Genomic DNA, 72,089 nt, shown 5'->3' with positions numbered 1-72,089 from the left:
ATGCAGCAGGTATATGGTTTATGTGGATATATCAGCTGGACTGCGCAGAACCTTGTGGCTTCATTGGTGTATATTGTTCTGACCAGTGCTCTGGCGGCAGTATTAGATTACCCACCCCATCCTGGGTGCAAGAGTTCCAGCTGATACAGACGTCCCACGGGAGGATGCAGCTGTCTGGCCCCGGCGGCATAGTCTGATGGACATCCTGAAGGTTACTCAGATGACTGACGGGCCAGCCCATGCTCGCACCGTGGATCCATTGCTGCATCTTCGGACGCAGGCAGCAGATCTGAGAAGCCGGCACACTCGGATCCGCAGCCACGATCCGCACTACGTCAAGCCCTGAGCTCGTCTCTACCAGTATATTTTTGTCAATATTCCGAACGTCGCCTTACAGGCTTTATAATATTTTAGCCCAACCCTAACCTACCCCAAACCCTACCCCTAACCCAAACCTAGCCCTATGTACTGTCGACATTCTGGTACTGACATGGTATATGTCATCATTATGAACTTGTTGACATTTTATCTGTGTTGACATTTTTCTTGCCAACTGTGTGTCCAGGTTGTGACAACATTCAGAACCTGTCAACATCCTGGTGTCAACATTCTGACTGGGTTCCAACCGACACAGAAAACTTATACCCTGGTGTCCAGCCCTAGAACCAGCAGCGACTTGTGACACTGGGAGGGACAGATGCGCTCCGTTAGAGACCTAACAAGGCAATGGCCCTGACTGGGAGGATCAGAGTGGGGTCCAGGGCCCTGAGAGAGGCAGCGTTATATGTGAGTGTATATAATGATCATGTACAGAGATGGTAAAATCTTCCGTTTCCCCTACAGCCTCCTCCCTGACGTGTTACACGTGTGCGGCTCAGAGCAGCAACGCCAACTGCTTAACATCACAGACTAACTGCACCAGTGGCGTGGGATACTGCGAGACCTCCGTCTCCTACGTCGGCATTGGTAAGTGAACTTTATGCTGTAACAAACCAATGTGTTCAGGTGTCGCACCATCCTAATGCCATGTGTTATTTTCATGATCCGTGTACAATAGCGTGTGTGTCACATCCAAGTGCACCCTCTGCCGCCACTCTCCTGACACCTGAAATCCCCCCCACACACCACTTTACTGCAGCCCTGCCAATTACCTATCACCACATTCACCGAATAAAACATTTCAGCTTTTCTCCTAAAATACTGCCCAAATGACCTTCATGCAGGGCTGCCATCAGAATTTGTGGGGCCCGGGAGAGCCAGAATAGGCAGGGCCCCCCACCCACCTCTCACCTCCCGCTCCCACTGCAGCCCCCACATGTTGCCATTCTGGGAGCCAGTCCGGGACAATGCCACAGGACATCGGGTAGTGCCCCCGGGCATGACCGCGGTGAGCTGGGACCACAGAAGCAGCACAGGGAATGAGTCCGGAGCAGGCAGCCATAGTGCCAGCGGTATTTCAAATATGGAGCTGGCTGTGAGACAATCGGAGCTTGTGGTCTCGCAGCCAATCAGGAGCTGCCACTGTGGCTGCTCCGAATTGGCTGCTGGTCCAAGAGCTCTGATTGGATCGCAGCTGTCTCCCACCGTCTCTGTCCCTCTATGGCAACCTGCGGTGCACTCCAAACCACACTGCTGCCATGTAGGACCCCTTGCGGTCCGGGCCCAGGACTGGAGTCCCAGCAGTCCCCCCCTGGATGGTGGCCCTGCCTTCATGAATTGGGAAGCAATAGAACTTCATTATTAGATAATTGGACGTTCAGTCCTGATGATGGCTTTTTACTTCTCAGGTTGGTTAATTCCATGTTCTCTCTGCTGCAGGTTCATTATCTACGTCCACCATCACCAAAACATGCGCAGCGGTCTGTACATCGGTCGGCTTCAACGCTTTGGTGGCCTCAACCTCCGTTTCCTGCTGCAGCGCAGACCTGTGCAACACCAGCGGTGGCTCCAATATAAAATACAACTTTACCGCCATCGCTCTGGCGCTGGGATTCATCTTTCTGAAAAACTACATTGTGTGATAATTAACCGAAGAAACTGAGCGTCTCGTTTACCTCATTAAGACTATTGGGCCTAATTCACAGTTGTGCGCTACTGCTGCTGTAGATGCGATTTATGACTCAGAGGACGTGCGAAAATATTTGAATGCAACAGCCGCCGGGATTTTTCGCAGCTGCCCGCAACAGCGCACACAATCGCAGCATTGACGTAGATCCGCAGAGAAACACTGACTCAAAAAACAGTCCAGACACACTCGCGTTTTATGCGGCCACTTCCCGTTACCGACCACAAAGCGTACGCTCCCTGTCAATCACTCGCAAATGAATTCTCACTGAGAGCGTAATTGCAATTCAATTGCCAAGCGTGCGCATTCAATTACCAAGCGTGCGCACTGAGAAAGCATCGGCATATTGTACAACTGTGAACCAGCCCATCGTGGATTGATTGCTATTTGTTTTCTGTATTGCACTGTGTCAGCCTAATAAACGACACTATTATAACACGTCTTATTGTTCATATGCGTTACGTGATCTCTTATTCAGCCTCAGCTCACATGTGGGCGCAAGAAAAAGTAAATTATTATAGGAAGCGCTGCTAAGCAGTATTACACTATCTCGTAAACAGTTGTAACTATTGCTAAAAAGCATTTACACAGGGACGTAGGTATAAAGGAGTCAGATTATCTGATTGGCAGCATCTATGCCATTACTAACATCCACTTATTAATAATCAGGTTACTATTGTAAACCCCGGTCCAACCCGGGTCACTGAATACGGGTTTCAAGCCGTGGCACAGTGGATTGAAACCCATTCACACCGCAGGCTAGACCCGTGTTATTGGTGGGGCTTCCTTTGCCGGTGTTTGGAGATGACATCATATCCAAGCGCCGGTTAGCCATTGGGTGTTAACGGGACCCAGGACTTGTTCACACTGGCCACTTAACCTTCTCCTTCTCGGAACCAACTCAGGTTGGATTCCCGGGTCACTGGACCCCGTTTTTTTTCCGGGGACCCTTTCACACTGAGCTACGTCCCACGTTAACCCAGCTATAACCGTGGGTTTTGCGGCGGTGTGAAAGGGGTATCAGTTAGTAAAACCTGCAGATGAAACAGTAATATATCCTAGGATTTGTAAGGTCCCCAATGGATGGATATTAGAGTAAGCAGCCCGGAGGTGTAGGTAGGATGTTAGTATTGTTGGTCAGATTTAAGTTTGTCCATGTTAATGAGCTTAGGGCCAATTCCGAGATGTGAGCAAACTGATGGTTTACATACATCTCCGATGTTAGCCGAACTGCGCATGCGCAGGACCCCACGTCAGACGCAGTACCCCCCTAATCCACAGCCTGTCAATCAGGGTCGGGGAGGGGGCAGCGACAGGAAGCCTTTCCCAAAATGGAGACTCTGTATTGTAGGAGTGCCGCGGCCAGTGGTTGCCTCTTCCCACACAGATTTACTGGCCTCTGCAGCGTGAATCCCCCCGGCTATCCTGAGTAACATGAGGGTAACTTAGATTTATTATTTTATTTATTAACAGTTTCTTATATAGCGCAGCATACTCCGTTTACAAATGGAAACAACAATGATTAAACAAAACTGGGTAATAACAGATAGACATAGAGGTAGGAGGGCCCTGCTCACAAGCTTACAATCTATAGGGAGAATAGGCAATACACAAGGATAGGTGTTACCTATTGCATAGTTGTCCACCAGATTGGAAAGGTTCTTGGTGGGCTGTATGATATGGTCATACAGTGATGCTGGCCTGGGGTCAGGAGGAATGGAAAGTGAAGAAAGAGGAAATATGTGAGGATATGTGCGGACTGTACAGTGGGGATATAATTGGATAGGAAGCTTATGAAGGTTATGTGGGTGGTTCTGGAATTTGATCAGCTGCCTGAAGAGGTGAGTTTTCAGGGAACGCTTGAAGGTTTGGAGACTAGAGGTGAGTCTTATTGTGCGTGGGAGGGCATTCCCCAGACTGGGTGCAGCCCGAGGTAAGTCCTGTAATTTTGAGGGGAGGGAGTAATACGTGTGGATGAGACGCAGATGGCCGATGTTCGCACAGATGATCCGATGCTGCATCTACGGAGGCAGCAGCAGATCACGCAAACCTCTTGGATATCCACCCAGACAGCATGGCATCTTCAGGCGGTCCTACCAACACTGAGAGTCCTAGGCATGCTGCACTCACCCACATCATACACTGGTGCTGCATGTTGAGGGCATTACTTAGAAGCCCGTAAAGTCCCATCTATAATACCCTCAGCGTGTCAGTGTATGCCTATACCTTGTGAGTTCTATTGAGGGTGCTGGCAGAGTTTCAGCATCAGAGTGAGATATTTTGCAGAGGTCTATGTGCCCCCAGTAGATGCTCCTCGAGTTGGTTGTAAGAACAATGAATCCAGAACACCCCAATCTCAGGCTTCAGCATCTCAGAGAAGCTTTTATCCCTAAGGTACAGAGATTCTCACCTCTGGGTCCTGAAGAACCTTGTCCTCTAAGACATCTATATAAAGCTACAAAATAAGTGTCATACGGCTGTGGTATATAGACCTCACCCCCCCCCCTTCCCCCCAGTTACAGTCTGATACAAAGCAGGCCTTATAGAGATGTACTTATCTGTCTGTTTTCTTTCACACGGGCATGGAAACCATGAAGGCTGGCCTTGCGGTCACTGGGTAAGTTAGAGTGCTAGCCTCTCAGCTTTGGGAGCCAGTGCAGGCTAGCCATTGCCCGTCTGTACAGGAGGACATGTAAAATAGATGCTGCTATCGAATTCAGTAATTCCTGACCCTCTCCATCCCTATCCTCAAGAGCCATCAATATCTGGCCTGTCAGGCAACAGGAACCCCCCCCCCCTCCCCCACTCAGCAACATAATACAGGGGCCCCATACATTCTTGTTAAAGCATTTTATTGAGGCATTACATTCCCTGTAAGGGTACAAGCTGGCAATGTATAAGGGTGTGAGGTGTATATATAGAGTATGGGTTGCATACGTAGGGTGTGATGTGTGTGTATATAGGGTGTGGGGTGTATATACAGGGTGTGGAGTGCATATGTAGGGTGTGGGGTGTATATGTAGGGTGTATATATAGGGTGTGATGTGTGTGTATATGGGGTATGGGGTGTATACATAGGGTGTGAGGTGTGTATATATAGGGTGTGAGGTGTGTATATATAGGGTGTGGAGTGCATATGTAGGGTGTGGGGTGTTATGTAGGCACGTAGGGTGTATATATAGGGTGTGATGTGTGTGTGTATAGGCTATGGGGTGTATATATAGGGTGTGGGGTGTATACATAGGGTGTGGAGTGCATATGTAGGGTGTGGGGTGTATATGTAGGGTGTATATATAGGGTGTGATGTGTGTGTATATGGGGTATGGGGTGTATACATAGGGTGTGAGGTGTGTATATAGGGTGTGAGGTGTGTATATATAGGGCGTGGAGTGCATATGTAGGGTGTGGGGTGTTTATGTAGGGTGTATATATAGGGTGTGTGGTGTGTGTGTGTGTGTGTGTGTGTGTGTGTGTGTGTGTGTGTGTGTGTGTGTGTGTGTGTGTGTGTGTGTATAGGCTATGGGGTGTATATGTAGGGTGTGGGGTGTATACATAGGGTGTGGAGTGCATATGTAGGGTGTGGGGTGTATATATATGGTATGAGCTGTATATGTAGGGTCTTGGGTGTATATAATTAGGGGTGAGCGGTTCGGATTCCAGAGAACACCGGGATCTGAGCACACCAAAGCTTCAGGTTCAAGTGTTCCCCCCAGACTGGGATCCCAGCGCGAGGCCAGACAACATCATCCCGGTGTCGGATTCTCATAGGACTGGGTCTCTGCGCCATTTCTCCATGGACAGTGTAGAGGCGATCGCACCAGTGAGATGCTGATAGCATCTCACTGGCAGCGCGTCCACCTCACGTGCGCACTGCGCATAGTAATTCAGTCTGCGGTCACTGCCGCTGCAGCAATCCAGTCTGAATTACCCCCTTTAAGCGCTAACTGGAGCCAGGAACAGTTGTAGGCAGCAGGTGACCGAGCAGGGCAGTAATAAATAATACTATATATTTCATTTATGCTGTATCCACTGTGCTGCTGAATAGCCAGGGTGTAATTGTATAGGGGGCACAGTGCAGTACTGTTTGCTGTCACACTGCTCTGTGCTGTGTCCACTGCTATTTAAATAATATATATAATAAAGTTTTATTGTTTGGACTATTTGTTGCGCTCTATCCTAGTGCGCTTTCTTCACGTACATCTACAAGCCTTTTGATTCATGCTGTTAAAATGGAAAACAATCAATTTAGAGAACGCCAACCAGCTGCCACCAGTCATGAGGATGATGGTCCAGCATCTACTAAACTCGGTGCTCAAAGACATAGCGGATCTAAGTCAGCGCATCTAAAACCAAAAACCCAGTATATAGTGGTAAAGAAAAAACACCTATTATAAAGGGAAGGTATGCGGCAGAAAAAATAGGATTTTAATACCTACCAGTAAATCCTTTTCTCTTAGTCCGTAGAGGATGCTGGGGATACTTCAAGAACCATGGGGTATAGACGGGATCCGCAGGAGACATGGGCACTTTAAGACTTTAAAAGGGGTGTGAACTGGCTCCTCCCTCTATGCCCCTCCTCCAGACTCCAGTTATAGGAACTGTGCCCAGGGAGACGGACATTTCGAGGAAAAGGATTTATTTAATTTTTAAACTAAGGTGAGATACATACCAGCTCACACCTCAAACATGCCGTACAACATGGCATTCAACACAACGCATGCAACGGCATGAATAACATCAGCCACAGACTGACTGAACTTAACTCAACACGAGTGTAACCATAACCAAACTGCAGATACAGCCCAGCATCCTTTACGGACTAAGAGAAAAGGATTTACCAGTAGGTATTAAAAATAAGATTTTACTTACCGGCAAATCTATTTCTCGTAATCCGTAGTGGATGCTGGGGACTCTGTAAGGACCATGGGGAATAGACGGGCTCCGCAGGAGACAGGGCACTTTAAGAAAGAATTTAGGTTCTGGTGTGCTCTGGCTCCTCCCTCTATGCTCCTCCTCCAGACCTCAGTTAGAGAAACTGTGCCCAGAAGAGCTGACAGTACAAGGAAATGATTTTGGAACCCAGGGCAAGATTCATACCAGCCACACCAATCACACCGTATAACAAGTGAAAACAACCAGTTAACAGTATGACAACGACAGAGCATCAGGTCAACCTCTGATGCAACCATAACAATAACCCTTATTGAAGCAATAAATATATACAAGTATTGCAGAAGAAGTCCGCACTTGGGACGGGCGCCCAGCATCCACTACGGACTATGAGAAATAGATTTACCGGTAAGTAAAATCTTATTTTCTCTAACGTCCTAGTGGATGCTGGGGACTCCGTAAGGACCATGGGGATTATACCAAAGCTCCCAAACGGGCGGGAGAGTGCGGATGACTCTGCAGCACCGATTGAGCAAACGCGAGGTCCTCCTCAGCCAGGGTATCAAACTTGTAGAACTTTGCAAAAGTGTTTGAACCTGACCAAGTAGCCGCCCGGCAAAGTTGTAATGCCAAGACCCCTCGGGCAGCCGCCCAAGAAGAGCCCACTTTCCTAGTGGAATGGGCTTTAACTGATTTTGGCAGCGGCAATCCAGCCGCAGAATGAGCCTGCTGAATCGTGTTACAGATCCAGCGAGCAATAGTTTGTTTTGAAGCAGGAGCACCAATCTTGTTGGATGCATACAGGATAAACAATGACTCTGTTTTCCTGACCCTAGCCGTTCTGGCTACATACACCTTCAAAGCCCTGACCACATCAAGCAACTCGGAATCCTCCAAGTCACGAGTAGCCACAGGCACCACAATAGGTTGGTTCATATGAAAAGATGAAACCACTTTCGGCAGGAATTGTGGACGGGTCCGCAATTCTGCTCTATCCACATGGAAAACCAGATAGGGGCTTTTATGTGACAAAGCCGCCAACTCTGACACACGCCTAGCCGAAGCCAAGGCTAATAGCATGACCACCTTCCACGTGAGATATTTCAACTCCACCGTTTTAAGTGGTTCAAACCAGTGGGATTTCAGGAAACTTAACACCACGTTAAGATCCCAAGGTGCCACTGGAGGCACAAAAGGGGCTGAATATGCAGCACTCCCTTTACAAACGACTGAACTTCAGGTAGAGAAGCCAACTCCTTTTGAAAGAAAATGGATAGGGCCGAAATCTGGACCTTAATGGAACCCAATTTTAGGCCCAAATTCACTCCGGACTGTAGGAAGTGAAGGAAACGGCCTAGCTGGAATTCCTCCATAGGAGCATTCCTGGCCTCACACCAAGCAACATATTTCCGCCATATACGGTGATAATGTTGAGCTGTCACGTCCTTCCTAGCCTTTATCAGCGTAGGAATGACCTCATCCGGAATGCCTTTCTCTGCTAGGATCCGGCGTTCAACCGCCATGCCGTCAAACGCAGCCGCGGTAAGTCTTGGAAAAGACAGGGCCCCTGTTGCAACAAGTCCTGTCTTAGAGGAAGAGGCCACGGGTCCTCTGTGAGCATTTCTTGCAGATCTGGATACCAAGTCCTTCTTGGCCAATCTGGAACAATGAGGATTGTTCTCACTCCTCTTTTTCTTATTATCCTCAGCACCTTGGGTATGAGAGGAAGAGGAGGAAATACATAGACCGACTGGAACACCCACGGTGTCACCAGGGCGTCCACCGCTATCGCCTGAGGGTCTCTTGACCTGGCGCAATACCTCTGTAGCTTTTTGTTGAGGCGGTATGCCATCATGTCCACCTGTGGCAGTTCCCACCGACCTGTAATCTGAGTGAAGACTTCCTGTGAAGTTCCCACTCTCCCGGGTGGAGGTCGTGTCTGCTGAGGAAGTCTGCTTCCCAGTTGTCCACTCCCGGAATGAACACTGCTGACAGTGCGCTTACTTGATTCTCCGCCTAGCGAAGAATTTTGGTGGCTTCCGCCATCGCCACCCTGCTCCTTGTGCCGCCTTGACGGTTTACATGAGCCACTGCGGTGATGTTGTCTAACTGAATTAGAACCGGTTGGTCGCGAAGCAGGGTCTCCGCTTGACGTAGGGCGTTGTATATGGCCCTTAGTTCCAGGATGTTGATGTGAAGGCAAGTCTCTTGACTTGACCACAGACCTTGGAAATTTCTTCCCTGTGTGACTACTCCCCAACCTCGGAGGCTTGCGTCCGTGGTCACCAGGATCCAGTCCTGAATGCCGAATCTGCGGCCCTCGAGAAGGTGAGCGCTCTGCAGCCACCACAGGAGTGACACCCTGGCCCTGGGGGATAGGGTGATTAGCTGATGCATCTGAAGATGTGATCCGGACCACTTGTCCAGCAAGTCCCATTGAAAAGTCCTCGTATGGAACCTGCCGAAGGGAATGGCCTCGTATGATGCCACCATCTTTCCCAGGACTCGAGTGCAGTGATGCACTGACACCTGTTTTGGTTTTAATAGGTTCCTGATCAATGTCATGAGTTCCTGAGCTTTCTCTATCGGGAGAAAAACCCTTTCTGGTCTGTGTCTAGAATCATGCCCAGGAAAGGCACACGAGTCGTAGGAACCAACTGCGACTTTGGAATATTGAGAATCCAGCCGTGTTGCCGTAACACTTCCAGAGAAAGTGCGACGCTGTTCAGCAACTGCTCTCTGGATCTCGCTTTTATGAGGAGATCGTCCAAGTACGGGATAATGGTGACTCCTTGCTTCCGCAGGAGTACCATCATTTCCGCCATTACCTTGGTAAATATTCTCGGTACCGTGGAGAGACCAAACGGCAACGTCTGAAATTGGTAATGACAATCCTGTACCACAAATCTGAGGTACGCCTGATGAGGTGGATAAATGGGGACACGAAGGAATGCATCCTTTATGTCCAGAGACCCCATAAAATCCCCCCCTTCCAGGCTTGCGATGACCGCTCTCAGCGATTCCATCTTGAACTTGAACCTTTTCAGGTATATGTTCAGGGATTTTAAATTCAATATGGGTCTGACCGAACCGTCCGGTTTCGGGACTACAAACATGGTCGAATAATAACCCCTTTCCTGTTGAAGGAGGGAAACTTTGACCACCACCTGTTGAAGATACAATTTGTGAATTGCAGTTAACACTATTTCCCTCTCGTGGGGGGAAGCTGGTAGGGCCGATTTGAGGTATCGGTGAGGGGGCATCTCTTCGAATTCCAGCTTGTATCCCTGAGACACAATGTCTATCGCCCAGGGATCCACCAGGGAGTGAACCCACTTGTGGCTGAATTTTCGAAGACGTGCCCCCACCGGGCCTAGCTCCGCCTGTGGAGCCCCAGCGTCATGCGGTGGATTTTGTAGAGGCCGGGGAGGACTTCTGTTCCTGGGAACTAGCTGTGTTGTGCAGCTTCTTACCTCTGCCCCTGCCTCTTGCAAGAAAGGACGCACCTCGGACTTTCTTGTTTCTTTGTGATCGAAAGGACTGCATTTGATAATACGGTGCTCTCTTAGGCTGTGAGGGAATAAAGGGCAAAAAATTTGACTTTCCAGCTGTAGCTGTGGAGACCAGGTCCGAGAGACCCTCCCCAAACAATTCCTCACCCTTGTAAGGTAAAACCTCCATATGCCTTTTTGAGTCGGCATCACCTGTCCATTGCCGAGTCCACAGGAGGACCCTTCTGGCAGAAATCGACATAGCATTTATTCTAGAACCCAGTAGACTAATGTCCCTTTGAGCATCTCTCATATATAGGACAGCGTCCTTAATATGCCCCAGGGTCAACAATACAGTATCCTTGTCTAAGGTATCAATTTCCTCAGATAAGGTATCCGTCCATGCTGCTACAGCACTACACACCCAGGCCGACGCGATTGCCGGCCTCAGTAAGGTACCTGAATGTGTATAAATGGACTTCAGGGTAACCTCCTGTTTGCGATCCGCAGCATCTTTGAGGGTAGCCGTATCCTGTGACGGCAGGGCTACCTTCTTGGATAAGCGTGTTAAAGCTTTGTCCACCCTAGGGGAGGATTCCCAGCGTAACCTGTCCGTTGGCGGGAAAGGATACGCCATAAGAATCCTTTTGGAAACCTGCAGTTTCTTATCTGGAGATTCCCAAGCCTTTTCACATAACTCATTTAGCTCGTGTGAGGGGGGAAAGGTTACCTCCTGCTTCTTTTCCCCATACATATGCACCCTCTTGTCAGGAACTGGGGTTTCCTCTGTGATGTGCAACACATCCTTAATTGCTATAATCATATAACGGATGGATTTAGCCAATTTTGGCTGTAACTTTGCATCATCGTAATCGACACTGGAGTCAGAATCCATGTCGGTATCTGTGTCAACAATTTGGGATAGTGGGCGCTTCTGAGACCCTGACGGCCTCTGCGACATAGAATCAGGCACGGGTTGGGACCCTGACTGTCCCGAGGCTTCAGCTTTTTCTAACTTTTTATGCAAGGAATTAACATTATCATTTAAAACCTTCCACATATCCATCCAATCAGGTGTCGGCGCCGTCAGCGGAGACACCACATTCATTTGCTCCCGCTCTGCTTCCACATAGCCTTCCTCCTCAGACATGTCGACACAAGCGTACCGACACACCCAGGGCCGGTTCTTGGGCGCTGGGCGCCCCGGGTGACAATAGGGGCGTGGCTACGTACAGGGGAAGTGGTCATTTACGCCCCCTGTACAGACTGAAATGATGTGACGTCATCGCGCACCGCACAGCAAAGGTTCTCTCCACGAAGGGAAACTATCGCGCACCGCACAGCAAAGGTTCTCTCCACGAAGGGAAACTAGACGCGTAGCGTCTAGTTCCCTTCGTGGAGAGGACCTTTGCTGTGCGGTGCGCGATGACGTCATCGCGCACCGCGCAGTAAAGGACCTCTCCACGAAGGGAAAATAGACGCGTACGCGTCTAGTTTCTCTTCACAGCGGCAGCGGGGGGCAACGGGCAGCGGGGGGCACAGCAGCAGCGGATCTTGCCCTGGTGCGGCGCCCTCCGGATGCAGTGCTGTGCATTACCTCAGTGAAGAACACGGAGTCTTCTGCCGCCTGTGAAGTCTTCTTTGCTTCTCATACTCACCCGACTTCTGTCTTCCGGCTCTGCGAGGGGGACGACGGCGCGGCTCCGGGACCGGACGGCGAGGGTGAGATTCTGCGTACCGATCCCTCTGGAGCTAATGGTGTCCAGTAGCCTAAGAAGCAGGACCTAGCTTCAGAGAGTAGGGCTGCTTCTCTCAGTGCCGTAACTAGGCATTTTAGCGCTGCGTGCAAGAAACGACAGTGGCGCGCCCCCCCCATGTAAGATAGGGGCAGTGCGCGCCCTAGGCGCGCAAAAAAATTATAGGGGCGTGGCTTCACGGGGAAGGGGCGTGGCCACAAAATAATAGCAATTCATACTACGGTGCACAGTAGTCTACGTTATTCAAATTACGCTGCACAGTAGCGCCACTATACCAGGTAGAGCCCCTTTTATACATTACAGCAGACAACGTCCCCCTTTTTACACATTACAGCAGACAGTCCCCCTTTTTACACATTGCGGCAGCCAGTCCCCCTTTTTACACATTGCGGCAGCCAGGCCCCCTTTTTACACATTGCGGCAGCCAGTCCCCCTTTTTACACATTGCGGCAGCCAGGCCCCCTCTTTACACATTGCGGCAGCCAGGCCCCCTTTTTACACATTGCGGCAGCCAGGCCCCCTCTTTACACATTGCGGCAGCCAGGACCCCTTTTTACACATTGCGGCAGCCAGGACCCCTTTTTACACATTGCGGCAGCCAGGCCCCCTTTTTACACATTACGGCAGCCAGGCCCCCTTTTTACACATTACAGCAGACAGTCCCCCTTTTTACACATTGCGGCAGCCAGTCCCCCTTTTTACACATTGTGGCAGCCAGGCCCCCTTTTTACACATTGCGGCAGCCAGTCCCCCTTTTTACACATTGCGGCAGCCAGGCCCCCTCTTTACACATTGCGGCAGCCAGGCCCCCTTTTTACACATTGCGGCAGCCAGGCCCCTTCTTTACACATTGCGGCAGCCAGGACCCCTTTTTACACATTGCGGCAGCCAGGACCCCTTTTTACACATTGCGGCAGCCAGGACCCCTTTGTACACATTGCGGCAGCCAGGACCCCTTTTTACACATTGCGGCAGCCAGGCCCCCTTTTTACACATTACGGCAGACAGCGTCCCCTTTTTACACATTACAGCAGAAAGCGTCCCCTTTTTACACATTACGGCAGACTGCGTCCCCTTTTTACACGTTACGGATTATATATATATATATATATATATATATACATACATACATATATACATATACAGACACACACAGAGAAAAACGTCTGGCACTCAGCTACAATAAATCCACACACACATGAGGGCACAATGAGGTGAATTTCGCAAGTGGCGCTGCCCCGGACCCCCACTTACCACAGAGCAGGAGGACTGTGCTGCTACTTGTGGGGCTTTTCCTCGGACACGTTGGTGGTGACAGGTGCGTTGGGCGCATGGGGGGGTAATGGCGCGATGCACATGCTATTGCTGCCAAACTTTTCTGGCTCCTCGTCCTCTGCTGCGGAGTGCTGTAGCTCCTCTGGTCCTCCTCCCGGTCTGCAGCTTTAGCCAGGGGGAGAGATGGAGATCCGCAAGTCAGGTCCAGCATGTCGCCAGATCACTCCACCGCTGCCCGTGCCCCGTAGTGCTCCTCTTCCTGCGTCCTGGGAGCATCCTGCCTGGCGTGGTTGCGGCCGCGGCACTCATGAACCAGGAAGTGGTGCGCATATGACCTGTCATGCTGCGCCGCCCGCACGCCGTAGCTTCAGCATCGCTGCAAAGGGGGATTAATGTCCCCTTCAGCAGCAGCAGACCTGGCCTCTTCCTGTTACACAGCTGCCTCCCCGCTCCGATGCTGAGGCTCGCCAATAGAGCTGTACGGAGCTCTGATGCTCCGTACAGTGTTAATACAGGGCCGTGACTGCGCTCCCCAGGGCTTTGCGCTGTGTGCGAGGCCCCTCTCGCACACACCTAGTTACGGCCCTGGCTTCTCTCCCCTCAGTCCCACGATGCAGGGAGTCTGTTGCCAGCAGAGCTCCCTGAAAATAAAAAAACTAACAAAATACTTTCTCTCAGCAAACTCAGGAGAGCTCACTGAAAAGCACCCAGCTCGTCTGGGCACAGTATCAAACTGAGGTCTGGAGGAGGGGCATAGAGGGAGGAGCCAGTGCACACCAGAACCTAATTTCTTTCTTAAAGTACCCATGTCTCCTGCGGAGCCCGTCTATCCCCATGGTCCTTACGGAGTCCCCAGCATCCACTAGGACGTTAGAGAAATCCTATTTTCTCATACGTCCTAGAGGATGCTGGGGATGCTTCAAGAACCATGGGGTTTATACCAAAGCTTTAGAACGGGCGGGAGAGTGCGGATGACTCTGCAGCACCGATTGACCAAACAAGAGGTCTTCCTCAGCCAGGGTATCAAACTTGTAAAACTTCGCAAAGGTGTTTGAACCCGACCAAGTAGCAGCTCAGCAAAGCTGTAATGCTGAGACCCCCCGGGCAGCTGCCCAGGAAGAGCCCACCTTTCTGGTAGAATGGGCTTTCACCAATTTCGGTAACGGCAATCCTGCCGTAGAATGAGCCTGCTGAATCGTATTACAGATCCAGCGCGCAATAGTCTGCTTGGAAGCAGGAGCCCCAATCTTATTGGGAGCCCAGAGGACAAACAGAGCCTCTGTTTTCCTAATCTGCGCCGTTCTGGCGACATAGATTTTCAAAGCTCTAACCACATCGAGAGACTTCGATTCCGCCAAGGCTTCAGTGGCCATTGGCACCACAGTAGGCTGGTTTACGTGAAATGATGAAACCACTTTTGGCAGAAATTGCTGACGAGTTCTCAACTCCGCTCTAAAAGCATGGAAGATTAAATAGGGGCTTTTGTGAGACAAAGCCGCCAACTCAGATACCCGCCTTGCGGATGCTAAAGCCAACAACATGACTACTTTCCAAGCAAGGAATTTTAACTCCACCTTACGCAAAGGTTCAAACCAATGAGATTGCAGGAACTACAATACCACATTAAGATCTCACGGTGCCACAGGGGGCACAAATGGAGGTTGGATGTGCAGCACGCCTTTTACGAAGGTCTGAACTTCTGGAAGGGAGCCCAATTCTTTCTGAAAGAAAACAGATAAGGCCGAAATTTGTACTTTAATGGAGCCTAACTTTAGGCCCGCATCCACACCTGCTTGCAAAAAATGGAGCAAACGCCCCAGCTGAAAATCCTCCGTAGGAGCCTTCTTGGATTCACACCAAGACACATATTTCCTCCAAATACGGTGGTAATGCTTTGCCGTTACTTACTTTCTAGCCTGAAGAAGTGTGGGAATGACTTCACTGGGAATACCCTTTCGGGCTAGGATTTGGCGTTCAACCACCATGCTGTCAAACGCAGCCGCGGCAAGTCTTGATGCACACACGGTCCTTGTTGTAACAGGTCCTCCCATAGAGGAAGAGGCCAGGGATCTTCTATGAGCAACTCCTGAAGATCTGGATACCAGGCCCTTTTTGGCCAATCTGGAACAATGAGTATCGCCTGAACCCTTGTTCTTCTTATAATCTTTATCACCTTTGGAATGAGTGGAAGTGGAGGGAACACATAGACCGACGGAAACACCCACGGTGTCACTAGGGCGTCCACCGCTATTACTTGAGGGTCCCTTGACCTGGAACAATATCTCTGAAGTTTCTTGTTGAGGCGGGACACCATCATGTCTATTTGAGGAATTCCCCAACGACTTGTCACTTCTGCAAAGACCTCTTGATGAAGACCCCACTCTCCTGGATGGAGATCGTGTATGCTGAGGAAGTCTGCTTCCCAGTTGTCCACTCCTGGAATGAAGACTGCTGACAGAGCGCTTGCATGTCTCTCCACCCAGCAAAGAACTTTCGTGGCCTCGGCCATCACCGCTCTGCTCTTTGTTCCGCCCTGGCGGTTTATGTACGCCACTGCTGTTATGTTGTCTGACTGAATCAAGACGGGCAGACCGCGAAGATGTTCCGCTTGCAGAATGCCGTTGTAAATGGCCCTTAATTCCAGAATGTTTATGTGCAGACAAGCTTCCTGGCTGACCATTTTCCCTTGGCATGAAACCTGCCATACGGAATGGCCTCGTAGGCCTGCCACCATCTTCCCCAGCAACCGAGTGCACTGAAGGATTGACACTCTTGCCGGTTTCAGAATCTGTTTTACCATGTTCTATATTTTCAGAGCCTTTTCCACTGGAAGAAAAACTCTCTGTAATTCTGTATCCAGAATCATACCCAGGAACGACAGCCGTGTCATCGGAACCAACTGTGATTTTGGCAAGTTTAGGAGCCAACCATGTTGTTGCAGAATCGTCAGTGAGAGCGCAACGTTTAACAGCAATTGCTCCTTGGATCTCGCCTTTATGAGGAGATCGTCCAAGTACGGGATAATTGTGATTCCCTGCTTGCGCAGGAGAACCATCATTTCCGCCATAACCTTGGTGAAAATCCTCGGAGCCGTGGACAGACCAAATGGCAACGTCTGAAATTGGTAATGACAATCCTGAACAGCAAACCTCAGGTATGCCTGATGTGGAGGATATATGGGAACGTGTAAGTAGGCATCTTTTATGTCGACCGACACCATAAAATCCCCCTCCTCCAGACTGGAGATCACTGCTCGGAGAGATTCCATCTTGAATTTGAATTTCTTTAAAAAGAAATTGAGGGATTTTAGGTTCAAAATCGGTCTGACCGAGCCATCCGGCTTCGGGACCACGGACAGACTCGAATAAAAACACTCCCCCTGTTGTGACGGGGGTACTGTGACAATGACTTGATTTTGACACAGCTTTAGTATTGCAGCGCATACTACCTCCCTTTCTAGAAGAGAAGCTGGCAAGGCCGATTTGAAAAATCGGTGAGGGGGCACGTCTTGAAACTCCAACCTGTATCCTTGGGTTACTATTTCTACTATCCAAGGATCCAGGTCCGAGCGCACCCAGACCTGACTGAAGAGTTTGAGACGTGCCCCCACCGGTGCGGACTCCCGCAGAGGAGCCCCAGCGTCATGTGGTAGATTTGGTAGAAGCCGGAGAGGACTTCTGCTCTTGGCAACTTGCCACAGCCTGTAACCTTTTTCCCTTTCCTCTCCCCCTCGCAGCAAGGAAGGAGGACCCACGTCCTTTTTTGTATTTATTGGGCCGAAAGGACTGCATCTGATAATGAGGCGATTTCTTCTGCTGTGCTGGAACATAAGGTAAAAATGAAGACTTACCCGTGGTAGCCGTAGACACCAGGTCAGTGAGGCCGTTACCAAACAAGACCCTACCGTTAAACGGTAAAGACTCCATCGCCTTCTTAGAGTTAGCGTCAGCATTCCATTGATGAATCCACAATGCTCTCCTTGCTGAGACTGCCATGGCATTGGCCCTTGATCCCAAAAGGCCAATATCCCTTACAGCTTCTTTTAAATATGCTGCAGCGTCCCTGATGTGACCCAGAGTCAAAAGCACGCTATCCCTGCCTAGGGTATCTACCTCAGATGACAAGTTATCTGCCCACTTTTCAATAGCGCTACTCACCCATGCCGAAGCAACGGCAGACCTGAGTAGCGACCCTGTAGTGACATACATGGATTTTAGTGTATTTTCCCGTTTACGATCCGCAGGATCCTTTAGGGCTACCGTGTCAGGGGACGGAAGCGCCACCTTTTTGGACAGACGCGATAAAGCTTTGTCTACCGTGGGGATTGACTCCCACCTTTCCCTGTCCCCAGAGGGGAACGGATATGCCACCGGAATTCTCTTGGGAACCTGTATCTTCTTGTCAGGATTTTCCCAAGCTTTTTAAAAAAAAAAACGTTCAGTTCATGAGGGTCATTCCGAGTTGTTCGCTCGTTGCGGATTTTCGCAATGGAGCGATTAATGCGAAAATGCGCATGCGCATGGTACGCAGTGCGCATGCGCTAAGTATTTTAGCTCAAAACTTAGTAGATTTACTGACGGCAGAACGAAGCTTTTCCATCGCTGCGCTGATCGTAGTGTGATTGACAGGAAGTGGGTGTTTCTGGGCGGAAACTGGACGTTTTATGGGAGTGTGCGGAAAAACGCAGGAGTGGCTGGAGAAACGGGGGAGTGGCTGGGCGAACGCTGGGTGTGTTTGTGACGTCAAACCAGTAACGAAAAGGACTGAGCTGGTCGCAATGGCAGAGTAAGTCTGGAGCTACTCAGAAACTGCGGGGTAATCGTTACGAGAAAATTAGCGAATCTTTCGTTCGCAATTCTGCTATGCCAAGATATACTCCCAGTAGGCGGCGGCCTAGCGTGTGCAATGCTGCTAAAAGCAGCTAGTGAGCGAACAACTCAGAATCACCCCCATGAGCGGGAGGAAACGTTACCTCAGGTTTCTTTCCTTTAAACATACCGACCCTAGTATCAGGAACAGCAGGGTCCTCAGTTATATGCAATACTTCTTTTATCGCCACAATCATGTACTGAATGCTCTTAGCCAGTTTAGGATTTAATCTGGCATCACTAAAGTCGACACTGGAATCAGAGTCCGTGTCGGTATCTGTATCTGCTATCTGGGTAAATGCACATTTCTGTGACCCCGAGGGGGTCTGGACCTGTGACAACACATCCTCCATGGATTTTCTCCATGTCTGGTTCTTAGACTCAGATTTATTTAATCTCTTAGTCAACCGAGCCACATTTGCATTCAAAACACTCAACATATTTACCCAATCAACCGTCAGCGGTGCCGACACGGTCACTCCCACAGTCTTTTCTGTCCCCACTCCAGCCTCCCTCCTCCTGGGAAGGGCACTCAGCCTCAGACATGTCGACACACACGTATTGACACCTACAATCACACTGGGGCTATACGGGACAGACTCACAGCAAAGCCTGTTAGAAAGACACAGAGGGAGTTTGCCAGCTCACAACCCAGCGCCTATCCCGGTACTGAAACTTTATATACAATGCCTCAGACCTGTTAGCGCTTTTATAATAAAGATAATAGCACCAAATGTACTGTGCCCCCCCCGTTTTGCACCCTGTTACTTGTACAGCAGTGTGGAGGTCAGGGCCAGCGTCTCTGCAGCTTCTGTGAAGAGAAAATGGCGCCGGTTAGAGCTGTGAGGGCTAAGCCACGCCCCTTCACAGGCGCGCTTCAGTCCCGCTCATTTTAGCATATTCATACTGGCGTGGGTCTATATTAAGTGCCCAGGCACTTTTCATATAACTTTTACCAGTTTATTTCAGGTATACATGCTGCCCAGCCCCCCCCCCCCCCCCTGCGCCCTGCACCCTGTTGGTGCCGCTGTGTGTGTGGGAGCATGGCGCGCAGCGCGGTACCTCAAGACCTGAAGTCTTCTGCCGTCACTGAAGTCTTCGATTCTTCTTTTACTCACCCGGCTTCTTTTTTCTGGCTCGGCAAGGGGGGTGACGGCGCGGCTCCGGGAACGAGCAGCTAGGCGTACCAAGTGATCGGACCCTCTGGAGCTAATGGTGTCCAGTAGCCTAAGAAGCAGAGCCTTTTAACTCACAGAAGTAGGTCTGCTTCTCTCCCCTCACTCCCACGATGCAGGGAGCCTGTTGCCAACAGAGCTCCCTGAACATAAAAAACCTAACATAAGTATTTTTCAGAGAAACTCAGTAGAGCTCCCCTGTGTGTGACCAGTCTCCCTGGGCACAGAATCTAACTGGAGTCTGGAGGAGGGGCATGGAGGGAGGAGCCTGTTCACACCCCTTTTAAAGTCTTAAAGTGCCCATGTCTCCTGCGGATCCAGTCTATACCCCATGGTTCTTGAAGCATCCCCAACATCCTCTAGGACGTATGAGAAACATAAAATTGGCAACATACCATTCACCACACACAGTGGCAAGGAGTGGCTCAGGCCTTGGTCTTTATTTCTGAGTGGTGGTTTTGCATCTGTCAGTGAGGCAAAAAGTGTAAACATTTTTTAAAACCACTAAGGCAGTAGAACACACTGTGCAATCAGAAACAGAAGTACCACAAATACCTGAGGAGAGTCTAAGTGTGTCCTCGAGTGCTATGTGTCAGTCTGACCTTTCTGATACTGTACTCAGAGAGAAGCCACCTTCCACCATTTCTGCTCCCTCTGTATATGTGGGAATGAGCAGCATCATTACATTTGCTGATGACATAGAAATTGAGGATGCCACCATGGTACTGCAAGAGGATGAGATTTGTGTAGCTGACACTGGCACTAATGAGGATGTTGTTTGTGTAAGTCAGGCATCTCTTGGCCATGATAAGAAGAAGGCCATTGTCAAGCCTAGGCATAGGACCAACAAATCCACCTCGGATGTGTGGTATTATTTTTACCCAATTCCTGACACCTTTTGTCAAGCCATCTGTAGCTTTTGTGGAACCACAGTAAGTAAAGGTAGGGATGTTAAGCATTTTGGAACCTTCACCCTATTACGTCATCTGCAGCAGGTTCATGACAAGCATTTTATAACATCCACAACTGGTGCTACAAAAAAAAAAAAAAAAACAGCAAGCAGTCCAGCATCAGCTAGCTCCCTTCTATCTACAAGATCCCAGCACCTGCAATCTCCACAACCAACACCTTCATCCTCAATCTCCTCTTTAATAATCAGAAATAGTCCTGCAACCAATTTGTCAACTCTAGGTGACGCCTCTTCTTTCCAGGATTCCTCTGATCTGTCCTTTGTTCCCCACATTCAATCTGTCTCAAGATCATGTTACATGCATCTAAAAAACATATCCAAAATACGACCATACCTTACACAAGACACTGCTAAAACTCTAATCCACGCTCTCATTATCTCCCGCATTGATTATTGCAATAGTCTCCTAACTGGTCTTCCCAAAACGAGACTCTCACCACCACAATCCATTCTGAATGAAGCGGCGAGGCTAATCTTCCTCGCTAGACGTTCATCGTCTGCAGATCCACTCTGTCAGTCCCTCCATTGGTTACCTGTATTCTACCGCATTCAATGTAAAATACTTTTACTCACTCACAAGGCCATTAACCAAACTACACCAACGTACATCACTTCGCTTATCTCAAAATATCTCCCAACCAGACCTCTTCGCTCTTCACAAGACCTGCGTCTCTCATCCACACTCATTACTCGCTCCCACTCACGATTGCAGGACTTTCATCGGGCTGCACCCACTCTGTGGAATGCCCTCCCACGCACAATAAGACTCTCCTCTAGTCTCCAAACCTTCAAGCGTTCCCTGAAAACTCACCTCTTTAGGCAAGCATATCAAATTCCAGAACCACCCACATAACTTTCTCTAACGTCCTAGAGGATGCTGGGGACTCCGTAAGGACCATGGGATAGACGGGCTCCGCAGGAGATATGGGCACTAAGAAAGAACTTTAGGTATGGGTGTGCACTGGCTCCTCCCTCTATGCCCCTCCTCCAGACCTCAGTTTATTACTGTGCCCAGAGGAGACTGGGTGCATTACAGGGAGCTCTCCTGAGTTTCCTGAAAAGAAAGTATTTTGTTAGGTTTTTTTATTTTCAGGGAGCCTGCTGGCAACAGACTCCCTGCATCGAGGGACTGAGGTGAGAGAAACAAACCTACTTTAATGCTAGGCTCTGTTTCTTAGGCTACTGGACACCATTAGCTCCAGAGGGATCGGTACTCAGGTCTCACCCTCGCCGTCCGTCCCAGAGCCGCGCCGCCGTCCTCCTCGCAGAGCCGGAAGATAGAAGCCGGGTGAGTATGAGAAGAAAGAAGACTTCAGAGGCGGCAGCAGACTTCAGATCTTCATAGAGGTAACGCACAGCGGTAACGCTGTGCGCCATTGCTCCCACACAGCTCACACACGGCAGTCACTGTAAGGGTGCAGGGCGCAGGAGGGGCGCCCTGGGCAGCAATATGAACCTCAATCTCTGGCAAAAGTATATATATACAGGCTGGGCACTGTATATAAAAGAGCCCCCGCCAGTTTTTTCAATATTTTAGCGGAACCGAAGCCCGTCGCTGAGGGGGCGGAGCTTGTTCCTCAGCACTCACCAGCGCCATTTTCTCCACAGCACAGCGCTGAGAGGAAGCTCCCCGGACTCTCCCCTGCTTACACGGTGAAAGAGGGTTTTAAAGAAAGGGGGGGGGCACATAATTTGGTGCAAAATACATGATTACAGCGCTATCTGGGTAAACATATTGTGTTTTTTCCTGGGTCATTAGCGCTGGGTGTGTGCTGGCATACTCTCTCTCTGTCTCTCCAAAGGGCCTTGTGGGGGAACTGTCTCCAGATAAGAGAATTCCCTGAGTGTGTGGTGTGTCGGTACGCGTGTGTCGGCATGTCTGAGGTGGAAGGCTCTCCTAGGGAGGAGGTGGAGCAAATGATTGTGGTGTCTCCGTCGGCAACACCGACACCTGACTGGGTGGATATGTGGAATGTTTTAAGTGCTAATGTAAATTTATTGCACAAAAGATTGGACAAAGCTGGGGCAAGGGAACATGCAGGGAGTCAACCCCTTCCTGCCCCTATGTCGCAGGGCCCTTCGGGGTCTCAAAAGCGCCCACTATCCCAAATAGTAGACACTAATACCGACACGGATTCTGACTCCAGTGTCGACTACGATGATGCAAAATTACAGCCAAAATTGGCTAAAAAAATTCAATATATGATTATTGCAATAAAGGATGTACTGCATATCACTGATGACCCCTCTGTCCCTGACACGAGGGTACACATGTTTAAGGGAAAGAAACCTGAGGTAACCTTTCCCCCCTCTCATAAGCTTAACGAGTTATGTGAAAAAGCTTGGGAATCTCCAGACAAGAAACTGCAGATTCCCAAAAGGATTCTTATGGCGCATCCTTTCCCAGCTAAGGACAGGATATGGTGGGAATCCTCCCCACGGGTGGACAAAGCGTTAACGCGCTTATCCAAAAAGGTAGCGCTGCCTTCCCAAGATACGGCTACGCTCAGGGATCCTGCTGATCGCAAGCAGGAGGCTACCTTGAAGTCCATTTACACACATTCGGGTACATTACTCAGACCGGCGATAGCATCGGCTTGGGTTTGTAGCGCGGTAGCAGCGTGGACGGATACCTTATCGACGGAACTTGATACCCTGGATAAGGATACCATTTTATTAACCCTAGGACATAGTAAAGATGCTGTCTTATATATATGAGAGATGCTCAAAGAGACATTGGCCTACTGGGTTCTAGAGTCAACGCTATGTCGATTGCTGCTAGACGAGTCCTATGGACCCGGCAATGGACAGGTGATGCCGACTCAAAAAAGCATATGGAGGTTGTACCTTACAGGGGTGAGGAATTGTTTGGGGAAGGTCTCTCGGACTTGGTCTCCACAGCTACGGCAGGTAAATCAAAATGTTTTGCCTTATATCCCCTCACAGCCTAAGAAAGCGCCACATTATCAAATGCAGTCCTTTCGGTCACAGAGAAACAAGAGAGAACGAGAAGCGTCCTTTCTTGCCAGAGGTAAGTGCAGAGGGAAAAAGCTGCCAACCACAGCTAGTTCCCAGGAACAGAGGTCCTCCCCGGCCTCTACTAAATCCACCGCATGACGCTGGGGCTCCGCTAAGGGAGTCCGTCCCAGTGGGGGCACGTCTTCGACTTTTCAGCCACATCTGGGTTCACTCACAGGGCAATAGAAATTGTTTCCCAGGGTTACAAGCTGGAATTCGAAGAGGTGCCTCCTCGCCGGTTTTTCAAAACGGCCCTACCGGCTTCTCCCCCAGAAAGGGAGATAGTGTTAAATGCAATTCACAAATTGTATCTTCAACAGGTTGTGGTCAAAGTTCCCCTACTTCAACAAGGGAGGGGATATTACTCAACCCTGTTTGTAGTCCCGAAACCGGACGGTTCGGTCAGACCCATTTTAAAATTAAAATCCTTGAACCTATACTTGAAAAGGTTCAAGTTCAAGATGGAATCGCTAAGAGCGGTCATCGCCAGCCTAGAAGGGGGGGATTTTATGGTATCCCTGGACATAAAGGATGCATACCTTCATGTTCCCATATATCCATCTCATCAGGCGTACCTGAGATTTGCGGTACAGGATTGTCATTACCAATTTCAGACGTTGCCGTTTGAGCTTTCCACGGCCCTGAGGATTTTCACCAAGGTAATGGCGGAAATGATGGTGCTCCTGCGCAAGCAGGGTGTCACAATTATCCCATACTTGGACGATCTCCTCATAAAAGCGAGATCACAAGAGCAGTTGTTGAACAGCGTGTCACTTTCACTGAAGGTGTTACAGCAACACGGCTGGATTCTCAATATCCCGAAGTCGCAGTTGGTTCCTACGACTCGTCTGGCCTTCTTAGGCATGATTCTGGATACGGACCAGAAAAGGGTTTATCTTCCGATAGAAAAGGCCCAGGAACTCATGACTCTGGTCAGGAACCTACTGAAGCCAAGACAGGTGTCAGTGCATCACTGCACTCGGGTCCTGGGAAAGATGGTGGCATCTTACGAGGCCATTTCCTTCGGCAGGTTCCATGCGAGGACTTTCCAATGGGACCTAATGGACAAGTGGTCCGGGTCACATCTACAGAATCATCAGTTGATCACCCTGTCCCCCAGGGCCAGGGTGTCTCTCCTGTGGTGGCTGCAGAGTGCTCACCTTCTAGAGGGTCGCAGGTTCGCCATCCAGGACTGGATTCTGGTAACCACGGACGCGAGCCTCCGAGGTTGGGGAGCAGTCACACAGGGAAGAAACTTCCAAGGTCTTTGGTCAAGTCAAGAGACTTGCCTTCACATCAACGTCCTGGAGCTGAGGGCCATATACAACGCCCTTCGTCAAGCGGAGACCTTGCTTCGCGACCTACCGGTTATGATCCAGTCAGACAACATCACCGCAGTGGCTCATGTAAACCGCCAAGGCTGCACAAGGAGCAGAGTGGCAATGGCGGAAGCCACCAGGATTCTTCGCTGGGCGGAAAATCATGTAAGCCCACTGTCAGCAGTGTTCATTCCGGGAATGGACAACTGGGAAGCAGACTTCCTCAGCAGACAGGACCTGCATCCAGGAGAGTGGGGACTTCCTCAGGAAGTCTTCGCACAGATTGCAAGTCAGTGGGAACTGCCCCAGATAGACATGATGGCGTCCCGCCTCAACACAAAGCTACAGAGGTATTGCGCCAGGTCAAGAGACCCTCAGGCGGTGGCTGTGGACGCCCTAGTGACACCGTGGGTGTTCCAGTCGGTCTATGTGTTTCCTCCTCTTCCTCTCATCCCCAAGGTGTTGAGAATACTAAGAAAAAGAGGAGTGAGGACAATTCTCATTGTTCCAGATTGGCCATGAAGGGCCTGGTATCCGGATCTGCAGGAAATGCTCACAGAAGATCCGTGGCCTCTTCCTCTAAGATAGGACCTGTTACAACAGGGGCCCTGTCTGTTCTGTCAAAGTCAGAAAAATATCACACTACACACTGCCATATTTGCACCTCATGCGAGTGCCTGTTGCACGTTCATGAGCCCTGCCGTGCGTGCGCATACTCGCCGTTGCGGGCAGGCGCACGGTGTGCGCATTTACGGTAAAGTTTATGTGCGTCTAGCGGGCGACTCGTTCATAACATATTTTAACTGTATAATGTATTTTGTAGATTATGGTCCCTTTGATAGAATCTGAAAGTTTAGTTAAGGTAGCATGTTCATAGACAAAGAGAACCCTCTTTGTTTGATACGAAGGGTCAGACAGGGGTTATACAGTGGTGTTTAGTATCCATCGGAAGAGTATTTAATTAGCAATATTCCGGTGTTGGTTTGAAGCAGATTAATCGCTCGTGCGAATAGTTATGGACATAAGAAGTTTATGGACATTTACTATTATTTGCACTTTATTATCCATGCGGCGGGAAACCTAGTTTCCCACCCACCTGAGCAGTTGGAAATAGTCACAGCCCACCTGTATGAATCAACCTATGACCTTTTGTTATAATGCGAAGACGAATTCCTGTGTCCAATGAACAATAAGAATATAGGGACCATTGTACTGTATTATGTGTAGGGTATAAAAGGACAAGCCACTCTGGGCCAGCTCTCTATTCTCTTCAACGGTTCTCATTGCTGATAATCGGGAGCTGGATATCCAGAGGCGCATGCGATTGTTTCCCTTGAGCGTAAGTTTCTCTGCAATCATATTATCTTTATTGTTATTGTGAGCCATATCTCTCTCTCTCTCTCTCTCTTCTCCCCTTTTCTCTCTCTTTTCCTCTTAAAGTGTTATTATGCTGTTATAGTATTTCATGTGTAGTTATCTGGTTAGTTAGTCTATGTTATATTGGTAGTGTATGACTTGTATTGTATTATTCTTTTGCAAATAAAAAGTTCATATAAGGTGTTAGAACCTAAGATCGGTATCTGTGTATTTCTTATATTTCTAAGTATTCTCTGAGCATCGGAGACGCTCGTACAGCTTTTAAGTTAATAAGGTTACACTGTGTTACATTCACACCCTATCACTACACCAAGGTTTATTGCATAGATACATTGTTTATGGTATAGTTATAAAGGTTTAACATTGTGAGCATCAGCACCGCTTGTGATCTCCTCGTGGTCCCAAGCGTCCGCTACGCTAATAGCGTATCATTACAGCCAATAGCGTGCCCGCCTGTGATCTCTTGGCCGTGAGCGAACGTGACGCTTGAGCGTCTCGACTACGGCTAAGCGATTGTTACGCAACGTGCGTACCCTTACGGTATTCCATACGCCAATAGCGTACTGTGTTCTTTGGCCTCTTAAAGGGTTTTAAGTAAGATAAATATTTAGCTTTAACAATTGGCGGCTCGTCCGTCCTTCACATATCTGTGCTAGGTAATTTCAGCAGACATTATCCATCAGCAAAGGGCGGGAGATCATATTCCTCGAAGTGCTGCCTGGATAAGCGTCTGCTTCACTTAGTAAAGGGTGCTGAAGGAATCCGGAACCGGAGGTAAGAACAATACGCTAGTGTCTTTTAAAACTGTTTATTTCTGTTTTGTGTACGCACACACGCACGCATATATCTGCATTTCTTTTTCATTCGTGTATTTTCATATCACTCTCCTGTTTGCCATTTTATAATTGATAAACGTGCTAAGAAAGATTTGTTGCTATTAGTAGTTAAAGAGTAAAAGTAATACATTAAGGGGTAAATTGTAAAGCACGCACACAGCTCTGCCTAAGGATACAAGGAGAGACCGGTGTGGTGCTCGGTAGATGATCGAGGATCACCTACATTGATAAACGTGTTAATTGTGTTACGGTGGATATCTGCCTTGCGTACACGTGTCTCTAACAAAAGGCTGAGACTCGCGTACGCAACCCAAAGGCCGACGCACGCAGTGTATATTACGCAACGGAGTGTCTGGGTACGCCCACGTAACAAATCACACGATAGGGTTATTTTAAACAGGCGAAAAGGTGGCAACGCGATAAATAGCGCAAATCGATTTTAGTGTCCGAAATTTAAGCTAATAGATCCTTCTCCAATTTACGACTCATCTGGTCTAAAGGGAAGAAATTTCTGCGCAGAAATAGAAAGAAATAGAAACAAAAGTAAAGTGTACATGTGGTGAGTGAGTGTTTGCATATATAAGTTTCTACAATTTTTGGGATTGAACCACAGGAAATCATCGAGTTCTCGTGAAGTACATACGTGTAAGTGACATACATGGTGGCTAGGGAGGCATCCCTTGTTAAACATATAAAGAGCATTAGAGTGTAGCAGACCAGGAGGTCATACTGTAGCAGACCAGGAGGTCCGGAATACAGACCAGGAGGTCTAGGTACAGCAGACAAAGAAGTCCGCTATAGAGACAAGTAGCACAACACCAGGAAGGGTTGGTGCGGAACCCATATAGGCCATAAAGCTCAGGCTGAAGGAATTCGCAGCTGCTAAATTTCGATTCCACTGGTCGCTCCGCACATAAGATTAGTTGCTTATGTGCTGAACGATTGTACCGCACGTAATTGTGTGCATTAGTTAGTAATCTGACCCAGTACCATTTGCGTACGGAAGGGGTCATAAACGCTATTTGTACATTCTAACGTGATTTGTGTAATTTTTTATTTTTTAAGGGAAGTTCGCTGGTCACTCAGGAATTATCCAACAACCAACAGTTACTGGAAAGGGTTAATGCTCTTCGGATCACACTCGCATGTTCCAGTAAACAAAGGTTCATAGGGGCCCTGGGTCGAGTACGCCAGCGCTAAAACAGTGTGTGGGCGTATTGGTCGGCGTGGGCGAGTGAGTGGGGTACTCGGTAAACCGCCACCGTCAGCCTATCTTGAACATCTTGGTTTTTGTAAGGGTTCGCTGAAGACCCTGATATAAAGGTCAGAGGTAGTGCAAGCAACACCTGCAAGTTATGGGGGCCAGTTGTTCAGGTAGGGGGCGATCAACCTCGGTTCGGGTTGATTCAGTAAACCGGCCAATCGGGTCGGCAAGGTATGTAATGTGTGAAAAATACGGTTCACACACAGAGGTTTTATGTGATGAATGGGAAAGAATGACTGTACATGACGGGGAGAAGTTCCCAAGAGTAGGCAGCTTTAGCCCAGATGTGTTACTAAATCTAAGGAGGAGGATATGTCTCATTAAATCAACAAAGAGACGGATCAAACATTATGATTATTTACAGTTATGGCAACAGGAGGGTGAAATACAGAGAGGATTGGCTCAGGCGGCGGGATCTAACCCTATCAGGAAACTGGTAGCCACGGCACCACCGCCACCATATATATCAGGAGAGAAATTGGTTGCGGAGAATGACGCACTAGGGTGCAATAAACAGGCACTTAGCAACTGTATAAATGTTAAGGATAATGTTAATAAGTTAACTAATGCAAATATTAACCCGTGCAAGTTGTACCCTGTTTTAAACTTTCCCCAGGAGTGTGATCAAGAGGACGAATCGGCAACAATATCGGCGCTCTCTCTAGCAGCCACCATATCAGAAACAGCAGTGGGCACGGCCCAACCCGTAAGATTAGTATCAAAGGCCCCTAGCGGAGGGACAGGTGAGGTCGTATCAACGGGTAAGTACGGCACCATACACTATGCTGAAACCATTTCACCACAAGCTGTAGAATCTATTCAGAATGATGTAAGAAGACTTAATCCCGTTAGGGTAATAGCAGTGCCAAATGGGAAAACGGACACTTCAGGAGTCACTCCTGTCAGAAACATTGCCATGCACTGTCCATTTTCCCGAATGGAATTAAGAACAATAGTGTCTGAATTCCCTGATCCTAGGAAGGATCTAGTTGCTAGCCAGAAATACATTAGAGACCTAGGGAATACGGTAGAGCCCAATAACAAAGACTGGCAGATATTGCTGAGGGCATGTTTACCCTCCAATGTCGACTCAGCACAATTTTTAGCTGACTGTAAATAAGACGAGGATGTACCCCTTACGGATGTGTACAACCAAGACAATGTAAAGAGGATAAATTTACAGTTGAAGGAGTATTTTCCAGCTGTAGTCAAATGGAATAGAATTTTCTCCATTAAACAAAAAGAGACAGAAACAGCAGCTGATTATTTTCATCGGGCACTACTAGAAATGGCAAAATACACAGGCATAGAAGACATTAAGACCAATGCAAATTATAGAGAAGTAGCAGTATCTGTGTTAATGGATGGTTTAAAAGAGGTATTGAAAGCAAGGGTACAGACCACGCAACCATGTTGGCGAGGTCTGTCGGTGGCTACTTTGAGAGAGGCTGCTATTGATCACGATCGAAATATCACCAGACACAGGGAGTCACAAGGTGATAAGTTAATGGCCGTAAGTATACAGGCTTTGACCACAAGGCAACCTTCGTATAAACCTCCGACCCCTGTGGGTAAGTCAAATGTGGTAACTTGTTATTTTTGTCATAGACAGGGACACATGGCACGAGACTGTAAAGCGAAAAATTCACAAAAATCATACCAACCCCCTAGACAACGACATGACACACGAAATTGGGATCAGGGTCCGCAGAGACGGAGTTATGAGCCACATACAGGGGAAACAAAAAGATATCCCCCAAAAGGAGACTGGCAAGCTTCTGGCAGTTCCCATTTAACCCCTTCTCAAGTAGTTGCTGCCAGCGGGATTCAGGGAGGTCACCATACCCAATAGGGGTGTGGCCACACCTGTAATCTGCAGCCAGTAAAATTGATTGCAAGTCTTGGAAGTGAACCCGAGATTGCAATTGATGTAGCTGGTAAATCATTAAATTTCCTTGTAGATACGGGGGCGGCCAAATCAGTGATAAATTCGACAGTGGGCATGAGAACCACTGGTAAGACAATTCCAGCCATGGGAGTAACGGGAGTAGTCCAGCACTACCCTGTTAGCAAACCAGCAGAGATTACAATAGGGCATTTGCATACCAAGCATTCCTTTTTGTTGGCGGCATCGGCACCGACTAATCTCCTGGGAAGAGATTTATTGTGTAAAATGGGGTGCGTCATTTATTGCACTCCTGAAGGTGTATTCTTAGACATACCTGAGAATCACGCTCAGGAAGTGCGAGACATGTTAGACTCCCCATCAAAATTAATGACACATACCGTTATGACAAATAGGACTCCATCCCAAGTAGAAGAAATGACATCCCAAATACCAGAGTCACTGTGGACTAAAGATGGACAAGACACTGGATTAATGGCAAACGTAGCTCCAGTAGTTGTGCAAGTAAAAGATGGTAGGATAGCTCCAAAAATCCCACAATACCCTCTGAAGCCAGAGGTGGAGTTAGGAGTTTACCCAGTAATAGAGCGCTTGCTACAGCAGGGCATTCTGGTAAGAACATCCAGCACTGCCAATAGTCCCATCTTCCCTGTGAAAAAGAGTGGGGGGAGGGGTTACAGGCTAGTGCAGGATCTAAGGGGGATTAACAAAATAGTTGAGAGTCAATTCCCTGTAGTGCCAAATCCAGCTGTCATCCTTATGCAGATCCCTCCCACTGCGAAATTTTTCACTGTTATTGACCTCTGCTCCGCCTTCTTTTCGGTACCCCTGCATCCTGACAGCCAATATTTGTTTGCATTTACATACAGAGGAGTCCAATACACATGGACTCGATTACCACAAGGTTTCATCGACAGTCCAAGCATATTTTCCCAGGCTTTGCATGATTGTTTACAGTCTTTCCAACCAGAGAGTGGATCAATATTGATACAGTATGTGGATGATTTACTACTGTGTTCAGATTCATTGGAAGCGTCCCTGAAGGATACGAAACAGCTCCTGTTTCATCTTTCAGACACAGGACACAAGGTTTCCAAAGACAAGTTGCAATTATGCCAAACTAAAGTAAAATATTTAGGACACTGTCTAACACAAGGACTGAGACACCTGACCGCTGATAGAATTCAAGCAATTAGAGACATGACTCTGCCACAAACCCAGCAACAGATCAGAACATTTTTAGGAATGTGTGGGTATTGCCGTAACTAGATCCCAGGATTTTCCATTCTAGCATTACCTTTGCAGGAAATGGTCTCATCAAACAAACCTGATCGGATTTCGCATACAGACGAATCCGAGATGGCATTTGAGAGACTTAAACAGTGCCTAACGCAGGCACCAGCATTAGGTATGCCAGACTATGGGAAACCCTTTGAGCTGTACGGAACAGAAAGTGCTGGTTGCGCGGCAGGCGTCCTAACCCAAAAGCACGGTGATGCCAGCAGGCCGGTAGCATACTACAGCGCTCAGCTAGATACGGTAGCGCGATCCCTCCCCACATGCTTGCGAAGCGTTGCTGCGATAGCATTGCTAGTAACGAAAAGCGAAGATGTAGTGCTAGGACAAAACCTCACAATCCATACACCACATGCAGTGTCAGCCTTGCTAAATTCTGCCCAAACCAGGCACGTCTCATCAGCGCGGTTTACAAGATGGGAATTGGCACTAATGGCCCCCGTAAACATCACCATAAGGAGATGCAGTGCATTAAATCCTGCAACATATCTCCCAGGTGTGCCTACACAGGCACAAAGGGTGGAGGATGAGAGCTATGGGGAAGGAGGATTTAATACAAAGGATGACATGCATGATTGTATGGAATATTTGACCCAAAATTTCACGGCAAGGCCTGACATCAGTGACAACCCACTGGAAGATGTAGATCTTACTTTCTACACTGACGGTAGTTGTCACAGACAGTCGGACTCGGGAGACTTGTGTACTGGATACGCAGTCGTAGATGACCAAGGCACCATAAAAGCAGAACCGCTAGGCCCACCTCACTCAGCCCAGGTTGCTGAACTGGTTGCCCTAACCAGAGCATGTGAATTGGCTAAGGGCAAATCAGCCAATATCTACACCGATTCTAGATACGCCTTCGGGGTAGTCCATGATTTCGGAGCCCTATGGCGCCTCAGAAATTTCATGACGGCAGCTGGTACACCGGTAGCGCATGCAGCTCACATCAAAAGGCTTCTAACAGCGATACAGGAACCTGACAGAGTGGCTGTTATCAAGTGTAAAGCACATACATATAGCCAAGACCCAGTATCACTTGGTAACAGCCGAGCAGACGAAGCTGCTAAGTTAGCAGCCGGTACCCCCAGACAGACAGACACCACACAATTGATGGTATTCAATACCATCAACACACAGAAGTTGTGTGAGATGCAAAATTTGTGTTCCACACAGGAAAAGGCAGTCTGGAAGGCAAAATGATATGGCCAGGAGTCCTCAGGACTCTGGACGGATGGACAAGGTAAACCAGTGGCCCCCAGAGCATATCTTCCATGTTTGGCTGAAGCAGCACATGGGCTGACTCATCTGGGCAAGGAGGGAATGTGCAAGTTGGTAAGAGCATATTGGTGCGCCCCAGGATTTTCATCTCATGCAGGTAAGAGAGCAATGTCATGCCTTACCTGTTTGAGGAAGAATATCGGAAAGGCAATACCAACAGAACCATCTCATATCCCACCTACAGGCGGCCCTTTTCAGGTAATACAGATTGACTTTATACAATTACCCCCTTGTCGAAATTTGAAATATGTACTTGTTTGTATAGATGTATTCTCAAATTGGGTCGAAGCATTTCCGGCGGCCACAAATACTGCTATGTTTACTGCTAAGAAAATTGTGCAGGAATTTGTGTGTAGATATGGTATCCCTAGAATAATTGAAAGTGATAGGGGTACCCATTTTACAGGTGATGTCTTTCAAGGAATGTGTAAGTTGATGGGAATTGATAGTAAGCTGCACACTCCATACCGCCCCCAGGCGAGTGCAAAGGTGGAAAGAGTGAACAGCACTATTAAAAATAAACTGAGCAAAGTTATGGCAGAAACAGGATTGACATGGCCAGAAGCTTTACCCATTGTACTATACAGCATCAGAACCACTCCCAGGTCCCCTCTTAATCTGTCCCCCTTTGAAATTCTGTTTGGTCGACAACCGCATGTTATGATTAACCCTCAGGATGATTTGAAGTGTAACAATGAAGTGACTGTAAAATACCTGGTTAACATGAGTAAACAGCTAAGGAATCAAAATGACAATCTGAAGTTAGTGATTCCTGATTTGCCAGATAGTAATTGTCATGACATTGAACCTGGGGATTATGTAATGATACGTAATTTTCTACGCTCAGGTTTCCTTATTGACAGATGGGAAGGACCATACCAAGTCTTATTGATTAGCACGACAGCATTGAAGGTTGCCGAGAGAGAGACTTGGGTTCATTCGTCCCATTGTAAGAAGGTCGCTGATCCAGAGAGGTCTCGTGATAAAGAACAGACGGTAGAGGAAGTTGTATCACTGGAGTGTCTGTTTCAGGAGAACTGTGACGGCACCTGAGCATTGAAAATAATAAGATCGGAGGCAGTTGTCGATCCCATGTTCCCTTTTATTGTTTTTCTCCACTTCCCATCCCATCTCCCTCAAGTATTTCTTTCCCCCTTCTCATTCTTCTCCATTTCCTCCTATAAGATGGACTTGCCCCAAGAGACTGTGATCCGGATTTTTCTGTTGACCATGATGTTGACCAGAGCAGTCTGTTCCGGCGAGAGTACCATGGAGGTCGAGAGAGGTTCTGGAATGGGTTCTGATGACAGAGATGGAGGCGTAGATTTCCAAGAACAACATAATCACTGAGTAAAGGCGAGTATCAGAAAACGATCCGATAGCATTGACAATAGAAGGAATTGTGAAGGATTGTTAGCTGAGGAGAACTGTATCTGTAGGCTCTGTGACAATGTAGTTGAGGATGGGTGCATCAAGAAATGTCAGTCCAGTTTTAATATCCACATGGACCGGCATCCATTGAGTGACTATCACTCCTTAGTGGGTAATGTGTTAAATCAGACAGATTGTTGGGTATGCTCTCAAGTACCTCAAGGCCATAGCAAATCAGGATTAGTGCCCTTCCCTTTAACTATAGGGGAGGTACTTGAGCTAAGTGGTGGGAGGCCGGTGGACAGGAGGTTTAATATCTCCAGTCCTCCTAGTTTGAAGCTCCACCAATATCATGTGGATAGGTCCCTAGTATGTTTTAACATTTCCAATCCCCGAAAGCCGGGAAATTGGGACGTGTCATGGAATAACCAAACCATGACCTTTTCATACAGAGCCGATAGAATGCCAACAGATACAGAATTTATACGCCACATAGCTGGTAGTGGAAAATATTTCCGATATAGGTATACCCTAGGAAGTAGGTCCATGAGAGTTGGAGAGGTATCACCAGGATACTGTGCACATATCATACAAACAGATACGTGTACTAGACAGATGGGAGAATTAGGGTTAGGAGATTTCACATGGAAGATGTGTAATATGGTTATGTCCTACTCCGTCCCATATGTTCTCCCCGATGATGCATATTTCATATGCGGGAGGAAGGCGTATAAGTGGCTTGCCCCAAACTCTGAAGGATTGTGTTATATTGGAAAGGTACTGCCTGAGGTAATGACTGTATCACATACTAAAATGAAAGATATTCACCGCAGTGCCCAAGCTCCTTATACCCACACTCATTACGAGCATATCGTTAAACGGCACCTGATAGAGAGAACAGAGCATCCGGCCTCTGACCTGATCAGTGAATCCACCGGGATTCAATTCCTAATCGCGTTAGATATCACTCGCACCGCCAGAGGAGTGATAAATTATAAATATATATCAGCGCTTGCAAATTTATTAGACAATATCACAGAAATGTATGACGACACTTTTAGAGATACCGGAAGAGAGCTCCAAGCTTATAAAACTGAACTGGTTCAGCATAGGATGGTTCTTAATTATCTCACGGCAGTGACAGGTGGATATTGTGTCACACTGGCAACGCAGTACGGCGTAAAATGCTGCACTTATATTACGAATAGCACCGAGGACCCGGTCGAGGTCATAGACCAAAAGATGGACGACATTCTCCAATTAAAGTGGGAATTCCGCAGGAGACACAATCTCACCCTTGCTGCTGTGGGTAATGAGCTGACCAGTTGGGTGTCATGGTTGAACCCGCGAAATTGGTTCTCTGGTTTAGGAGAATGGGCTCAAGGAGTCATAATGGATGTAGGGAAGTTTCTTCTATGTATCTTGGGTGTTGTCATATCGATTGGCTTGATATTTAGATGCGGTCAGGCTTTAACGAAGTGCAAACGGAGTACCAGGGTAATGAGTCTAAGGAGTGAGGAAATTGTAATTCCAATGGATTTGATTTATGACCCAACGATAGAGACAATGATGTGATGAAAATGTGATTCTACGGTCCGTTTCTTTCACCTGTTTCTCCTTTTCTCCAAGATAAAAAGACCCGCTTGGAAGAGGAATTTGATGACCTTATATACAGACAACAGATGGATTAAAGAAGAAGTTTGACAACCTTGTACACAAACAACAGATGAACTATGCCATAGACCCCCAGTTTCCCTAGAAATTTTAAATTTACGCTAGCCCAACTTTTTTTGTAAGTCTATGGACATTGACAAGGCTTTTTGCATACCGTTAATAGCAAAAGCCCAAAGAAGACTTCAAACAAGACTTCAAACAAGACTTCAGACAAGACTTAAACCAACAAATGCATATTAACCTCACATAGAATACCACTGCATTTACCATAATTGTTTCTTATCTTCATCTCTACAACCTTCAGGTAATGACACACATAGTCGATAGGGAATACAGGCACAGATATCAGCAATCACACATTCTCCCCCATTCATGTATCATCAACTAAAATGTGCTCCCCCATTTTGTTGCAACTAAAAGCCGAAACGAGCTCGGTAAAGTTTGACAGCCCATCCACAGACCCTTAATACGGGATAAGAAGGAATTCAAATGTATACTTCGCAATACCTCGAAGCTTGATTTAAGACACGTACGGCACGATGATACATGACCCCCCAAACATGGATTCATACACACATGCTTCTGCTATCTCACTAGGTCATACCCTTTTCTCACCTTCTCCTCTCCTCCCCTACCCAACCATAGAAATATTTACACATGACATATATTTTTCTCTTTTTGAAATGTTTTAGGAAGTGGCAGTTATTGGTGACTGCCAAAGGGTGGACTGTCAAAGCCAGAAAAATATCACTCTACACACTGCCATATTTGCACCTCATGCGAGTGCCTGTTGCACGTTCATGAGCCCTGCCGTGCGTGCGCATACTCGCCGTTGCGGGCACCCGCAGGCACACGGTGTGCGCATTTACGGTAAAGTTTATGTGCGTCTAGCGGGCGACTCGTTCATAACATATTTTAACTGTATAATGTATTTTGTAGATTATGGTCCCTTTGATAGAATCTGAAAGTTTAGTTAAGGTAGCATGTTCATAGACAAAGAGAACCCTCTTTGTTTGATACGAAGGGTCAGACAGGGGTTATACAGTGGTGTTTAGTATCCATCGGAAGAGTATTTAATTAGCAATATTCCGGTGTTGGTTTGAAGCAGATTAATCGCTCGTGCGAATAGTTATGGACATAAGAAGTTTATGGACATTTACTATTATTTGCACTTTATTATCCATGCGGCGGGAAACCTAGTTTCCCACCCACCTGAGCAGTTGGAAATAGTCACAGCCCACCTGTATGAATCAACCTATGACCTTTTGTTATAATGCGAAGACGAATTCCTGTGTCCAATGAACAATAAGAATATAGGGACCATTGTACTGTATTATGGCCCTCATTCCGAGTTGATCGCTCGCAAGGAGATTTTAGCAGAGTTACACACGCTAAGCCGCCGCCTACTGGGAGTGAATCTTAGCTTCTTAAAATTGCGACCGATGTATTCGCAATATTGCGATTACAAACTACTTAGCAGTTTCAGAGTAGCTTCAGACTTACTCGGCATCTGCGATCAGTTCAGTGCTTGTCGTTCCTGGTTTGACGTCATAAACACACCCAGCGTTCGCCCAGACACTCCTCCGTTTCTCCGGCCACTCCTGCGTTTTTTCCGGAAACGGTAGCGTTTTTAACCACACGCCCCTGAAACGCCGTGTTTCCGCCCAGTAACACCCATTTCCTGTCAATCATATTACGATCGCCGGAGCGAAGAAAAAGCCGTGAGTAAAAATACTATCTTCATTGTTAAATTACTTGGCGCAGTCGCAGTGCGAATATTGCGCATGCGTACTAAGCGGAATTTCACTGCGATGCGATGAAATATACCGAGCGAACGACTCGGAATGAGGGCCTATGTGTAGGGTATAAAAGGACAAGCCACTCTGGGCCAGCTCTCTATTCTCTTCAACGGTTCTCATTGCTGATAATCGGGAGCTGGATATCCAGAGGCGCATGCGATTGTTTCCCTTGAGCGTAAGTTTCTCCGCAATCATATTATCTTTATTGTTATTGTGAGCCATATCTCTCTCTCTCTCTTCTCCCCTTTTCTCTCTCTTTTCCTCTTAAAGTGTTATTATGCTGTTATAGTATTTCATGTGTAGTTATCTGGTTAGTTAGTCTATGTTATATTGGTAGTGTATGACTTGTATTGTATTATTCTTTTGCAAATAGAACGTTCATATAAGGTGTTAGAACCTAAGATCGGTATCTGTGTATTTCTTATATTTCTAAGTATTCTCTGAGCATCGGAGACGCTCGTACAGCTTTTAAGTTAATAAGGTTACACTGTGTTACATTCACACCCTATCACTACACCAAGGTTTATTGCATAGATACATTGTTTATGGTATAGTTATAAAGGTTTAACATTGTGAGCATCAGCACCGCTTGTGATCTCCTCGTGGTCCCAAGCGTCCGCTACGCTAATAGCGTATCATTACGTTAGTCGGCAGCCAATAGCGTGCCCGCCTGTGATCTCTTGGCCGTGAGCGAACGTGACGCTTGAGCGTCTCGACTACGGCTAAGCGATTGTTACGCAACGTGCGTACCCTTACGGTATTCCATACGCCAATAGCGTACTGTGTTCTTTGGCCTCTTAAAGGGTTTTAAGTAAGATAAATATTTAGCTTTAACAGTTCCAAGACTTACCGCGGCTGCGTTTGACGGCATGGAGGTTGAACGCCGGATCCTAGCGGAAAAGGGCATTCCAGATGAGGTCATTCCTACTCTGATAAAGGCTAGGAAGAACGTGACAGCTAAACATTATCACCGTATATGGCGAAAGTATGTTTCTTGGTGTGAGGCCAGGAATGCTCCTACGGAAGAATTCCATCTGGGACGTTTCCTTCACTTTCTACAAACTGGAGTGAATTTGGGCCTAAAATTAGGCTCCATTAAGGTTCCGATTTCGGCCCTATCCATTTTCTTTCAGAAGGAATTAGCTTCTCTCCCAGAAGTACAGACTTTTGTGATTGGAGTGCTGCATATTCAGCCTCCTTTTGTACCTCCGGTGGCGCCTTGGGACCTTAACGTGGTGTTGAGTTTCCTTAAGTCGCACTGGTTTGAACCACATAAAACGGTGGAGTTAAAATATCTCACTTGGAAGGTGGTCATGTTGTTAGCCTTGGCTTCGGCTAGGCGAGTGTCGGAATTGGTGGCTTTGTCTCATAAAAGCCCCTATCTGGTTTTCCATATGGATAGAGCGGAATTGCGGACCCGTCCTCAATTCTTGCCTAAGGTGGTGTCATCTTTTCATATGAACCAACCTATTGTGGTGCCTGTGTCTACGCGAGACTTGGAGGATTCCGAGTCCCTTGATGTAGTCAAGGCTTTGAAAATTTACGTGGCAAGAACGGCTATGGTCAGAAAAACAGAAGCACTGTTTGTCCTGTATGCAGCCAACAAGGTTGGCGCTCCTGCTTCAAAACAGACTATTGCTCGCTGGATCTGTAACACGATTCAGCAGGCTTATTCTACGGCTGGATTGCCGTTGCCAAAATCGGTTAAGGCCTATTCCACTAGGAAGGTGGGCTCTTCTTGGGCGGCTGCCCGAGGGGTCTCGGCATTACAACTGTGCCGAACTGCTACTTGGTCGGGTTCAAACACCTTTGCAAAGTTCTATAAGTTTGATACCCTGGCTGAGGAGGACCTCCTGTTTGCTCAATCGGTGCTGCAGAGTCATCCGCACTCTCCCGCCCGTTTGGGAGCTTTGGTATAATCCCCATGGTCCTTACGGAGTCCCCAGCATCCTCTAGGACGTTAGAGAAAATAAGATTTTAAACCTACCAGTAAATCTTTTTCTCGTACTCCGTAGAGGATGCTGGGCGCCCGTCCCAAGTGCGGACTACTTCTGCGAGACTTGTTTATAGTTTTGCTTACATAAGGGTTATGTTATAGTTTTCATCGGTCTCAGACTGATGCTGTGTTGTTTCATGCTGTTAACTGGTTCGTATATCATAAGTTATACGGTGTGAATGGTGTGGGCTGGTATGAATCTTGCCCTTGGATTGACAAAAATCCTTTCCTCGTACTGTCCGTCTCCTCTGGGCACAGTTTCTCTAACTGAGGTCTGGAGGAGGGGCATAGAGGGAGGAGCCAGTGCACACCCATACCTAAAGTTCTTTCTTAGTGCCCATGTCTCCTGCGGAGCCCGTCTATCCCATGGTCCTTACGGAGTCCCCAGCATCCTCTACGGACTACGAGAAAAAGATTTACCGGTAGGTTTAAAATCTTATTTTCATAAACCTTCCTATCAAATTGCATCCACTCTGTACAGTCCACACATATCCTCACATGTCTTCTCATTCTTCACTTTCCCTTCCTCTCGAACCCGGTTCATCATTGCTGTATAACAATATCATACAGCCCACCAAGAACCTTTGCAATCTGGCGGACAACTATGCAATAGATAGCACCTTTCCTTGGGTATACATGCCTATTTCCCTATAGATTGTAAACTTGCGAGCAGGGCCCTCCTACCTCTATGACTGTTTGTTATCACCCAGTTTGTTATATCATTGTTATTTCCAATTGTAAAGCACAACAGAATTTTCTGCGCTATATAAGAAACTTAATAAATAAATAAAATAAGAATCCTTGAGAGCTAGGCCTGCTACTACTGCTGTTGGGGTGGATCTTCATCCTAGAAGTGGATGAAGAAGACTGCTAGTAGTTGTTCCACAAAACAATTAACCATTAAACAATCCTTTCCAAGGTGGAGCATGTATGACAGTTCTCACCCAGTCGCACAGCGAGTCACTGACGCCATGACTGCTATGCTAGTATTAGATCTGCATCCAATATCCACCATTAATGCAGTGGGTTTTACACAGTTAATTGAGGTTCTGTGTCCCCGGTACCAAGTTTCATTTTGGTTCCATTTTAGCCGAAAAGCCATTCCTCGGCTGTACCAGGATGTTAAAAAAAACAACTAATTATTGCCCTACAAAATGCCATTGTGCCTACTGTCCACTTAACCACATATATGTGGACAAGCGATAGAGGGCAAACTAAAGATTATATGACTGTGACAGCCCACTGGGTGGGTGAGTCACCTTCATCAGCAGCAGAAGAATTACCTAACAAATGCCAGCTCATTCAGAGGCAGGCTACTCTGTGTATCACCGGCTTCACCAAGAGGCATACCGCTGACAACCTCTTAGAAAAAATGAGGGATGTCACAGCAACATGGCTTACCCCACTTGGACTCTCTTCAGGATTTGAGGTTTCTGATAACGCCACAAATATTGCAAGAGCATTACAGGTGGGTGAATTCCAACACATCCCGTTTAGCTCACACGATTAACTTGGTGGTACAGGTTGTATTTTTTAAATGACAGGGGTGTTTAGGAGATGCTGTCTGTGGCCCGAAAGATTTCGGGACATTTTCGGCATTCAGCAACAACATGCAGGAGATTGCATCACCTGCAAGAACAGTTTAATTTGCCCTGTCATCAACTGAAGCAAGAGGTGGTAACGAGGTGGAACTCCACCCTTTATATGCATCAGCAGATGGAGGAACAGCAAAAAGCCATCCATAGTTATACAACAAGCCACGACTTTGGGAGAGGAGGGGGGATGTACCTTAGCCCAGCGCAGTGGAAAGTACTTTCTGTCTTGTGCAAGGTGCTCAAACCCTTTGAAGTGGCCATCTGTGAAGTGAGTGCTGACACTGCTAGCTTGAGCCAGGTGATTCCCCTAATTCGGCTTTTGGAAAATCAGCTGGAGAAATTGAAGGAGGAGATAAAACAAAGCGAATCCGCAAAGTATGCCGAACTTGTAGAGGAAGTCTTTGACTCGCTTCGCCAGGATCCAAAGGTTGCCAATATCTTGAGATCGGAGCACTACATTTTGGCAACCGAAACATGATCCTAGGCTTAAGTCGTATGCTGTGTCTTTCTTTCCAACTGACCCAGATCTAAAGAGATACAAAGAGCTCCTGGTGAGCAAGTTGGCAGCTCAAGTGACACGTGGCACTACAACGTTTCCTTCAGTTTCTTTGGCAGCAGCAAAGAAAAACTTACCTTTCCCAAAAGACCTACTGGTGATTCAGATAAGTAAAGACAACATTTTGACATCTGGTCGAGTCTAAATGAATTGCCCAGCATTTGTGACACCTCTACGTAACTCCATCTGATACGGTCACCTTCCAAAGAATAGTGGAGGATTATTTTCATGACACCGTAAAAATAGGCATGTTACACAGTCCCTTCGAGTACAGGCAGCAAAAAAAAAAGGCAATTTGGAGGGCCTTGTACAAACTGGCTTTGCATCACTTAAGCTGCCCAGCCTCCAATGTGTACTCTAAGAGAGTTTTCAGCACAGCTGGGAACCTTGTCAGCAATTGGCGTAGGAGGCTACTTCCTGAAAATGTGGAAAAGATGATGTTCATCAAAATTAACTGGAAATTCCACGAGGACAACCTTTCCCAGCAACTACGTCAAAGAACAGAGACTTCTGTAATGGTGGATTCCAGCGGGGATGAATTAATATTGTGTGAGGAGGATGAACACACTGATGAGGGTGATGATGAGGATGGCAGTGACAATGACATCTAGCCACTGTAGAGCTGTTGCCTTAAGTCAACTGGTAGATTATTTTGTGGGGACCCAAACAAACCAAGCACTTCAGCCAGAAAAGCTGCATTCCCTGTTGCTGGAGGGCTTGGTTTGTTAAACTGTGCATGTTCTTTTTAATATCCAACATTGGGCAGAGTGGGAAGGGCCCAAGGACAATTCCATCTTGCACCACCGTTCATTTCTCCCACTGACGTGTGTCATTGGGGGTAATTCCAAGTTGATCGCAGCACGACATTTTTTAGCAGTTGGGCAAAACCATGTGCACTGCAGGGGAGGCAGATATAACATGTGCAGAGAGAGAGAGAGAGAGAGATTTGGGTGTGGTGAGTTCAATCTGCAATCTAAATTGCAGTGTAAAAATAAAGCAGCCAGTATTTACCCTGCACAGAAATAAAATAACCCACCCAAATCTAACTCTCTCTGCACATGTTATATCTGCCCCCCCTGCAGTGCACATGGTTTTGCCCAACTGCTAAAAAATTTCCTGCTGCGATCAACTTGGAATTACCCCCATTGTTTCATAGATGTGCTATAAACTGCCGTGTGTCTGTGCCGCAGCTCTGTTGCCTAGTAACCAGCCAGCTCTCTGCAGACTTTAGCTTTAAGTGGATGAAAACAACATTGTGAGCTGCAAGGTGGTCAAAATCGTCTGCAAATGACTATAAATTGATGTTATTGATGTTAATAATATTGTAGAGACACAAAAAAGGCCAAAATTAAATGATTTTAGTTTTTTTTTGTAAATTAAAAAAAATAAATCCAAAATCTAAAACCTGCGAATTAGACACAAATCTTGCAAAAATGGCCCGGCGAACATCTCTATATACAGGTTGAGTATCCCTTATCCAAAATTAAAAATTTCACATTTTTGGGTCCCCTACCTGTATAATATACAGCTGTATACAGGGTGTGTACTCTGCAGGATCCCTGTATCAATGGCTCCTCCCCGGGTCGCTCTGGGAGAGCCCTGACGTCACACGCCCTGTCCTCGCCCCGGAGACTACAGTTCCCGGCATGCTGGGCGGCGCTGGGTGACGACAGTTCCGGTAGAATGGCCCGCAGCGGGTCACACAGTGTTTCTCAGGCTGCACAGAGGAGGATATAGCCGGGCATGGAGCTGCTCACCGACCTCTACCAGTTCTCCATGGCGTACGGCTACTGGCGGAGCGGCCGGCACCGGGACACCGCCGAGTTCGAGCTCTTCTTCCGGGAGGCCCCGTTCCGCGGCGTGTTCACCCTGTTCTGCGGCTTACAGGAGGCGCTGCGCTTCCTGCGGGGGTTCCGCTTCTCCTGCTCAGGTGCGACCTCCTTCCCTGCCTGTCACTGGTCCTGACCCTTACCCCTGCCCGTCACTGGTCCTGACCCTTACCCCCTGCCCGTCACTGGTCCTGACCCTTACCCCCTGCCCGTCACTGGTCCTGACCCTTACCCCCTGTCTGTCACTGGTCCTGACCCTTACCCCCTGCCTGTCACTGGTCCTGACCCTTACCCCCTGCCTGTCACTTGTCCTGACCCTTACCCCCTGCCTGTCACTGGTCCTGACCCTTACCCCCTGCCTGTCACTGGTCCTGACCCTTACCCCCTGCCTGTCACTGGTCCTGACCCTTACCCCCTGCCTGTCACTGGTCCTGACCCCCTGCCTGTCACTTGTCCTGACCCCCTGCCTGTCACTGGTCCTGACCCCCTGCCTGTCACTGGCCCCGACCCCCTGCCTGTCACTGGCCCCGACCCCCTGCCTGTCACTGGCCCCGACCCCCTGCCTGTCACTGGCCCCGACCCCCTGCCTGTCACTGCTCCCCCAATCTGCTCCTTACCCCATGACTGTCACTGCCCGTCACCGGCCCTGACCCCCACCCCCTGCCCGTCACCAGCCCTGACCCTTACCCCCTGCCTGTCACTGCTCCCCCAATCTGCCCCTTACCCCATGCATGTCACTACCCCTTACCCTATGCCTGTCACTGCCCGGTCTCTCATCCCCCAAGCCTGTCACTGCCTGAACCCCGACCTGCATACTGAGCAACACCCTCACACACACACACTGCCCCCTCCATCCCTACCCTGACCTGTCTACTTAGCCGTTCTCCACCCCTCCTACATCCCCCCCCCCCCCCCCCTCCCGTGCACTTTATAGAGTTCCACGTTACATTTGGCTTTACTTCCCAGCCTGGAGTCAGGCAGCCATGATTTGTCAGCCTTCACGCCTCTTTCCTCCGTTTATTCCCTAGGCTTCCGCGTGCCTGATCCGTCACTGCTTTCTCTGCTCTTTATCCATGTATTGTTACCAGGCATACGTATAATCTCTCTTCTCTGCTTCTCCCTTTAGACATTGATTACCTGAAGTCCGTCCTGCCTGCCACCGTGGAGGAGGGATTCTACGACTACTTGCAGACGGTGGATACCTCAGACGTGACTGTCATCGCCTTCCCGGAGGGATCAGTAGTGTTTCCTAGAGTAGGTATGGTTTGTGTTATCCTGCCACTACGCAGAGGGGGCTGTGGGCACAGGTGGGCAGTCCTTGTGCGATACCACCAGAAATCCTGACACGTCTGATGTGTGTGCAGAGAGGGCAGGCGTAGAATATATATGTGTGCTCTCCGGCTCACAGACCCCTGTACTCTCTCCCGCAGGAGCCGCTGATGAAGGTCAGGGGTCCTCTCCTAGTTGTGCAGCTCCTGGAGACCACGCTGCTCTGCTTGGTGAATTACGCCAGGTACGTCCTGCGCACCGCGCCTCCTATAGTCAGAGTGTGTATTACATGCCCAGTCACCTCTCTTATTCCCTCTGTCTCAGCCTGGTTGCTACAAATGCCGCTCGGTTTCGCCTGGCTGCCGGGACAGATAAGAGGTTGCTGGAATTGGGACTAAGGAGGGCCCAGGGACCGGATGGAGGACTGTCTGCTTCTAAATACACTTACGTAGGAGGTGAGTGCAGCCGGTAGTAGAATGCGGTCACTATACCGGCGGTTGGGATGCTGGCAGTCGGAGATACCGATGCTGGAATCCCAACATGGGGGTCAAGTCCCGCAACAGAGCTCCGGCTGCCGGTATCCCAACCGTCAGCACGCCAGGAAAGGTCAGGCTGCTGTGTGGGGGGGGGGGCTTAGGTTTGGTTTAGGATGTGGAGGGGGGGTTTAGGGTCAGGCTGCGAGGAGGGGGGGTTTAGGGTCAGGCTGCGAGGAGGGGGGGTTTAGGGTCAGGCTGCGAGGAGGGGGGGTTTAGGGTCAGGCTGCGAGGAGGGGGGGTTTAGGGTCAGGCTGCGAGGAGGGGGGGTTTAGGGTCAGGCTGCGAGGAGGGGGGGTTTAGGGTCAGGCTGCGAGGAGGGGGGGTTTAGGGTCAGGCTGCGAGGAGGGGGGGTTTAGGGTCAGGCTGCGAGGAGGGGGGGTTTAGGGTCAGGCTGCGAGGAGGGGGGTTTAGGGTCAGGCTGCGAGGAGGGGGGGTTTAGGGTCAGGCTGCGAGGAGGGGGGGTTTAGGGTCAGGCTGCGAGGAGGGGGGGTTTAGGGTCAGGCTGCAAGGAGGGGGGGTTTAGGGTCAGGCTGCGAGGAGGGGGGGTTTAGGGTCAGGCTGCGAGGAGGGGGGGTTTACGGTCAGGCTGCGAGGAGGGGGGGGTTTAGGGTCAGGCTGCGAGGAGGGGGGGTTTAGGGTCAGGCTGCGAGGAGGGGGGGTTTAGGGTCAGGCTGCGAGGAGGGGGGGTTTAGGGTCAGGCTGCGAGGAGGGGGGGTTTAGGGTCAGGCTGCGAGGAGGGGGGGTTTAGGGTCAGGCTGCGAGGAGGGGGGGTTTACGGTCAGGCTGCAAGGAGGGGGGTTTAGGGTCAGGCTGCGAGGAGGGGGGGTTTACGGTCAGGCTGCGAGTAGGGGGGGTTTAGGGTCAGGCTGCAAGGAGGGGGGGGCTTAGGGTCAGGCTGCAAGGAGGGGGGTTTAGGATCAGGCTGCGTGGAGGGGGGTTTAGGGTCAGGCTGCGAGGAGGAGGGGGGGTTTAGGGTCAGGCTGCGAGGAGGAGGGGGGGTTTAGGGTCAGGCTGCGAGGAGGGGGGGTTTAGGGTCAGGCTGCGAGGAGGAGGGGGGGTTTAGGGTCAGGCTGCGAGGAGGGAGGGTTTAGGGTCAGGCTGCGAGGAGGGGGGGTTTAGGGTCAGGCTGCGAGGAGGGGGGGTTTAGGGTCAGGCTGCGAGGAGGGGGGGTTTAGGGTCAGGCTGCAAGGAGGGGGGTTTAGGGTCAGGCTGCGAGGAGGGGGGGTTTACGGTCAGGCTGCGAGTAGGGGGGGTTTAGGGTCAGGCTGCAAGGAGGGGGGGGCTTAGGGTCAGGCTGCAAGGAGGGGGGTTTAGGATCAGGCTGCGTGGAGGGGGGTTTAGGGTCAGGCTGCGAGGAGGAGGGGGGGTTTAGGGTCAGGCTGCGAGGAGGAGGGGGGGTTTAGGGTCAGGCTGCGAGGAGGGGGGGTTTAGGGTCAGGCTGCGAGGAGGAGGGGGGGTTTAGGGTCAGGCTGCGAGGAGGGGGGGTTTAGGGTCAGGCTGCGAGGAGTGGGGGTTTAGGGTCAGGCTGCGAGGAGGGGGGGTTTAGGGTCAGGCTGCGAGTAGGGGGGGTTTAGGGTCAGGCTGCAAGGAGGGGGGGGCTTAGGGTCAGGCTGCAAGGAGGGGGGGGTTTAGGATCAGGCTGCAAGGAGGGGGGGGTTTAGGATCAGGCTGCGAGGAGGGGGGGCTTAGGGTCAGGCTGCGAGGAGGGGGGGTTTAGGATCAGGCTGCGAGGAGGGGGGGTTTAGGGTCAGGCTGCAAGGAGGGGGGTTTAGGATCAGGCTGCGTGGAGGGGGGTTTAGGGTCAGGCTGCGAGGAGGAGGGGGGGTTTAGGGTCAGGCTGCGAGGAGGGGGGGTTTACGGTCAGGCTGCAAGGAGGGGTAGGGGGCTAGGTTAGTCCACTTACCAATCAGGTGTCTGGATCCTGTGCGTTGGGATGCCGCTCTCAGTACTCTGACTGCCGGCATCCCAAGAGCCAGGATTCCGATACCAACCCCTGGCAGTACTCTTGGTGCTTCTGCTGCATCTGTGGGCGGGATGTAATCTGTGGCTGTCAGCGTTGATTTTGGATGTTAATGAAGGCAGGACCCTCGCTTGTTGCGATGCAAGTCTTGCCCAGTAGTGAAAACGCTGGGTGTATCTGGTCATGCTGATATTTCAGTAAATGGGGTTTTTCAGTGATCCTGAGTAAGATCCACTTTGCAGGTAAGAGTGTAGGTAGAGATAGTGTTCCATTATCCTCTGCGTGTCCCTGTCTTACAGCTGTCCTTACACCTCTCTTCAGCCCTCACTATGCTGCTCCCCCCATCCGTCCTAGGCGCTCTGGTGTGACCTTTAGTTTGCTTTTTAGCTTTGGTGTCCTTTATTGCTAGGCACTGCTTCCAGCCTCTGACTCCTCTTCCTGCGTCACCATCTCCCACCTAGCTTGTATCATAGGCCAGTATTGCATCCATCCTTCACCTCCATCTTTCTACCTTCCCCAGGCTTTGACTGCACCAGTAATGTTCTGGCTGGGAAGCGCTTTGGGATCCCTGTGGCTGGCACCATGGCTCACTCTTATGTGTCCTCTTTTTCTGGCGCCAGTGAATTACAGTGCCGGGTAAAGATACCCCCTAATGTTCACCACAACGTCACTGTGATGCCACTTTTTTGCTGACTTTCCCTCTTTATGTATTCCCCCCCCCTCTCCAGACTCTGCGGCCTGCAAATGAACAGGAAGGAGAAGTGGATCTCCTGGCGCTGTCTCAGACGTGGCTGGAGAAAGTGTGCCAGTTACTACATATTCCGCCGCACAGCGCAAATCCCGGGGAATTGTCGGCCTTCGTGTCCTACGCCATCGCGTTCCCTAACAACTTCCTGGTAGTTGTGGACACCTACAGTGTGCTGATGTAAGACACAGATGCACCCCACAAACGTAATACCTTTCCTGCGCGACGCGTCGCTGCTCCGCAGTATCCTGACGGTCGCTAACAGAATAATTACATACAGTATCAGACAAACTAGGGAAATAGCCGCTTTTATGTGTGGTAGTTGTTACCCCATAATGTTGCATTACAGTTTTATGTGGCAAAGAGGGAAAACACCTCTGAGCTGAGGCTTTAATATGAATCCTCCCCTGTGACTTTTGGCAGGAGCGGAGTCCCTAATTTTTGCGCAGTTGCCCTGGCATTGCTGCAGCTGGGATACAGAGCGACCGGAGTACGGCTGGACAGCGGAGACTTGGCCAAACAGTCTTTAGAGATCCGCAAAGTATTCCAGCAATGTGCGAGAAAGTGAGTATCCATGTACGGTGATGTGACTGGTAGCTGCAGCTTTTTGTGTGTGTCTGTGTGTCTGTGTGTGTGATTAATTGCTGATCCAAGAAAAAGATTATTTAACAGCAAGAGATAAAACAAATATGGTTAAAATGTTAGCAGGCACAATGTATACAAGGATGTGGTATTGCAAGTTCCGGGTGCACACCTGCCTCTTGCTCCTACTTATTACAGCTCATCTTTTCAATAGATTTCAAGCTCCAAGTTTGGAAACCTTGTCCATCGCTATCAGTAACAACATCAGTGAGAAGAGTCTGAAACTTCTGACTAAAGAGGTGAGGTTCTGGCAGGAGGCTGATGCCCGTAGCACCCAACTACTGCACCTGAAACTGATAGGTCCCCGATCCTTCCCAGTCCCACACTTTCATGCCCACACTCTCCTAGTATCTCCATACTGTCCTAATGAACTGATAACTCTGTCTGCTTCTCCAGCTGCCCCACGTCCGCCGCTCCTGTCTGCTTCTCCAGCTGCCCCACGTCCGCCGCTCCTGTCTGCTTCTCCAGCCTCCCCACGTCCGTCCCTGATCTGTCTGCTTCTCCAGCCTCCCCACATCCGCCGCTCCTCTGTCTGCTTCTCCAGCCTCCCCACGTCCGCCGCTCCTCTGTCTGCTTCTCCAGCCTCCCCACGTCCGCCGCTCGGCTTCTCCAGCCTCCCCACATCTGCCCCTCCTCTGTCTGCTTCTCCAGACTCCCCACGTCAGCCTCTCCAACTTCCCCACACCCAGCTCCCCTGTCTGCTTCTCCAGCCTCTTAACGTCTGAAGCCCTCTTTACCCCGTTACTACCTGTATCCTACAAGCCCTGTGTATGCAATATCCCAGGTAATTCTGTTGCATACAATGGTCTCTGCCACATAAGATGACAGTAGTGTGGGGCCCAAGGGATGTTTATAGCTCTGTGTATCCATCTGCCCTGCAGAGGGGTAATACAGATCTGGTGCGGTGTCACAATATGCTCCAAGGCCTTCTAATACACAAATCGTTTTACATGTTCCACGTTTTCCGTAACAGAAGATTTGCAAGTCGGGGTCTGTACCCAGGATCACAGGAATACTCTGCAGAGAGAGACCTGTACCTGACACGGTAGTGCGGGGAAGAGGGCATGTATTTGATGTCAGGACTGTGGGGTGAATATACGAAGAGCCAGGTTTTGCTATTCATATCATTGATTTAAATTTCATGCTTAAAGACGCACAGAAGCCGCCGCTTAGTAAATTTCTCCCTACATCTTTAACCCAAAGCAAGTGGTCCGATTCTCTTGTCAGTTTTTGTTTATTTTTGCTAACAAATGCATTTTGGTGAATTCTCCAATCTACAACATGATGATTACTATGCCCTAATAGAGATGGTCTAGAACCTCCTCCGTGCTAACGTGTGCTCTATGTTCTCCGTGACAGAAGAACGAGGTGAATGTAATTGGCGTTGGCACCCACCTAGTGACCTGTCCCCTCCAGTCATCGCTGGGCTGCGTCTATAAGGTCAGATATTGTCCGCCTGTGGCCTAGTTGGCGACGGGAGGGAATTTGCACCACTTGTGTCACCTACTGTAGAATTAACAGTTGTAACTTGTCTTATAAACGTCTAAAATAAATCTGAATCCCCCCACTCTCCCGTCCCCATCATCCCTATAACTGGCCCCTGTCCTTACAGCTGGTGCAGGTGAATGACCAACCTTGCATGAAGGTCACAGAGGATCAGAAGAAAACGACCATCCCAGGCAGCAAGGCGGTGTACAGGCTGTATGACGGTGCCGGTAAGTGGGCACTGACCCTGCTGGGTCCCTAGCACCCCTGGGATATTCTGCTCCACAGTTGTGAGTTTTTCTATTTTGTGGCTAAACATCATTGAGCGTCCTAATCCCACCAGCTCGTTATCTTGCGGTGATTTCATTCCGCGTCTCTGTCCTTACAAGTGCTGGGTTCGTTCAGACGGTATCCCGTCGTTGGGTCGACCACTAGTGGACGACATGGTTTCTAGGTCGACGTGACAAAAGGTCAACGACAATGTATTTGGCTCCTTTTAGTTGACGTAACTTATCCTCTGTCATTCCGCCCACAAAGACTATTGTAATCCGTTCCCTACGCCACGCAGAAACAGACTCTGATCTTCCTTCCATCGCTAGGTAACATGTTACTGGACCTCCTGGCCCTAGAGGACGAGCCTGCTGCTGAGGTTGGGAGGGAAGTGAAAATCTATGAGTTGGGCAAAAACACAGAAAGTGGAACTGTGACCCCCATCAGGGCGGAGCTGCTCCACCGCGTCTACTTTCAGGGGGGACAGGTAAGAGCCCTGCTATTTGCCCATATGTAAGTGACACGTTCTTATATCCAGTATATGATGCACTGTACAGAGGCCACAAGTCTTGGTTCTGTCTTTGGGAGTGCAAATAGAAGGGTGACATGAAGGCTTGAGAACCAAAACCACACTGCAGAATCATGCACGCAAATTATATAAAGTTTTAAGTGAGAATATAGGGGGTCATTCCAACCCGATCGGGTCGGAACTGCGCCGGCGCATGGCAGTCGTCAGTGCCCAGCGATCGCCTCTGAGACAGAGGAGGTCGCTGGGCGGGAGGGGGCTGAACGGCAGCGTTAAGCCGCCGTTTAGGGGGAGCGGTCCGGCCAACGCAGGCGTGGCCAGGCCGTTGGAGGGGGGGGGGCGGGCCGCGGCGGCTGCATGACGTGTCACGCAGCGGCCAGCAGGAGCGACGAGTAACTCCCAGCCAGCCGCAGGAGCTGCTCTGGCCAGGAGTTACTCCTCAAATACAAAGGCATCGCCGCTGTGCGATGCTTTTGTATTTGTGCGGGGGAGGGGCGGCACTGACATGCGGGGCGGACTAGCTCTGTGGCTGGGCGCCCCCCCGCATGTCTGAGTTAACGATCGTAGCGGTGCTAAACTTAGTACAGCTACGATAAACTTGGAATGACTCCCCATAGTCCACACTAAATGCACCTTGAAACGTAGTCTCGGCAGCCCTTGGTAGGGGATCAGTCCAGACCACAAACAGCAGAGTCACTTACCATACAAATCGTGATGAAATCCTCTGCTATAAAGCCAGTCTCCAATTGTCACATATTAGTAATTGCCCAAAATCCAACAAAAAGTTTCTCCATATAGGAATATCAAAAATCTGTAAAAGTAGCATTGGCATTTATTCTGTATAAGACTAGATGCCAGACCGTCAAAATGACAGAACAACATGGCAGTAATGTCAGCATCTGAACAGAGCAGCATTGAATTGCTGTTGTGCGCGCAAAACACTTGAATTCCCCCATAGAGGTGAGTAGCAGCGTTAGCCTATTATTATATAGGATCATTTTGGGGAGAGAAGAACCTACCTAAACCTGTATCTTAAGTTGGGGAGTGAAGGTCCGTTAGGCGGATCCATATTGTAGATCGGTAGTTGTACAGGTATCTATTTTCCGGACGTCATTGTAGGCAGGTAAAGGGTACTGCCATGGGTGTGACATATGTGCCTGGGTACCCATGGCTGCACCTTGGAACATGTGAGGAGTATTTGGTATATAGGGGAAGGTGTACTTTTGGGAAGCTTGTAACTTTCATGCCATGTTGCATAGATCACTGTTTCCCAAATCCAGTCCTCGGGGGCCTCCTAGCATTGCATGTTTTCCAGTTATCGAAACAAGAAAAAACAAACAGAACTTCCGCACAAAATCTACTCCATAATTCAATGTGATGTATAATAATGTGCAAAGGGTTTTACGAAGGAGAAGGCTTATATGTAGATGTCCAGTTAACTAAATTTATTAGAACGGGATCATTGCAAATGGTAGCTCCTGTACATTTGTATAAGGCGGGTTGGTGGCGCAGGCCAGCGTCCAAAACATAGACAAATACAGAGAAAAAGACGACTCCTCTTTTGGGCGCACTCATTAACTGAATAATGGTTATATTATGTGTACTGAAAGCAACAATTACAATTTGAATTTAGGTATGTTTTCTAATTTGTAATAGGGGTCACAGAAAACTAGTATAAAACTATTTTACAAGGCAGTGTAATATGTCAAATATCCTGACACAGTAGGTAGAATACAATGAATGATAATTCTAGTTCTGTGTCAGTGTGGGCTGTGTAACAGAACCTGGCAGACCTCAGTGACGTGATTTATAATGAATATATTCATTCTTAATCCGCACTTGTTCTTCCTGTCCAATAGTTTCAGCATCATTTTCTATACCACACTGAGATGGCGTCCGTGAGGTGTAAAGAGCTTATGGATAAATTGGAGATGATTTGTATCCGTGTATCAGGGAGGAAGCTTCTATGGAAACACAAATATAATTACAGAATGTCACCACGTAGCTCTTCATCCGTATCATTTATAACAATGTTGCAACTAATATTCTGATATATGAGGAGTCTGCCTGTGGTGTAACAGCAGCAATTTCGGAAACCACAAATACCCAGCACAAGGTCACCCGTATGAATCCTGATTTGCCGGTGAGAAAGTATTTTTCTGGGTTGCACAGATATAATTACAGAATGTCATAACATGTGGCTTTCCGCTTACATTTATACCATCTCGCCGAGTATCGTTACTCTGTGAGCCACACGTATAATTCCCACCTGTGTACAACAGCGTCACCCCATCTGGTTGTATATGATGTGTTTATGTATAATACACATTATTTTAGTTTGGCATATTTGATATGTGAAATAATGTCTCGCTTTGTGAAATAGCAAGTGTTCTGCTATACGCCGTTATTTAAAGAAGATTTCCATGTTCCGCACTTGCAAGTTGACTGTACTCTGGGGGTCATTCCGACCCGTTCGCGCACAGCGAACGGGTCGGAAATGCGGCTGCGCGGGGCCTGCATTGCGCGTCATTGTCCGGCGACGGACAACGACGCCAGGACCGATTAAAGCAATCGCAAGAAGATTGACAGCGGGACGGAGGATTGCCCCGGGCGTGGTAAGGCGAACGCAGGAGTTTGGAGGGCGGATGTCTGACATCACAGCCGGGACCTTAATCGCTGGATCCGTCGCACAGGGTAAGTAGGTACAGGGCTGGTCTTGTTTTGCTTGAAACTTTTTTAGCATAGCAGGGCTGCACAAGCGATCGCACCCTGCTATGCTGAAATACACTCCCCCATAGGCGGTGTCTAGTTGATCGCACGAGCAGCAAAAAGCGATCAACGCTGAATGACCCCTTTGTACAGCTGCTGCTCAGTTCATGTAAATTTCCCTGTAAGTTGGGGACTACAGGGTTAATGGTATATTTATTGTCATATTACACAGACTGATATCAGAATGTCATTTGCTGCAACGTTGTTGTAAATTATACAGATATTGTTGGAACTAATTCAGACTTGATCACTGTTGTGCGAATTCGCAAGGGGGACTGTTATCGATCGACTGCGCATGCGTACAGATCGTAATGCGCACGCGCGAGGCCAAACTGGGACAGAGTCCAGCGTCTTTTTTTTGAGTGCCAGGTATATGCAAGTAGATTGGAAGCTGGCGTTTGTGGGTGGTAACTGGCCGTTTTCAGGGAGTGTCCGGAAAAACGCAGGCATGCTCAAGCGTTTTCTGGGAGGGTGTGTGACGTCGGCTCCGGCCCGATGAGTCTGATTCTGCACACAGACTGGAAAAATCATTCGATGGTGAGTTGTGAACGGATTTTTAGCTAACCTGCGTATGCAAAGCTTTTTGCACGGGCGGGTATTCACTCTGTCTGGGCGGTGACTATCCAGTCACAAACCTCAGCAATCAGGCCCAATATCTGCTGGAAAGCTACGTTGTGACATTCTGTAGTTATATTTGTGTTTTCCGTAAAACAAGCAAATATTTATTAAGTTCACAATAAGTGTTCACACGCCTCCGGGGGTAATTGTGAATCTGTGTACTTGAATTTACATAATATGTGACTTTATCAGCAATTTATTTTTTTATTATATTTATATGTGATAATTAAATATTTGTTCATATTTTGACTTTTTATGTAAATTCAAGTGCACAGATTCACAAATACCCCCGGAGGTGTGTGAACACTTTTATTGTTAACATAATTTCTCTAGCATCCATACGGGATATTGGGGAATCTAGTACGATGGGGTATAGACTGGGTTCAAAGGAGCCGGCGCACTTTAAATTTCTTCACTGGGTGTGCTGGCTCCTCCCCTCTATGCCCCCTCCCACAGGCAGTTTAGAAAAACGTGCCCTCAGGAGAGGATGCACACTCTGCAGCTCCAGAGTTTTTACTTCTATTTCTTTTAAACTTTTATTATTTTCGGTATGCTGTTTAGGCAACAGCATACCTGCACCGTGGGAGTTGGGGGGAGAGGGGGCAGTCACCGGCCTTGCAAGGTGCAGAGCCGCTTCCCCGCTGCAGGACCACCGTCCTAAGAGGTTGTTTGTTCAGCGGAGCACTGCGCCTTGGCTGTCGCAATTGCAGCACGCCGCACACCCCTAACATTAGCCTGACGGTGACGTCTGTGGTGATTACAAACCAGAGGCCCCCGCTAAGGGGATCCCCCGATTCAAAGTGTGGCTGGGCATGGCATACGGGACCCTCGTAGGGTGGTTCTGTTAGGGCCCCCCATGTAGACAAAAGCTTGAACTAGCACATGTGCAACGTTTTTAAGCCACATAGGATACTTTGCCAGTATAAAAATCATGATAGCTCCGGCGCCATTGGAGGGGGCGGAGCTAAACTCAGAGCGGGACCTGAGGTGTTTTGGCGCCTTCCTCTGCTTAATGCAGCCACAGAGAGCACACACAGCGCTTCCTGCCACACAAGACACGCTGGGAATCTGGTACAGAGTGTAGCAAAGGGGGAGAGCCACTATTGTACATGGTCTGGGTTCTCTGCAGGACAGAATTTCCTAGTATTTACTGTGTTATAGTTAGCTGTTGGCCTCACTTGGGCTGTGCAGCTCGGGGTGTGCTGGGGGTCTCTCTCTCTCCTCACATACAGTAAGGGCAGGCTTGCAAAGTATAACTGTGTGTATGTTATTGTGTGTACTGTGAACCATGGGTAAACACAAGCTGTGCAGTGTATGTCACACCAGATTCTCTCCATTATCATCTGATTCTGTTTCATGTGAACAATGCAGCCAATCTTCTCAGATCAGTTAAGGGGCTGTGGGAGAGGGTCCAGAGCCCTCCTGGTTAGGGTCTCTAAAAACTATGATGTCTGATGTGTCATCCCTGCTCACTGCTAATGTACAGAAAACTCAGCTACTACAACAGGCTGTTGCAGATTTAGCTGCTAGGGCAGATACACTGCCCCCCCTCTCTTATGCAGGTCCACAGAAACGTGGGTTACCTGCTCTAATCTCTGATACAGATGAGGATATAAAGGAGGATGGGGAGGACTTGGATCCTGTTAGTGGGGATTGCGATTCTGCTCAGGGTATTGAAGCCCCTCATTCTGGCTATACGGGACGTCTTAAAGCTCCCTCTAGAGGACGCTGCGTCACAGCAGTCGTTTTTCTTTACACAGAGCAAGCTTAATGTCACTTTCCCTGATTCTGCAGTTAGATGACCTATTTAAGTTAGCCTGGAAAAATCCAGACAAAAAATTTCAAGTGTCAAAAAAGTTTTTGCACACTTTCCCATTTACTCCTGAAAGTAGGAAGTTTTGGGAGGAACCAGGGGTTGATGTATCAGTCTTTCGACTGTCTAAGAAGGCGGTGCTGCCTGCCCCGGGCTCCTTTACCATAAAGGATCCTGGGGACCGGAAAATAGAGTACGCTAAAATCTATTTACATGGCAGCAAGTGTATCGCAAAGACCAGTCATAGCAGGTTGCTGGATGACCCATGCTATTCACTCGTGGGCTACTCAAATTCAGGAGGGCCTCTCCGGGGATATGTCCCTGGTTACTACGGTGACTCTCCTTAAGCACATTCAGGACACTACATGCGTCCTGTGTGACTCGCTCAAGGAAATGGGAAATATTAATGCTAGAACTTCTGCTATGGCAGTGTCGGCGTGCAGGGCTTTGTGGTTGCATCAGTGGATTACAGACGCAGAATCAAAGTGCAGTGTGGAAGCCCTCCACTTTTCGGGGGAATGGCTCTTTGGGGTGGAGTTGGATACGTGGATTTCCAAAGTTACAGCTGGGAAATCCACGTTTCTCCCCTCTGGGGCCCCGCTGATGAGACGCTCCTAGCTGGGGCCGTCTGTACAGTCCTTTTGGTCTAACAGATTTCGATCTAGGGCCTTAGGTGCCTCGAATGCGAATAGAAGCACCAGAGATAAGTCAAGAAAACCTGCAAGCACCGGCTCTCAGGAACAGACCACCAGTTCTGCTTCAACTAAGGCCTCAGTATGACTGTGCCCACCCACCCCGAGGGGATCTCTAGGTGCGAGCACGACTGCGTCACTTCAGCCATGTCTGGGAGGCTTCCTTCCATGATACCTGGGTAAGAGATCGAATTTCTCAAGGCTACAAGCTGGCGTTTGACAGCGCTCCTCCAACGATTTTTGAAATGAAGCTTACGAGCTTTGGAGGATATGCAGGTTACGTTGCAACAGGCCATCCAAAAGTTTGTCCAGTCCCACGTCATTGTTCCAGTACCTATACCACAACGAGGCAAGGGTTATTACTCCAACCTGTTTATGGTACCGAAACCGGACGGTTCGGTAAGACCCATTTTCAATCTCAAGTTCTTGAACCCTTCAAGCTTTCAAGTTCAAAATGGAATCCTTGCGAGCAGTGATTGTGGGCCTGGAAGAACAGGAATTCATGGTTTCCTTGGATATCAAGGATACCTACCTTCATATTCCGATTTGGACACCTCATCAAGCGTACCTGAGGTTTGCCCTGCTGGACAATCACTACCAGTTGCAGGCCCTACCCTTCAACCTGTCCACAGCTCCGAGGGTATTCACGAAGGTGATGGCGGAAATGATGTTCCAGCTCCGGGTCCAGGGGGTCCCTTACCTGGACGATCTTCTGATAAAAGCAAGATCCAGGGAGCTTTCATTGCTGCATAGCAACCGCACTATCCAACTTCTGTCACACCATGGGTGGATCCTCAACTTACAGGAGTCCCACCTGGAGCCAACTCAGCAGCTCCTGTTCCTGGGGATGTTGCTGGATACTATGGCCCAGAAGGTGTTCCTTCCAGAGGACAAGGCAAGAACACTTCAAGAGATGGTCCACATGGTGCTCCAACCAACTCGAGTGTCCGTCCATCTTTGCATAAGATTGTTGGGAAAGATGGTCACCTCATACGAGGCGGTCCAATATGGGAGGTTCCATGCCAGAACATTTCATTTGGATCTCCTGAGCAAGTGGTCTGGATCACATCTACAGATGCACCGGATGATTCGGTTGTCACCTCAGGCCAGGATTTCCCTCCTGTGGTCAGTGGCGCACCCAGGGGGGGTTTCCGAGCACCCAGAAACCCCCCTCCACTAAAAAAAAAAAAAAAAAAAAAAAAATTTTTTCTTTTTTTTTTTTTAGCTGCATGAGTATTATTAATGGCTGTCTAGCGTCCTCTGCAGCCTGCTGTCTTCCTGGTGGCACTTGTAAGAGCAATAAAAGTTTATTTTAATTATAGTACATATATATATTTCCCTCATGTGCTTATCCATTCTTACTTTAATAATCTTCAACTGCATCAGCTCCAGCAGTCTTCGGCCACCTGATGCGTGCAGGATGGATTGGAGTCTTAGGCTACTGGACATAGCTTCAGAGGGAGTCGGAACACAGGTCACCCTGGGGTTCGTCCCGGAGCCGCGCCGCCGATCCCCCTTACAGATGCTGAAGATCGAGGGTCCGGAAACAGGCGGCAGAAGGCTCTTCAGCCTTCATGAAGGTAGCGCACAGCACTGCAGCTGTGCGCCATTGTTGCTACACACTTCACACTGAACGGTCACGGAGGGTGCAGGGCGCTGCTGGGGGCGCCCTGGGCAGCAATATTTAATACCTTTGATGGCAAAGAATACATCACATATAGCCATTGAGGCTATATGTATGTATTTAACCCAGGCCAGATATCTCTAAACCCGGGAGAAAAGCCCGCCGGATAGGGGGCAGGGCTTATTCTCCTCAGCACACAGCGCCATTTTCCTGCTCAGCTCCGCTGTGAGGAAGGCTCCCAGGACTCTCCCCTGCACTGCACTACAGAAACAGGGTAACAAAGAGAAGGGGGGCATATTTTGGCGATATTTATATATTTAAAGCGCATATAACAAAAACAACACCTTTTAGGGTTGTTTATATACATTTTATAGCGCTTTTGGTGTGTGCTGGCAAACTCTCCCTCTGTCTCCCCAAAGGGCTAGTGGGGTCCTGTCTTCGATAAGAGCATTCCCTGTGTGTCTGCTGTGTGTCGGTACGTGTGTGTCGACATGTATGAGGACGATGTTGGTGTGGAGGCGGAGCAATTGCCGGTAATGGTGATGTCACCCCCTAGGGAGTCGACACCGGAATGGATGGCTTTAATTATGGAATTACGTGATAATGTTAGTACATTACAAAAGTCAGTTGACGAAATGAGACGGCCGGAAAACCAGTTAGTACCTGCTCAGGCGTCTCAGACACCGTCAGGGGCTGTAAAACGTCCCTTACCTCAGTCAGTCGACACAGGTACCGACACAGATGAATCTAGTGTCGACGGTGAAGAAACAAACGTATTTTCCAATAGGGCCACACGTTATATGATCACGGCAATGAAGGAGGCTTTGCAGATCTCTGATACTGCAGGTACCTCAAAAAGGGGTATTATGTGGGGGGTGAAAAAACTACCTGTAGCTTTTCCAGAATCAGAGGAATTGAATGACGTGTGTGATGAAGCGTGGGTTAACCCAGATAGAAAACTGCTAATTTCTAAGAAGTTATTGGCATTATACCCTTTCCCCCTAGGGTGGATAAAGCGCTCACACGTTTATCAAAACAAGTGGCGTTGCCGTCTCCAGATACGGCCGCCCTCAAGGATCCAGCAGATAGGAGGCTGGAAACTACCCTGAAGAGTATATACACGCATACTGGTGTTATACTCCGACCAGCAATAGCCTCAGCCTGGATGTGCAGTGCTGGGGTAGTGTGGTTGGATTCCCTGACTGAAAATATTGATACCCTGGATAGGGACAGTATTTTATTGACTCTAGAGCAATTAAAGGATGCGATTCTTTATATGCGAGATGCTCAGAGGGATGTTTGCACTCTGGCATCGAGAGTAAGTGCGATGTCCATATCTGCCAGAAGAAGTTTATGGACGCGACAGTGGTCAGGTGATGCGGATTCCAAAAGGCATATGGAAGTATTGCCATATAAAGGAGAGGAATTATTTGGGGTTGGTCTATCGGATCTGGTGGCCACGGCAACTGCCGGCAAATCCACTTTTTTACCTCAGACCCCCTCCCAACAGAAAAAGACACCGTCTTTTCAGCCGCAGTCCTTTCGCTCCTATAAAAACAAGCGGGCAAAAGGACAGTCTTATCTGCCACGAGGCAGAGGAAAGGGTAAGAGAGGGCAGCAAGCAGCCCCTGCCCAGGACCAGAAGCCCGCCCCGGGTTCTACAAAGCCATCAGCATGACGCTGGGGCTTTACAAGCGGACTCAGGAGCGGTGGGGGGTCGACTAAAGATTTTCAGCAATCAGTGGGCTCGCTCACAGGTGGACCCGTGGATCCTGCAGATAGTATCTCAGGGTTACATGTTGGAATTCGAAAGATCTCCCCCTCGCCGTTTCCTAAAGTCTGCTTTACCAACGTCTCCCTCAGAAAGGGCGACGGTATTGGAAGCCATTCACAAGCTGTATTCTCAGCAGGTGATAGTCAAGGTACCCCTCCTACAACAGGGAAAGGGGTATTATTCCACACTATTTGTGGTACCGAAGCCGGACGGTTCGGTAAGACCTATTCTAAATCTGAAATCCTTGAACCTGTACATACAGAAATTCAAGTTCAAGATGGAGTCACTAAGAGCAGTGATAGCGAATCTGGAAGAAGGGGACTTCATGGTGTCCCTGGACATAAAAGATGCTTATCTGCATGTCCCAATTTACCCCTCACACCAAGGGTATCTCAGGTTCGTGATACAAGACTGTCATTATCAGTTTCAAACGCTGCCGTTTGGTTTGTCCACGGCACCTCGGGTCTTTACCAAGGTAATGACCGAAATGATGGTTCTTCTACGAAGAAAAGGCGCATTAATTATCCCATACTTGGACGATCTCCTGATAAGGGCAAAGTCCAGAGAACAGCTGGAAGTCGGTGTAGCACTAACCCAAGTAGTGCTTCAACAACACGGGTGGATTCTGAATCTTCCAAAATCTCAATTGTCCCCGACAACACGTCTGCTGTTCCTGGGAATGATTCTGGACACGGTTCAGAAAAAGGTGTTTCTCCCGGAGGAGAAAGCAAGGGAGTTATCCGAACTTGTCAGGAACCTCCTAAAACCAGGAAATGTGTCAGTACATCAATGCACAAGAGTCCTGGGAAAGATGGTGGCTTCTTACGAAGCAATTCCATTCGGCAGATTCCATGCACGAATATTTCAGTGGGATCTGCTGGACAAATGGTCCGGATCGCATCTGCACATGCATCAGCGGATAACACTGTCACCAAGGACAAGGTTGTCTCTCCTGTGGTGGTTGCAGAGTGCCCATCTGTTAGAGGGCCGCAGGTTCGGCATACAGGACTGGGTCCTGGTGACTACGGATGCCAGCTTACGGGGCTGGGGAGCAGTCACACAGGGAAGAAACTTCCAGGGTGTATGGTCAAACCTGGAGACGTCTCTTCACATAAATATACTAGAGCTAAGAGCGATCTACAATGCTCTAAGCTTGGCGAAACCGCTGCTTCAGGGTCAGCCGGTGTTGATCCAGTCGGACAACATCACGGCAGTCGCCCACGTAAACAGACAAGGCGGCACGAGAAGCAGAAGAGCAATGACAGAAGCTGCAAGGATTCTTCGCTGGGCGGAAAATCATGTCATAGCACTGTCAGCAGTGTTCATCCCGGGAGTGGACAACTGGGAAGCAGACTTCCTCAGCAGACACGACCTTCACCCGGGAGAGTGGGGACTTCATCCGGAAGTTTTCCACATGATTGTGAACCATTGGGAAAAACCAAAGGTGGACATGATGGCGTCTCGCCTCAACAAAAAACTGGACAGATATTGCGCCAGGTCAAGAGACCCTCAGGCAATAGCTGTGGACGCTCTGGTAACACCGTGGGTGTACCAGTCAGTGTATGCGTTTCCTCCTCTGCCTCTCATACCAAAGGTACTGAGAATTATACGGAAAAGGGGAGTAAGAACAATACTAGTGGCTCCGGATTGGCCAAGAAGAACTTGGTATCCGGAACTTCAAGAGATGCTCACGGAAGATCCGTGGCCTCTACCTCTAAGAAGGGATCTGCTTCAGCAGGGACCTTGTATGTTCCAAGACTTACCGCGACTGCGTTTGACGGCATGGCGGTTGAACGCCGGATTCTAAAAGAAAAGGGCATTCCAGAGGAAGTTATTCCTACCTTGATTAAAGCTAGGAAGGAAGTGACCGCACAACATTATCACCGCATTTGGAGAAAATATGTTGCGTGGTGTGAGGCCAAGAAGGCCCCAACGGAAGAATTTCAATTGGGTCGATTCCTACATTTCCTGCAGGCAGGATTGTCTATGGGCCTCAAATTGGGGTCTATTAAAGTTCAAATTTCGGCCTTATCAATCTTCTTCCAGAAAGAATTGGCTTCAGTGCCTGAAGTACAAACTTTTGTCAAGGGTGTACTACATATACAACCCCCAATTGTGCCTCCAGTGGCACCGTGGGATCTAAACGTAGTTTTGGAATTTCTCAAATCTCATTGGTTTGAGCCTCTCAAATCGGTAGATTTGAAGTATCTTACATGGAAAGTAACCATGCTATTGGCCCTGGCTTCAGCCAGGAGAGTTTCAGAGTTGGCGGCTTTATCGTACAAAAGCCCATATCTGATTTTCCATTCGGACAGGGCAGAACTGCGGACACGTCCTCATTTTCTCCCTAAGGTGGTTTCGGCTTTTCACTTGAACCAGCCTATTGTGGTGCCTGCGGCTACTAGCGACTTGGAGGACTCCAAGTTACTGGACGTTGTCAGAGCATTGAAAATATATATTTCAAGGACAGCTGGAGTCAGAAAATCTGACTCGTTGTTTATCTTGTATGCACCCAACAAGATGGGTGCTCCTGCGTCTAAGCAGACGATTGCTCGTTGGATCTGTAGCACAATTCAACTTGCACATTCTGTGGCAGGCCTGCCACAGCCTAAAACTGTAAAAGCCCACTCCACAAGGAAGGTGGGCTCATCTTGGGCGGCTGCCCGAGGGGTCTCGGCATTACAACTTTGCCGAGCAGCTACATGGTCAGGGGAGAACACGTTTGTAAAATTTTACAAATTTGATACTCTGGCTAAAGAGGACTTGGAGTTCTCTCATTCGGTGCTGCAGAGTCATCCGCACTCTCCCGCCCGTTTGGGAGCTTTGGTATAATCCCCATGGTCCTGACGGAGTCCCCAGCATCCACTAGGACGTTAGAGAAAATAAGAATTTACTTACCGATAATTCTATTTCTCGTAGTCCGTAGTGGATGCTGGGCGCCCATCCCAAGTGCGGATTGTCTGCATTACTTGTACATAGTTATTGTTACAAAAATCGGGTTATTATTGTTGTGAGCCATCTTTTTTAAGAGGCTACTTCTTTGTTATCATACTGTTAACTGGGTTCAGATCACAAGTTGTACGGTGTGATTGGTGTGGCTGGTATGAGTCTTACCCGGGATTCAAGATCCTTCCTTATTGTGTACGCTCGTCCGGGCACAGTACCTAACTGAGGCTTGGAGGAGGGTCATAGTGGGAGGAGCCAGTACACACCATGTGATCCTAAAAGCTTGCTTTTGTGCCCTGTCTCCTGCGGAGCCGCTATTCCCCATGGTCCTGACGGAGTCCCCAGCATCCACTACGGACTACGAGAAATAGAATTATCGGTAAGTAAATTCTTATATATATATATATATATATATATATATATATATATATATATATATATATATATATATATATATATATATATATATACACATACACTAGTTTTACAGACCCAGCATATGCTGGGTCACCTCAGTCCCCACCCCCGTGATTGGCTCCGCCCAGTTCTGGAAACCCCCCCATGCAAATCCTGCGTTTGCCACTGGTGGTGGCTGCGGTCTTCCAATCTCCTAGAAGGCAGGAGTTTCGGGATTCAGGATTGGACCCTCCTCATGATAGATGCGAGTCTAAGAGGACGGGGAGTTGTCACGCAAAGGGCGCAGTTCCATGGGCAGGTGGTCAGCTCACGAAGCCCTCCTTCCGATCAACATTCTGGAACTTCGGCCGATCTACAATGCTCTGCTTCAAGCCTCTCCTCTGCTTAGGGATTAAGCGATCCAAGTACAGTCGGATGCCACAGCAGTGGCTTACATCAATCGACAAGGAGGGACAATAAGCAGAGCCTGCATGCGGGAGGTGTCAAAAATACTCCTCTGGGCGGAAAGAAATGCAAGAGCAATGTCAGCAATCTTCATTCCGGGAGTGGACAACTGGGAAGCAGACATCCTGAGTCATCACGATCTCCACCCGGGGGAGTGGGGGCTCCACCATCAGGTGTTTCGCCAGTTCATCGACCGGTGGGGTTACCCACAAAGAGACATGATGGCTTCTCGACTCAACAAGAAGCTTCACTGGTATTGCTCACAAACCAGGGACCCTCAGGCGAGGGCAGTGGATGCACTGACGTTGCCTTGGCCTTACCGGCTGGTCTACCTATTTCATCCGATTCCGTTGCTCCCAAAGGGTGCTCAAGCGAATCAGAAATCAAGGAGTCCAGGCAATTCTGATTGCCCCGGATCGGCCTCGGTGGGCGTGGTACGCAGATCTTCTGGACCTGTCCGTCGAAGACCCTTGGCCTCTACCACTACGAAGAGATCTTCAACAAGGGCCGTTCGTCTACCCAGACTTACGGCGGCTTCGTTTGACGGCATGGAGGTTGAGCGGAATATCCTAGCTCACAAGGGCCTTTCCAAAAAGGTTATTGCTACCATGGTTCAGGCCAGGAACCCGGTGACTTCAAAAAACACTATCATCATATCTGGAGAACATGTCTCCTGGTGCGAGGAACGCACATATCCACCTGCAGAGTTCCACTTGGGTCGTTTCTTACGTTTCCTGCAGGCTGGTGTGGATAAGGGCTTATGTCTGGGTACCATTAGGGTCCAGATTTCAGCTCTCTCCATTTTCTTCCAGATGACATTGGCTCTATTGCCAGAAGTTCAGACCTTCTTGCAAGAGGTACTCCACATACAACCTCCTTTTCTGCCGCCTACAGCACCCTGGAATTTGAATGTAGTGTTGGGATTTCTACAGTCCTCCTGGTTTGAACCTCTGATGATGGTAGAAGAAAAGTACCTCACGTGGAAAACTGATGTTACTGGCCCTGGCTTCTGCTAGACGTGTCTCAGAATTGGGGGGCCTTATCGTGTAAAAGTCCATACTTTGTCTTTTACGAGGACAGAGCGGAGCTCAGGACTAGACAGCAGTTCCTGCCGAATGTTGTCTCTGCGTTTCACCTTAATCAACTATTGTGGTTCCGTCAAGTTCTGACACTTCTGCTCCTCCTGAGGCATTGGATGCTGTGCGTGCCTTGAAGATCTATGTCAAGCGCACAGCTCAGATCAGAAAAACTGATTCCTTGTTTGTGCTCTATGATGCGCAGAAAAAGGGTTGTCCTGCTTCAAAGCAGTCCATTGCTCGTTGGCTTAGGCTTACTATCCAATAGGCCTATGTGTCGGCAGCTTTACCTGTTCCTAAGTCTCTAAGGGCTCACTCTACAAGATCGGTGGGCTCTTCCTGGACGGCTGCCTGTGGAGTCTCGGTCTTGCAACTATGCCGACATATCTGGTCGGTGAAGAACTCTTTTGTTAAGTTCTACAAGTTTGATACCCTGGCCAAAGAGAATACCCAGTTTGGGCAGGTGGTGCTGCAGCAGTCTACGCACGTACCCGCGTGTTCTGGAAGCTATGGGACGTCTTCATCATACTAGATTCCCCGATATCCCCAATGGATGCTAGAGAAAATAGGATTTCTCTTACGTACTAGAGGATGCTGGGGACTCCAAAAGGACCATGGGGTATAGACGGGATCCGCAGGAGCTTGGGCACACTGAAAAGACTTTTGACTGGGTGTGAACTGGCTCCCCTCCCACTATGCCCCTCCTCCAGACCTCAGTTAGACTTTGTGCCCAGGACTGACTGGACACTCCTAGGGGAGCTCTCCTGAGTTTCTCTAGAAAGACTTTTGTTAGGTTGGGCGCCCGCCTCGGTGCGTTGACTTTTCTGCAGGTTCTCGTTTATGTGGTTACCTGTTCAGCCGTTGCTGGTTGTTTACATGTTTGTGGTGTGCAAATCTCACCACCATTACTGTTATCATGTTCCTTCTCTCGTATATCTCCTTCGGGCACTGTTTTACCTATAACTGCCTGTGGGAGGGGGCATAGAGGGGAGGAGCCAGCACACCCAGTGAAAGTGCACCGGCTCCTTTGGACCCCGTCTACACCCCATTGTACTAGATTCCCCAATATACCTTATGGACTATGAAAAAAGGATTTACTGGTAGGTAATTAAAATCCTATTATTTTCTTGCGCCCGTTTTGCACATTTATAGTGGCTGGCTTACCTCTTTCCCAAGTGGCTGCTGGTGTGCAAACACCTACAAACCTATTTTCTTAACACTGAAATTGAATTACCGTATATACTCGAGTATAAGCCGACTTTTTCAGCACTTTTTTTTTGTGCTGAAAAAGCCCCCTCGGCTTATACTCGAGTCAGTGGGAATATGACTTATACTTAATTCATCCCCGCTCCGGCGCTCCCCCGCTGTCTTGTGAAGGAGGGACACGGAGGGCACAGCGCGCGCCTCTCCTGTGTCCCTCCAGCGTCTCCGGCAGCAGCGGCAGGTCTATTAAATGAAGTACCCGTTCATGAGCTCTGATTGGCTCATGAACCGGCACTTCATTTAACACATACATGCCGCTGCCGCCGGAGAAGCAAGAGGGACACAGGAGAGGCGCGCGCTGTGCCCTCCATGTCCCTCCTTCACAAGACAGCTGGGGAGTGCCGGAGCAGGGATGGTAAGTTGTTACTTTCACTGGTGGGAGCATATTTGGCACTTGGGGGGGGGGCATATCTGGCAGTGTGGGGGCATATCTGGCAGTGTGGGGGCATATCTGGCAGTGTGGGGGCATATCTGGCAGCGTGGGGGCATATCTGGCACTATGAGGGCATATCTGGCAGTATGAGGGCTGTGTACGGCTAGAGCTGTATTTCCCACCCTAGGCTTATACTCGAGTCAATACGTTTTCCCAGGTTTTTGTGGAAAAATTAGGTGCCTCTGCTTATATTCGGGTCGACTAATACTCGAGTATATACGGTTATTTGTCATTAATTGTATTCTACCTACTGTATACATTAATTGTATTCTACCTACAGGATACTGACACCTATTGCCCATCTTGGGGTGTCCACGACACCCCTGAAGGGAGAATAAATAGCGTGGCGTGCCACTGTGCCCGTGGCGAGCCCACAAGAGGCTCTTTTGCTCTCACCCTGCTGATGGCATTCCGGCGGTCGGATCCCGGTGCCCAGTATATCATATTACACCCTATGTGACGATATGTAACATGTTCCGCTGCCTTGTAAAAAGGGTTTTATGCTAGTTTTTTGTGATCCTTATTACAAAGTTCAAATTGTAATTGTTACTTTCTGTACACATAATAAAACCGTTATTCAGTTAATGAGAGCGCCAGAGTCTTTTGCGCTGTTGTCTCTTCACAGAATCACAAGTGGATAGGTTAGGGCCACCTGTGGATCTTTTAAAAGTGTATCTGTCATGAATGAGTGCTCTAGCGAGGATGGAAGGAAAACATGCACTGCAAGGGAGCTCTGAGGACTAGATGGTTTTCCTATAGTGTGGCAATGCAGCGAAGGCAAACGGATCATCTACCAGCATTTTATTCTCTCACCATTTCTCAAATATTAAACTCAATTCAGTTATTTCCCAGATGTTGGGGGTTTTTTTTTTTACCTATTAGGAAAATGGGTTCTACACCTTCAGGAAATAATATTCTCCATGCCATGACAGCTCCTCCTAAATCCCAATTTATGATTATTGTACTGGGCAAGTGAGAGAGAATCCCTGATCTAACCAGCAAAGTGCTAGCACGTGGTTCCGCTGTGTGTTGTGGTCCCTGGTGTAGCCTTTATCCGTGCCCAGTGCCAGAGAAGGGATTTTGTACTACTAGGTGAGGCAGCCATTTTGGGCGCGCTACATGGGTTACCCTGGGTGGAATAGGTAAAGCCTAGCTGATATTACACAAAGTGGGGAAGATTCGGCGGAAGTCAGTTCCAGGTATATTTCCTCCGCCTCTCCAAACGCAACTCTAAATTGCAGTGGAGGCGTACACAGATCCCAATGTGTTTGTTTGCCCTCCCCTGCGGTGCAGCATGGCGTCCAAGGGTGTCACTTGCCTTTTATGCTTTCCTCGCTACGATCGGGCCATGGTGGTCACGCATGGCTGCTCATTCCTATCTGCTATGTAATGCTCTTTATCTAATTAATGACTTGATTAGGTGAAATGTAAAGGGGGGTACTCACGGAGCGATATTCTAAGCAATCTGCCTAGATTGCTTAGAATTTAAGCATGAACGCACCGTGTGTACCCCCTACAGCGATAGCGATGCGCAGCCCCGAGCATCGCTATCGCTGGTGCTAGATTGGCCTGCATGCAGGCCAATCTAGCGGGTCGCTCACCTCACCCGCTGGGTGAAATTAGTGATTCCCCCCGCTTGCTCAGCACAGATCGCGCTGTGCTTTGCGGCTGGAGAGATGTGTGCTGACCGGTTCGCTCAGCACACATCTCTCCCACATCGGCCCGTCTATATGGGTCTTAACAGTGAGCTTTATACCGTTGTTATATCGTTCAGCCATATACAATGCTACGTCACCAATAGTCTTCTGCACTGTGTTTGTGATACTAGATAAGCAGCAGTCCACCCCTTCCAAGTCTGGCAGAGATCCGCTCTTATGCCCAGCGCTGCCTGGCAGCCCTCAGTGACCAGCACCGGTACTTGGATGATCCAGCGCCTTATCCGGTAAGTTGTGCGTCGGTAACCCGAATTCTTCATCTTCTAATGTTGCTAAACGTCAGTAACACGGTAGAGGTGTGTGCACCTGGCCATAATTTATTACCAGTTACTTATATAGCGCACACATATTCCGCAGCGCTTTACAGAGAATATTTGGCCACTCACATCAGTCCCTGCCCCAGTGGAGCTTACACTCTATATTCCCTATGTGTGCATGCACACACATTCACACAAGGGTTAATTTTGTTGGGATCCAATTAACCCATCAGTATATTTTTGGATTGTGGGAGGGAACTGGAGTACCTGGACGAAACCCACGCAAGTACAGGGAGAATATACAAACTCCACACAGTCAGAGCCATGGTGGGAATGGAACTCATGACCTCAGTGCTGGGAGGAGGCAGTAATGCTATCCATTACACCATCCGTACTTCCATTACCTTTCAACTAGAGAACATATACTCAGGGGAAATGTCAATGAGTTTATTGTGTTCGTTACTGAAGACAGCGGAATATACCCTCCTTGTCCTATGTGCCTTCTCTCCTCTGTACAGGTTGCAGTGAGTGAGAAGCTCCACAGTCTCCTGGCCACAGTCAGACAGAACGGGTACCTGCAGTGACACCATCCCGGGTCATCGTTCCAGAATTCTGTGCACCAGCCTAATGACTCCACAGCCGATGCTCTTCTCCCTGGCCTGGATGGCTGTACCCACTGCCATATTGCAGCTGTGCCTTTTGTTACCTAATCATATGCTTATAATCTACACAAGCAACTACCTCTATTTTTACTTTGTATAATGCAAGCTACAATCAAACACAAAGTGCAGGTAAAACAGTATGAGCAACAGCTGCGGGGAAACGCTTCCCTAAGAGACATTTACTCCAGGCCTGGGATTTCTGCAGCATTGTGCAAGGCAGTGAATACGAGTTCCCCGCCTGCTGCAGAGGAAGATCATCGCGCTGTGCTGCAGAAACCGCTGATCACAGGGAAGGCAGTGACTGCGGATGGCATCCTACAACTATGAGCACTTGTTTCCAAGAGGAGGGGTTCTGCCCGTCACTCCTCACATCATATGCCCTACCCAGTGACTGTACAAAGCTATTTGCAGCGTCTTGTCCGCTCCTTGTACTTATCTGCTGAGAATGTATATTTAGTACTTGTCCGGGATGATTTCTGACAGATTGTTCAAATAAATTAAGACTAAATTTTATAGCAACTAAAAAAAAAGGGATGTAGTAATTGTGTGCTGTGTGAGCCGGGTGTCAGCGGCTGAGCTTACAGGCTGTTTGCCCTCCGTGCGACGCTGCAGCATGACACAACAATAGGAGTATAATGGTATCAAAATAAGCAAAGTGCCTCAGCTGCTCACCCAGGGGCATCTGCTGGGTATCATGGGGTACAACGCTATACTATCAGCTGCAGTACCACAGCCCAGGATTGGAACCTGCAAGTGTGCTCACACGCAGAAGCCAGAAACACAGTATTGACAAAGAGAGACCAGCCTACGTGTACAACACCAGAGTACTCATCAGAGGCCGCGTTACACCAGTACTGCAGGTTTTCATATAGATGTACTTATAGCATTGTATATATGTATAAACACACCCCCACTGTATATAACAGTATATGGCCACACTGGTTAAATATTGAATGCAGGTGTATAAAATCAAGCACTTACGACATGCATTCTCCATTTGTGATACAAAATGAGTCGTTCACCTTTGCATTAAGATTGTTTCTGAAACTTCATCCCTGCTGGATATTCTATGGTCGCTGTGATATTATTAGAAAGTGGAAGCGTTTAGCAACAACAGCAACTCAGCCACGAAGCAGAAGACCACATAAAATCACAGAGCCTGGTTAATGGGTCAGCTTGCTGGGGGTAGCTTGTGTGGAATTTAATAAGTGTGGAATTAAGAAGTGTGATATCCGAACAGTTAAAATAAAAAAGAGAAGTTGGGCACTACAGACTCCACTACCTTATACTTGGAACAAGCCTAGAAGTCCACTATACAAGCCAAAACGGGGATTCGGCAGACATCCACTAAAAGCATAGGAGACCAAGCTTCAAATAGGACTGGGTTGCTGCTCGGAACAAAACAAAGGTCTGTCCTCAAGATTACTGTGGACTTTTATCTGCCAGCATTGAAAATTGCCCCCAGGACTGTGGCATAAATTCCTTGGAGTATATACAAACCATCTTTGCCCGACTTCTTGTATGGTAATATACCAAACTAATTGCTGTGCTTGCCCTATCTTTTAATATATGTTTTATATATACTTTATGTACATCTATGAATTGATTTTTAAATTAGTAGTTGCAACAAATTCTATATAATAAAACAATTGTTTTTCCATATCCAGTTTATAAGCGCTGTATATATTGCTCTCCAGTTAAAACAGTTGAACAAACATTGAGCAACATCAAGGAAAGGTAACTTACTTTAACAACTTATTCCTACACCACTTTACCCAAAAAATCTCAAAAACGACTACAGCATGTTCATCAAACTACTGTTTCTTATTTCAATTCATGGAATTCTCACCAAATTTAACACATTCTACACTCACCCTGAAACTCGCCCCTCTGTGCACATTACAGCTTCTATTCTCCACTCCCCTCTTCTAAACACTCATGAGCTTTATACTTCTCTGCAAGTACTTTGACAACCACAATTGGCCACCACAATAAACACTCGCAAACATCCACCAATATTTATCTCACTCTTCTGCTTTTATTAGCTGGTGGCATATCACCAAATCCAGGCTCCAACCACCTTTCCCTCTCACACTCAGCTGTCTCAAAACAACATAGAAATCCATCTAACCTCATAAATATCACGTGTCTCCCATCCCCCTCCAAGTCACCAAAATGTGCCTTATTGAATGCACGCTCTGTTTGTAACAAATTAACATCTGTCCATGACCTCTTCATATCTCACAACTTTAATCTGCTGGATATAACAGAAACATGGCTCACACAATCAGACACAGCCTCCCCTGCAGCACTGTCACTTCACACACACATCCATGCCTAATAATAGTAAAGGTGGTGGGGTTGGAATCTTACTGTCACAGTTTTTCACATACACTGTACTACCTCAGGTTCCATCACTCGCATTCACATCATTTGAAGTTCACTATCAGGATTTACAGCCCCTTCTCTGCGTGTTGCAGCTATCTATCGCCCTCCTGGGCAACCCAAACACCAATTTCTAGAAGATTTTTCTGCCTGGCTCCCA

General features: G+C 48.5%; 2 protein-coding genes across 2 annotated transcripts in view; both read left to right on the top strand.

Annotated features, from left to right (window-relative positions):
* Positions 1–2,428, top strand: part of LOC134928745 (lymphocyte antigen 6E-like) — a 4,604-nt gene extending 2,176 nt beyond the window's left edge. Inside the window, exons 2-3 of the mRNA XM_063924758.1 lie at positions 844–966; positions 1,819–2,428. Coding sequence (XP_063780828.1) covers positions 844–966; positions 1,819–2,021 — 326 coding nt within the window. The 3' untranslated portion in view covers positions 2,022–2,428. The remainder of the gene's footprint in view (positions 1–843; positions 967–1,818) is intronic.
* Positions 2,429–43,408: 40,980 nt separating this feature from the next.
* NAPRT (nicotinate phosphoribosyltransferase) lies at positions 43,409–71,206 on the top strand. The gene is made up of 13 exons (XM_063921143.1): positions 43,409–43,709; positions 44,735–44,862; positions 45,039–45,121; positions 45,202–45,332; positions 47,894–48,009; positions 48,102–48,298; positions 48,542–48,682; positions 48,915–48,999; positions 50,120–50,200; positions 50,373–50,475; positions 50,845–51,002; positions 68,739–68,852; positions 69,401–71,206. Exons 1-13 carry the CDS (start codon positions 43,523–43,525, stop codon positions 69,464–69,466), a joined length of 1,590 nt encoding a protein of 529 aa, XP_063777213.1. The 5' UTR covers positions 43,409–43,522; the 3' UTR covers positions 69,467–71,206.
* The last annotated feature ends 883 nt before the right edge of the window (positions 71,207–72,089 follow it).

The sequence above is a fragment of the Pseudophryne corroboree genome, chromosome 5 (assembly GCF_028390025.1).
Source record: "Pseudophryne corroboree isolate aPseCor3 chromosome 5, aPseCor3.hap2, whole genome shotgun sequence".
Classification (NCBI taxonomy): domain Eukaryota; kingdom Metazoa; phylum Chordata; class Amphibia; order Anura; family Myobatrachidae; genus Pseudophryne; species Pseudophryne corroboree.
The sequence above is the reverse complement of the archived record's forward strand: the minus strand, read 5'-3'. Positions and strand labels throughout refer to the sequence as shown.

Bases quoted from the DNA above. Each gene is read 5' to 3' on its own strand.
- NAPRT (XM_063921143.1), top strand. From the start codon at position 43,523: ATGGAGCTGCTCACCGACCTCTACCAGTTCTCCATGGCGTACGGCTAC. The intron at 48,010-48,101 runs GTAAAGATACCC...CCCCCTCTCCAG, and splicing joins CCAGTGAATTACAGTGCCGG to ACTCTGCGGCCTGCAAATGA. The intron at 50,476-50,844 runs GTAAGTGGGCAC...TTCCATCGCTAG, and splicing joins CAGGCTGTATGACGGTGCCG to GTAACATGTTACTGGACCTC.